The following is a 71,410-nucleotide window of genomic DNA, read 5'->3' as shown; positions in this document are numbered from 1 at the left end:
TTTGCCACCACCACAGCCCAGTCCTAATGACTGAGTGTCACTGGGTGGCCCCTGGTCTTTGCATGGAGACACACAACCCCCGTGCCGCATCTCATGGGCCTTGCTTGGCTGGATCACCTGCAGCATGCAGCATCCTGGTGAATGTGCCAGTGCAATTTCTAGTGTAACTTCTTATGCGTTATGCTCTCTTTCCCCTGTCTCGTATTTTCCACAAAATGAAACCATGATTCCTCCTGAGACCATAGGGTATTTAAGGGTATTTAAGACCATCTCTCTCTCTCTGCCACCAGACATGTCCCCTTAGGGGAATCCCCCCTTTTCCTTGCCTTCCCCATGCTGCTGCCTGCCTTCTGGTTCTCACCATTCAGAGCAAAACCCTTCTAACGACGAGCCCCCGGGAACTCACCCAGACCACTGACTCGCCAGCCCACCTCTGGAGTTACACCTGCTGGGCTGAGCCAATTTAATGATCTAAACATAGAATCGTAGAACGGTTTGGGCTGGAAGGGACCTTAAAGATCGTCGAGTTCCAAACCCCCTGCCCTGGGCAGGGACACCTCCCACCAGCCCAGGTTGCTCCAAGCCCCGGCCAACCTGGCCTTGAACCCCTCCAGGGATGGGGCAGCCACAGCTTCTCTGGGCACCCTGGGCCAGGGGCTCACCGCCCTCACAGCCAAGAATTTCTTCCTAATATCCAATCTAAATCTCCCCTCTTTCAGTTTGAAGCTGTTCCCCCTAGTCCTGTGGCTCCCCTCCCTGATCCAGAGTCCATCCCCACCCATCCTGTAGGCCCCCTTTAGGGACTGGAAGGGGCTGGAAGGTCTCCCCAGAGCCTTCTCTTCTCCAGGCTGAACCCCCCCAGCTCTCTCAGCCTGTCCTCACAGCAGAGGGGCTCCAGCCCTCTGAGCATCACAACATCACAAGCAGCAAAATGATTTGCAGCATCCCAGAGCAGCATCGCTTGCGACACGCTGCTCTGCCTGTAGATGTTGCTGTGGGCTGCAGCTTGCTCCAGCCCAGGGCCGGTTCCTGGTTTATAAGGTGTACAAAGCTGGAGCTTGAACGCTGTGGAAAACAAACGGTCTGTGTCTTTACAGAGGATGCAGTTGTTTTAAATCATTGCTTGCATTTTAGGGGTCTCTCTGATTTTAAGCAGCAAAGCAGACATCCCTCTAACATTTCTGGAAAGTCTTAGGAGCATCTACAGTTATTGGTTGTAATGGGAAGCTGTTTTTTACAATTTTGCTCACCTTCATCTGAGGGTCTCTGTGTAGGATCCTAAATACCCTCCATGGAAAAAAATGAATGTATATCCAGACGGACTTAGACCTGTTGGAGTGCGGCCAGAGGAGGCCACAAAGATGCTGTGAAGGCTGGAGCCCCTCTGCTGTGAGGACAGGCTGAGAGAGTTGGGGGGGTTCAGCCTGGAGAAGAGAAGGCTCTGGGGAGACCTTAGAGCCCCTTCCAGTCCCTGAAGGGGCTCCAGGAAAGCTGGGGAGGGGCTGTTTGCAAGGGCATGGAGCGACAGGACGAGGGGCAATGGTTTAAACTCGAGCAGGGCAGGGTTAGATCAGCCATGAGGAAGAAGTTCTTTCCACTGAGGCTGGTGAGACACTGGCCCACGTTGCCCAGAGAGGGGGTGGAGGCCCCATCCCTGGAGACATTCAAGGCCAGGCTGGATGAGGCTCTGAGCAACCTGATCTAGTTGAAGATGTCCCTGCTGGCTGCAGGGGGTTGGACTAGATGGCCTTTAGAGGTCCCTTCCAACCCAACGCAGTCTGTGATTCTGTGATATCAGCCTCGGTGTCAGGGCACTGCTTGGGTTTTATAAAGATTTTGAGCTCTTCTCAGTGCAAAAAAACACAGCATGATGAACACCTTACCCAGACGGGAAGCTTGACGGACACTTTTGACTAGCTGGGGAGGAGAAGGAGTCATTTATCCACGGTCAGATAAGGAACATTTCCCCAGAAGCACGTGGGGACTGAATTCAGACACAAGTCCTTCTGAAGTGACAAACCCAAACCCTGCATCTTCTCAGACCATTGCACTGTGCCGTGGCCGCAGGCCCGAGAGGACTTTGGCTCTTCAAAGACATCATCCAGATGCAGCTGGAACCAAAATCCCCCACTTTGGGTGCTGTACACACTGGACAAGAGATGCTTTCTTTCAAGCCAAATGGCTGGATGATCTTTGCATTCATTACCTCGGAGGGATGGTTCATTTAGGACTTTTTTCCATGTGATGGAAAGACAAGACCTGTCCCATATCTGTCATACAGCTTCACATTTTCCTCCCATGCTTAATGAAGAGGCATTATGAAAGCACACGCTTGGGGAAGGAGACGGGTGCCCGCCAGTACTCTTCCTCCTGAAGATTTTGCTTCAGTCGTGAAAAAACATCCCAGAGACAGTTTGTTCTCCTGATCAGAATCCAGGTGCCATATTTACATTTTGTCTGAAATTAATTCAGTCAAATCTTTCAAATGCAAATAGCTGGGAAAGAAATAGCCCTGGATTATTGGGGAAAGCACATATATATTTTTTTCCCTTAATGAAATAGTGCAGGTAATTGCATGTGTTAGAGAGCAGCTGTTTGCAAACAATCAAAAGCATTACATTCGTAGGTTTGTGAGAGGTAGAAATGTTCTTTCTTCTCATCTTTAATAAATATTGAAAACTGACATTGACCAAAGCTACTCATTCTGCTATTAAAAGCAGGTGCTTACTCTCGTTTCTATTTATCCTGGTTAGCTTCTCAGAAGAAGATATGCTTAAATTAATCAAGTATCAGCAGTGTGTTTGCAAAACATGCCAGAAATAGGGCGGAATCTGCTTGTTAGTGCTTTATGCTGAGCCCCGCCACAGCGTCATCAGCTGTGTGCACTTGGCTCTTTCCACTAAAGCGCACCTGGGACACTTGGAGGCACAACGAAGCGCGTGCTTTCTTTCCACTTGGATGCGGTGTTTTGTAATATTCAGGTATACGTTCAGCAGCAGCTCGGGGGGGCTTTGGAAAGGAAATCATCGGCCCTTTTCCCCTTTTGTGGAAACTGAGGCACAGGGAAGGGAAACACCCTGCTCCCAGCCATCAGGCGAGGCAGCCTCACCGCTGGTGGCTCTCCTGCCCCCTGCCTCCTGCTGCCTCTTTAAAGAAGGATCTTTGGGGTTTTTTTTACCTTCGTTCACCTAAAACATCTAGAAGCACAGCGAGTTGTTTCTGTCTGGATGTGCTTGGCTAAGCAGATGCCTTTTAACCCCACGCACCTGTGATCTTTGGCAGCCAAACAAGTCCCACGTTCCTCAGTGTAACCGGATCATTAGTGGGAACAGGTGCCTTGTACCTGGCTGCTTTGGGGACATTTCAGGGCACATAAAGTTCCTTGTACTTGGGAATACCTGGCTCACTTGGCAGAGAAACAAACATGTCCTACCTTGCAGTGACAGGGAAATGTGGCAGAAAATAGTGTTCTGCTGACTGGAGATGGTATCAGAGGAAAAAGTGGTAAAAATATGGTGGCTTTGGCTCCTGGATTTCCTTAGGCATTCACAGGGCTGCCAAGCAGGATTCAACAGTCTTGGCGTGGTGGCACCGGCGCTTCGCTTTGGTCAACCTGGGTGGAGAGGGGCTCTCTGGAGGTGTGCTCCTGCCTGCCCATGCCTCTGGTTGCCCAGCAGCTGTACGGAGCTGGAGAACCTCATGCTTCTGTGGGTGCCCATGATGGGCATCTGCTCGAAGCGCAGCTGATCACCTCACACACGTGAGTGTCCTCCTCATGGAAATCCAGGTGCCTGGTGGAGGAGGGGTGTCCCTGGGCTACGTCCTGGAGGAGTCAGGATGTGATGGGAGAAGTGACAAAGCCATGCGGGCAGTGTTGTCTCACCATGTGTGGTCCAAAAAAGCCACTAAAAGGGTCAAAGATGATGAGCAGCTTTTGCTTTGACTCACCTCAGCCATGCAGACCGACACACCATCGATGTGAAAATGCCGATGTGTTTAGGTGGAGAAATGTGTGTGAGGGCTCTGCTTGTCCCTGGCTGTGGCATTTGAACGTCAGGGCATAGGTACCCCGGGAAGGTCCAGGGTTTTACTTATCCAAGTTTGCAAATGCTAGTCCAAATGTTTTCATGGCAAAACCAGAGTCTTGGGATCCCCAGAGCAGGGCTGTCCAAATTGCAGCTCAGAAAATTTAAAACAAGAGCGTGTTCTGTTTGTTAAAATTTAAAACATTTCCATTTTCTCACCCAGCCTCAACTCACCTAAAGTTCTGTTTCGGTCTGACACAACTTTCTGTTTCTTTGCTTTTCCTTTTGAACAAAATGTTTTGCCATCTTTGGTGTCTAAGAATTTGAAAAGGAAAATCCATTTATTCCACTTTGGAGAGAGCAGGAAAAGATGTTTCATCACATCTGAGTTCTTCTCCCATTTATTTTTCCAAACTGATCTATTTGATGAATACAGCTCAAACTTGCAAATATTTTCCATCAGCTACTGGTCACTTTTATCGTCAAACAAATACGTCGTGTGAGCTAATTTGCCAAGTCTGTTTGAGAACCCTGACTTGCCTGTTGCTTCTGCCCTGCCAGTTAACAGCAGCCATGTGAATGTGCCCTGACTTCCCATGAAAAGGTAATAGGTTTTTAATATCACCACAACTTAAGGTGAAACCAATGCATTTAATTTTTCTTGGAACAGGGTTAGAAAGGAAAAGGAAAATATGAATCCCGCCAGGGACTTCGAGATTTCACTCTGTGCCAGCAAGGACCTGAATTCCTCAGAGGGTCACTCACCAGGCAACCCTCATCGTTAATACCCAGTGGCGAATGGGAAGTCTCAGGAGTGTAGGATTATTCTTATAAATTAAGTCGCCGCGGAAGAGGTTGGCAAACCCAGAGCACTGGCTCACTCAGTCTTGCAGGTTCACCGAGGTGCTGGGGGAGTGAGGGAGTGGGGCTGGCCAAACAGATGAACCTTTAAAGAAGTCACTAAAAGAAAAAGGAAAAAAAAAAAAGAAAAAAAAGAAAAAAACAGAACCCACGCCCCCCAAAAAACCCCAAACCCAAATGAATTTAGTTGGTAGGCAAGAAATAAACATTTTGGTGTGGCCAGAGGCTCAGTGATGTCCCTATCAGATGGGAAATATGTGATGGGGACGCAGTCTTCCTTCTTATTTAAATTAGTAGCAATTTCATGCTTGGTTTTATCTTCAGATGATAAACGTGATCCTGCTTGCATTCCTCTAAGTAAAAGTTCGCCCCCCTTTCTCACCCAGGAAATCCTCATGATGTCAGTGATTTTCTCTGGATTAGCAGAGAGAAGAAATTGTCCCAAAGCCATTTCCCGCATTTTGGAAGGTGGTGGGAGACACACTATAAATACCAGCCTGATATAAAACAATGGATTGTGGATAACTTCTAAGATGATAAGAAATGCCTTACAGGGCGGTCTCTGATGGTGGTGGCAGGACATCCCATCCAGGGAGAGCAGGAGAACCTGGGTCCTCTCAGAGGACCCTTCCCTTGTACCCTCCCTTCATATCCGCACCTTCATTCATGGAAGGTGTCCTTCGTATCTGACAACTCCGCTCAGATATCTCAGCTATGCCCGGTACTTAGTGCCTCTCCTGAGATAATTCTGCTGAGCACTCACAGACATTGCTGGGGTTGTGGATGCTGGGGCCGGTTCAGTAGCCCTCACGGTGTCTACTGCCATTAGAGATAGCTTAGGGCCATCCTGCCTCTACGACACATAAGTGCTGTGTCACATTTGCCATCGCCGTGCAGGTATCTGAGCCTCTGAAATGTCCCAGGACACCCCTGGTTAAGCAGAGGTGTCGATCTTCAATGGGAATTCAGACACCGACCTGTGGACACATACATTTATGATCCTTTGGAGACAAATTCTACCCGCTCAAAGGCATGCAAAAGGATGCTGTGAGATCCAGGATTTGGGTATGTCACAGTGTTTTCCTGGCACCCAACCAGGCTAATCCCAAGACTGGATGCCACCCTCGGTACTCTCAGCCTGCCTGCGCCATGTGGTCTGCCACTGACTTCCATGACCAATGTCAGAGATCTCCAGTAACTGGACCTGGGCTTTAGATCTTTCTCTTTTCCTTCATCACCTCTCTTATTTATGCTTACAGCCCACGCACACAGAAAGAAGACATTCAGCTCAGCCGTGGGGCTGGATGACAGGCTGTTGCAGTTCAGGTTGCTAAGACACTACCTCAGAAAACATGCAGGAAGAAACCAGAGTGCGATCTGTTGATCTGTCTCTACCAGGACCCTTTCCATAGATAGATGAACAGGAAACCATATGGTCACAAGACAGTTGCGTGCTTTCTGCAAGCATGGGGCAACTTTCTCTACTGAACACCGCCTTGCTTTGCAACTCCTTCAAAATACTTTGTGCCCCAGGAGCAGTTCTTACTCCTCCACTTCAAGGATGCAGGTTGCCAAACACTTCAGCTGCTCGCAGGGTGAGCTGAGGTGAAGAATGCTTGATACGACCTGGCCCTGGCGGGAGTGATCTGACCGACCCAAAGAAATATAACTCAATCCAGCGGTGGGACGAAAAAAGGGCTGGGAGAGGAGCCAGGAGCTTTGCAACAGGCTCACCATACAGGCTTCACTGAACACGGGTTTTCTTCTTGTGCTGTTGTGTATAACGCCTGCCCTTGGAACCCGAAAACCAGAATGTTTAATAATATTATTTTTTTGGCTGCAAGGAGGACAAGCAGTGCCGTTTCTTTTCCAGGTCTTTTTGCTGGACTTAGATACATGCCGAAAAGCCGAGAAGTAGCTGGTAACATTCACAGGCTGTGTTCTCCTTTGTGGTCTCCAAGTCTGAAATCAGCGCGTCAACTAAGGGCTTATAGTGATGTTAATGGAACCAGTAGTTTTTAGTGAGTTAGGCCAAAATCTTGTGTTTTGCATGTCCAGGATGTGATATCTGCCTTAGAGCAAGCATCAAACTTTCAGACAGGTTAAATAAGGTGAGATGAGTCCTATAACTAATATTTCTTAATGGGATCCTTTGGGATCAAGATATGAGTCTTTATGATCTCATTGTGACTGTTGCTCCCTTTCCAGTACCATTTCAGTATCTTTGACTTCTGCCAACATTTTGTGCGTATGAAAATCTTTTCATTATGGGATCATTTTACAGATATTAAGAGTGTGTGGCCTCACACCATGTCTCAACCTTTGCATCAGATATACTTCACTGACTTCAAAGCAAAATCAGGCACCCTGCTAATTTCATAATGACTCTGAGATAGCTGAATGCTGTAGGGCCCTTTCTGCTGTCAGGGCTAATTAGGAAGGGATTGCACTACGTCACGTCTGAAACTGCAGTGAAAAGCCTGAGGTTTCCAAACCTGAGCTGTGTTGCAATATTCAGTGTAATCATCTAAAATTAACCACTGCTGAGACTGTTGCATAGACATAGGAGGCATCTTGAAACCTAAAAAGGCTAAAATCCAGGAATGTCAAGTAAATGTGATATGGTGCTGATGTAAGTTGGGTTCTTTAAAAAAAAAAAAAAAAAGAAAAAAAAGAAAAAACCCCACGCTACTTTGCTTGACGTGTTCAAAATGGACCTTCAGCAGCCTTCCCACATTTGGGTGTGGATATGACCTTCAAAGGTCTAGTTAAAGATGATCTAGTTACAGATGTCCCTGCTGACTGCAGGGGGCTTGGACTAGGTGGCCTTTAGAGGTCCCTTCCAACCCAACACAGTCTGTGATTCTGTGATTCTATGATTCAAAGCTTGCTCTCCCACCAGAGTAGCTGTCTGCACCCTTCAACGTGGAGGAAATTTCTGTCTAGACCTGAACTTCACCTCTTCGCCCTGGTAGTCAGCTGTACATAAGGTGCCTGTTTTTTTCCAGCATCCAGTTCGAAACTGCATGGTGTGAGGAGCAGGGCTGGAGCTGAAGCAAATCAAAACAGGTACCAAAATATTCATTTAAGCTCATGGGAAAAGGAACCATCAAGTTACTTATGCTCTTGATTATTACTGCTTCTGAGGACAGAGCTAAAACACAGCAGTGTTTAAAATATCTTGCCTGCTCTATGTCGTGTTCCTTCTTTCCAGTCAAGTGCATTAAAGGGAAGTGTGGCAAAAAAAAAAGCCTCCATCTGAGAATAGTTTAAGGGAAGGGCTTCACCTGTGCATTGAAATTCTCTCTTCGATGATAATCAAGACAAATTTCATGTAGGTTGAAGGCCTTGTGCACAGTCACAAGTTCAACACAGGAATTTCAAACCCCTTCTTGGGTCCAGTCTTTGCACTACAGGAGGTCATCCTTACAGCTACATTAAGTTTCCGAGGACATTTTAACTGGGGAAGGACTTCATCTGGCCAAGAAATGGGCATCTCCGTGGCGCTTAGTAGCTCCACATGAGAAAGAGTGAAGTGTACGACCTCCCTATACCTTAGGATATATTGTCATGCAGTTAAGTTATTGCTCATTATGTCATGCTGGTTACCTGCAGGGTTCTTCCACAGTGCTTCTGCCCACCACTGTCTGACCCTTTTAGTAGCCATCCAGTGGATGTGGAGGGGAAAAACAGAGAATCAGCTGTAGGACAGCAGGTACTGGCTTCTTAGCCCTGGAAGCCCAGCAGGTCTTGTGTGGCAGTCCTTTTTCTGCTAAAGAAAACGCTGAAAAACCTCTCAATTGGCCCCAGATATGAGACTTTATGTTGTTTGGTTCAGCAAGCCACTGTTTCGGTAGCATGACCTTTGCTGTAGGAAAGCCGCGTGGGAGGTGTTATGCCATGGTCTGCTGGGTGTGAAAGGATCCATCCTCACACGCACGTCTGTGGGTGAGAGCGCACAGTGCCACTGTGTTTGGGCTGACACGCAGCTCTGTGCTCGTGGGCCCATACGGAGTTTGTCTCCTTTGCTGCAGCCACACGTCAGTCCACCAGACTGTGAGAACAAGTGTGTCTGTCCAGCCGTGTCTCTGAGAGGGGCCAAAACTAGCTTCCTAGCACAGCGCACGAGAACAGAACGTGGCGTTTTCCAGTTCCAGCCATTTTCAGCTAAGGCACTTTGTTCACCTCCTGTAGTTTTTTATGCGTTTAATAACCCTCTGTTGATTTATCTTCTCTGAACTTGCCCGTCCTTCCCCTACAAACTCATGGCGTCTCATGGCAGGAGTTTCACAGCCTAACTCTGGGTAAGGATGTTCATCTCTGTGAAGAAACGTCTCCTTTGCTTTGCTTTGACTCTGCCTTCTGCTATGCCTTGATTTGATGACCTCTGGCTCTCATTTTGGATGAGGCACTGAATGATCAATTCTTGTACACCTTCTCCGTGCATCTTAGAAATCCTTCCTGAGCAGCACGACAGTTGTGGCTGAGCTACCCGTGATGTTGTTGGCCAACAACGTGACCATGCCTCTCCCTGGGCAATGCTAGACAATTCTAAGAGAGTTTAGGAATCACCTAAACTCAGAGAGAATCAGGGTTCTCAGACACTATATAAAGCAGGCAGTTGTGGACAGACTAGCAAGAATGTGTTCCTCTCGCACGCAGGCAGGTGTGAGAAGGTGTTAATTCTTTCTGTAAACACGTTTATTATGATAACAAGATGTCCAAAAGCCCCTTCCCAGCATACACAGTGACTGATACAAATTCCCCTTTGTGTGACTGCGGGTTGGTTTTCAAAAACATCTTCCTCATGCACGTAAGGCGACCATATCCCCAGGAGATGTGTGTTCTTGGACCAGTGTTTGCGTTTCTAGGACGTTTTTCTATTCCCACAAATCCCTCAGGGAGCACAGATGTGATCCGTTGGGATCCGCACAGCCTAGAGTGTTAGAGGCACCAGTCCTGTGAAGAAAAAAACAAACGGCCCCTCTCTGAGGTTTCATTCATCCTGCTCCAAACGCCTGTGAATGTGCAAGCAGATTTGAGGGAAGGGCTGTTGTTTTCCTTTGAGCGCGCCCAGAGAGGCTGTTGATAAACATTGGCAGCTACTCCCCAGGTCTGAGCCAGCAAACAGTCTGTACCTATGGTCATGATGCACCAAACCTCTGGGATTTGAAGGTAAAGGCTTACCGGAAAACACAGCACCATTTCTCCGGTGCTTGGAAAGGCAGAGTGACGTCCAAACTGTGCTCCCTCTGATGAAAAAGGGCAGGAATCACAGGTCAATGCAACACTTAAATGCCTGGGAGATTTGGGGGTTCAGTTTCTTGTTTCTTTGGGTTTGCATCACATAATGAATGTATTTTAATGCAGTGAGTAGACAGGTACATGATATGCTTAATGACCTCGTAGGAGTACGGAGTTGCTTAACCCTGGAAGACTACATGTATGGTCACACAAAATCTACGGAGACGCTGGAGCAGTTTAAGATGCTCCTACCCTGATAGGTGTTGGTGACACCTGCTCTCCTGGAGGTCACCATTTCCACCGATGAACTGGTAGAAGTGGCTGTGTCATTGCTCCTCAACCATTTTGATGCAAAGTCATCTCTGCTGGCTTTTGAAGAAGCTTTAAGTCATGCGGGCAGACTTTGCCTTGAGGCAGTTAATGAGCCTCCACAAGAGCCTTCCAGTGACGGGTTTGATTCAATGGGTTTGATTTCATTTTAATCTCAAAAGCCTCCAGTGCCCAGGACAGCACAGTGTGGGATCAGGCACATGGAGCCTCTTTCACCGGGGCTGGTCAAATCATCTCAATGTCAGTGAGAAAAGGGCCCTATAAGACAAGGGGAAGCATGTCCCAGAGCAAAGGGGTAGAAACCTTCTCCCCTGGTTTGGATATCCTGGGTAGAAAATTATTTTCCCTAATGTTAGATTTTTTACTTTGGACTTCTAATCTCAGGGAGACATTTGTTGTCAGTGGAGATGCTTCTGGAGGCAGATACATCTCAATATTTATTCAAATCTACCCAACCTATATTCAGGACACCTAATTTGAGTTACTTTTAGTGCATAACCCAGAAAGTCCCTGAAGAATGAATGATTGTGGGAACTTTGTCTCACACTGTTCTCATCGATGACATTTTCTTGATTGTAGGTGATGTGCAACTGCCGTTCCCCCCATAGATTTGATTTTATGCAGAATCTTCCTCCGTAAAGAAAGGAATCTAGACATAAGACTTAGTGTCACTTCATATCTATTGTATGTTAAAATACAGATATTTCTAAGCCATAAGGTTAATTATTACATTGATCTAGGTGTTGCTTTTAGGACAACTATCTCATAATCCTGAGAATAATTCATATAATTTTGGTTGCAATCTTTGATTTCTTATTTTGTCATACTGAATGGCCAGACACTTTAAAAGCAAGAGAAAAATGCAATTACTAGTGCTCCATAATAAAATCTCTAAATTCAGTGTAAAGCAGGAGGACAACATTTATTTGCTCACTGGTGTATATATAGCCTGGAAGAAACATTCTAAACCTAGAAACCTAGATTCTAAAACTAACAAAAATAATGATTCTAAACCTAAAAACGTACTCAGAAAAATATTAGAGAAAAAAAACCCAACCTTATTACTGGGGCAAAAGACTTTATTAGCAATATCCAGGATATGTAAAATAATTGAGAGCCATGTTTTACCTTACAGGGACATGACATAGCAAAGGGAGGAAGAAGTCTCTCAGGTGTTTCTGGTTGCAAAGCAGGTTAAACAGCACTTGGAAAACTGTCTGTCACTTCTTGTGTCTTCCACAGAGAACACAGCTATGTAGTTTTGCCAGGTCAAATCCGTAATCCAGCAAACATTTCTCTCTGCAACTCGTGTAGCGGAGCTCGGACTGTGCCACGGACCTTCTCTCTCACACAGGTATTGAATGATCTTCAGAACTGTGACGCCCACGGACCTAGCAGACCAAGCTTTGTGTGTTGCTAGAAGCGTTTGAGTTCAAGCCTTTAGTCTCTTTGGAGATTCACTGAAATGCACGAACATGCCTCCGTTTCTTTGAACTGGCACTAAATAAATAAATAATTACAATGCTGGCAGCAAGGCACAGCCTGCAGGGAAATAAAAATGGGCAACGGCACTTCTGAAGAGTCACAGTGGTGGAAAACAGATTCAAGTCCCTTTAGCTTTACAGGAGCTAATCCATGCTAATTTATTTCAAGGAAGCTTAAACTATTGAGCTAACGTCTCACTGATAAACACGTTTACTGACTAAGGTGTTTGGTGAAGTGCCCTGGTGCGGCTCTTGCTGTGCTGTGCCTGCAGTACCCGTGGGAAGCGGTCGGTTCAGCCTGGCAGAGAGCTGTATTTGCCAGCCTTTAGGTTGAAACCAGATGCTGAGTTATTTCACGGAGGGGTATTTGGGGTGACGTAGGAGCATGCTCCTAAGTGCACCCTCAGCGAGTTTGCCAACACCACCAAGCTGTGTGGTGAGGTTGACACGGCTGAGGGATGGGATGTCATCCAGAGGGACCTGGACAAGCTCAAGAATTGGGCCCGTGTGAACTTCATGAGGTTCAACAAGGCCAAGTGCAAGGTCCTGCACCTGGGTCAGGACAACCCCTGGTATCAATACAGGCTGGGGGGATCAAGGGATTGAGAGCAGCCCCGCGAAGGACTTGGGGGTACTGGTGGATGAGAAGCTGGATGTAAACTGGCAATGTGTGCTCACAGTCCAGAAAGTCAGACGAATCCTGGGCTGCATCAAAAGCAGCATGGACAGTAGGTCAAGGGAGGGGATTCTGCCCCTCTGCTCCGCTCTGGGGAGACCCCCCCGCAGTGCTGCCTCCAGCTCTGGGGCCACCAACAGCAGAAGGACACGGAGCTGTTGGAGCGGGTCCAGAGGAGGCCCCGGAGCTGCTGGGAGGGCTGGAGCCCCTCTGCTGTGAGGACAGGCTGAGAGAGCTGGGGGGGTTCAGCCTGGAGAAGAGAAGGCTCCGGGGGGACCTTATAGTGGCCTTTCAGTACTTAAGGGGGGCTTATAAGAAAGATGGGAACAAACATTTTAGCAGAGCCTGTTGCAATAGGACAAGGGCTAATGGCTTCAAACTAGAAGAGGGTAGATATAGACTAGATCTAAGGAAGAAATGTTTTACAGTGAGGGTGGTGAAAGACTGGAACACGTTGTTCATAGGGGTGGTAGATGCCCCATCCCTGGAAGCATTCAAAGTCAGGTTGGTCAGGGCTATGAGCAGCCTGGTCTAGCTGATGTCCCTGCTCATTGCAGGGGGGTTGGATTAGATGATCTTCAAAGGTCACTTCCAACCCAAACTATTCTATGAATCTATGCTGACTACAAGGAGCCATGTGTTTACAGGTGGTGTGTGTGCCATCCATTGCATGTGCCCAGGGAGACACATCAGGAGCCCACCTTAAGGACCCTAAGCTTTGAGATGGCACAGATAGAGACCTAAGAACTCTTCCTGTCCTGTTCCTGTTCAGATGACAGGCAGCTCTAGTCCATGCTTGATCTCCCTTCTGAAAGTGGGGAATAAGAGCATTCAACGTGGGGAGTGGTGGGCTGAAGACCAGACTGGAACACCGGACCTGGACTTCCCACTCAGGCCACACACCAGCTTGGAGCCAGTAAAGATGGTAAGATTGCTTTATCTGCATCATTATAGTCTCCACTCCAGTAATAGGATGTCATTCCGTCTGGCACCAAAATCAATCAGTCTGGCACGCTTAATCAAAAAGCTGATATGTTAAAGCTATATCTAATTTACAGCTTGACCACATCTTTCATTTGAGGATGATGCCTGAGTCCTTGCCTAATACTTAAATCTTTTTCTCTAACAACTGTGTACATTTTTGACTCTGTCTCTGCTTGTTTACCTTACTATCTAGTATGTCTATATATTATGCTTTCCTATCTTTAATGCTCAGGAGAGAAAAGAATAAAAGAAGATAATTCAAAGTGGACAGATTTTTTTCATGCTATTTCCATCCCTATTATACAATAAGACTATATCTTGTGAGAGAACACAATTCACAGATTGTTTTTTTAATCATAGCGGTTTTGAAAACAAAATTATGAGGTGTTACAAGCCAATTCTAGTTTATTCCAAAGGACCAAACAAACCCTTTCTGAAGTAGAGAGAGATCCCTTTGTGGCCATAGTTCTGTGTGGGCTCATGAAAAGCATAGAAGAAACACTGACTCAAAATACATCTAGAATACAACATATTTAAAACATACCTGAGTCCCCTGTGCATGAATTACTGAATTCAGAAAATCTCTGCTTTGCATCATAGGAGATGGAAGAGCATGTAATAATAACAGAGCGTTGCTTGCCAGAAAGCAAAGGTTCTTTACAGGAACCTCCTGTAAGGACTGGTGTAAATTTGGCTGCTAAGGTCAGCAGGGTAGCTCCAGCACAAATAAAATCTGAATATTGCTGCGTCGGCCTAACTTTTTGTTTGCGCAGAGTCCTGTTTTGATCAGTGGTGTGGAGGTCAGGGGAATGAACCATGATATATGCCAAAGCCTGTGAGGTCTGAAGTAAGAAGCAAGGCAAAAACAAACACTTGAGTCAGTTCGGGACAATCTGCCTCATTTCTGGTAGGGTTTAGCCCGCAAACACACTGCTGGAAAATTGTTGTTCTGTTGGCGATATATCTATGCACACAGAGTTAACTCTCATGTTTTCGTATCTTCGCTGCATTCTGGGAATGCAACATGATGAATTTTCAGCTAGAGAGGCAGAAGTAATAGCAGCTGTGAGAATTCATGGAAAGGCCAAGAGTCGATTTCAAAACCTCATTACTTCAACTCCTGTCAGTCGTTCAGGAGAGTCTGCAGCCAGGGTTCTCACCTCACCTACTCGCAAAACATAATTTAAGCATGAAAATTAGATGGTTTTGGTGAAATGTCTAAGTGTGTCTGTACTGTAAATTAAGTGCTTTGCTGCTCTCTCCCTGGTGCATTTATCATAAGTTTTTCCCAGCATGGGAGTGTTGCATGCCCATGGGACAGCAAGTCACATCAGCATGGTGGGGGGACAGAAGGAGACCCCCAGCAATGGAGAGGTTTCCTGGGCAGGTTGCTCCGAATGTGACCACAGCTTCTCTCCCACCCTGGGACCTCACATGTCAAACGCAGCTGGTTGGTAACCCAAAAGATTGTGCCTGGGATGTCTGGATATGGAACTGGAGCTGCGTTTGGAAATAGGCCATGGAAAGAGGGGACAAAAAGTTTCCTTTGCTGGAGCACTCCTGTTTTGGGAGCCCGGACCTGAATTGCTGTAACTCAGTTTCAGATGAAGCAAACAAGGAGGAGATAAGCTTAGCAGCCCTCCAAAAGACAGTATCTAAATTTAAGATTCCTGCAAATGGAAGGAGGCAGCAGCCTGGAAATGGACGAGGAAGGAGCCCTTGGGAGCAATGTCTCTAGATCTTTGATCTCTGCGTTAGTAAATGAGAAATGATTTTAGCTAGCATCAGAGAGAGCAACAAAGGAGAAAGGCTGGCCATAGTTGCTGACAGCAGTACCAAAGGTGCTGGGGAGAGGAGTGGAGATGACACAGACGCTGGGATCCTTGATCAGTAGCCACAGACAGATGACAGGGAAAACTGAAGACCTTACCAAAACTGCCTCCTCCATAACATCTTTGCTTCTGTCCACAGGTGGAACAACACTGCAAACATACACCTACCTTTTCTGTATTATTTCCAAGACTGAGAACCTGCGGAAGCCCAGGCAATGCCACCTAGACTGGGGCTAGACTGTTTTATAAGTAGCTTCAAGAAGTATTACAAACCCATGAAGAAGATGAATCCAGATACGGGGTGCCTAAATGTTCCCTTCAGGTTCCCAGCTGCCTCCAAATCATCGTCGTACCTGGCAACTCCTCTTCATCAGTCCCGTTTCTCATGCCTAGCTCCAGTAACGTGGTGACCTTGGAAGTTTGCTTTCACTGCATTGCGCTCCTAAAATTTCATTAAACTATCTCCATGTCTTCCTCTGCCAAAATTGCTTCAGCTGGCTTGCTATACATGATCTCCCATTTGTGAATCCAGGCCTGTTCTCTTTAATTAAATCAAAACTTACCTTTTTTTTTGCCCCTCAGCTGTCCCTCATCCTTGTTCCCTAGAATCTTCCCCTTTGGCAATGTCAGTCTTTACAGGCCTGTAGTTTTGCTCTGCTGTTCCCTACAGCATTTTCCTTTGGCAGGTGTTGCGTACACATCACTTCTGTCCACTGTTAATTTTCCATTTTCCAAGGAAACATCTGATGCACCATCTTTCTAGTTCTAGCAGCTCCCTTAACTCCTTTGACACTACGCTTGGAGTTTGGAGATTTGACCATCTGGTCTTTTTTAATCCTAAATTCTGAACAGTCACCTCCCTTGACCAGCTATTTGGCAAGATCTCTTTCACAGATTTCTGCCTTTAGAAAATGATCAGTTTTCCTTTTTCAGGTCCCTTCTTTTCTGTTCATGGGAAATTTATGTCACTTCAGACCTGCAATACCATGGTGTGGGAGGTTTGACAACATATAGCACCGTGGATCAGGCATAGGCCAAATTTCTCTTGACCCGTTAGACCCAACCGGTCCTGAGCTAAGTTGTCCCTAAGCATAAAATGATCATAAGTATATTCATGGACTTGAAAAAATCTTTAATGTTTCCACTGACCTTGATATCATCCTAATATAAGGTTTAGATGGAATACAATGATTATCACATGAAAAGGGGAAAATTGCTAGAGACATGGATAGAAGGTGCCCCCCCTCCTTCGTACCCAGAGTTATTAGTGGGAGAGGGTGAAAAACACTCTTTTTTTTTTTTTATCTAGAGGTTAGATGTCTAAGTCTGTCTATAATCAATAGTTAGACATCTATGCCACTACCGCCTGTTTCCTCGTAGCCTGAAACTGGCACTTAGGACATGTTGGATGAACTGGTCCCTAAAGGTTCCTGCTTATTTCTGTTTCCAGAAGGAGCCTTTAGCGATGAGCTTAGGTTTAAAGGACGAAAGGCTGGGTGTCCAGTGTTTTGCAAGATGACTCTCAGCCCACAACTCCTCCCTCTGACACTGCAGATCAGAAGTAACTCGGGTTCCCTGAGTTTACATGGGTGTAAGAGGAATGTGAGATCCCATCAGAGATCTCTCAAGAAGAAAGATGTCAGTGGCTTGTGAGTGAACTTTCAGTTTCTTCTTATTTTTCACACGACCTTGTTTAGGACATCCCACCAAATTTTGCTGTGGGCATGGATTTCAAACAGGTCTGGAAAGCAAACCAAACTTAAGCCAAGACCATAATTTCTTGTCAAAGCCCACCTCCCTCATATTCCAAATGCGGCACCATGCTAAGCAAAGGGCTCATGAGGCTCAGAGACATTTCTAAGTGTTCTAATCTCAGCTTTTGCTTTGTAGAGAAACTATTAATTTCTCCAGAAAAGCTTCCATGAATTTGCATGTGAGCAATTTCTTGGCACCTCTGAGGCAATCTCTTCGTCATGCACTGTCTCTACTCTCTACATTCACTTGCTTTTAATATATTCATTCCATTCTGGGCCCTTTCTAACAATAGCATCTCACAAAATATTTGGTATCCTGTCTCCAGAGAGTTAATCTCTCCATCTTCTTATTCTTTCATAGCATTACTTATTCTTCTATTTCCCAGCCTTCTCAAGAGTACTATCATTGACTGTGCCACATTTTGTCCAACATTCTCATATCTTCCAGAAAGAAATGAAAATTCTCAGGTCCAGCCTGGTTAGCGTTACACATCTAAACATGTCTCGTGTGCACGTTGTAACGGGTTTGTTCTTGACTCTCAGAATACATTTAACCTTGTACAGTTTGAAAGCTTTGCAGAACATCTCTTTGATGAAGTAAAGCAGCAGAACACAACTTAACCAAAGTTACAAAAGTAAACAATCTGCCTTTATAGTTTTGGGGTTTGTTTTTCTTCTATGAAACACTTACCAGAGTCATCAGAGGTGGCTTTCTCAGAAGAGAGAGCTGGGCGGTATTAAGCATCTGTTTTTTGTCCTCATCTCAACTGGTTGAGCTTCTGAACCCATAAATATGTAAATGAATGCCAAGCGTGTATCATACAGCTCAGATCTGGCTAGCTCTATGCTAGCTCAAACATTATTTGTTGGGTTTGATGCATTTCTACTCTCTACCCTCCACCCTCCTCAACCACAGAAAAACATTGCTAAATAAATATTGACACATTCAGGTAGATGTTTAGGGAATATAGACCTGGGACACATCATGAGGGAGATGTTTTCTGACTCTGAAACCTTATTCTTACCAGGCCAAAACTTTGGTGACCTTGAGGTACAGATCTGAATCCTACTCCTTCAACGCAGCTGCTGACAAAGGAGCTTTGAAGGCACAGCTCAGGCACAGAAAGCCTTCACATGCAGCTGATGGCCATGCTGGCATTATCAGAGCATCCACCTGTTTCATATTTTAATGGTCTCTACTTCATTTAATAATCTGTACTCCAGAAGGCATGTACCATTAAAAAGCATTTCTCTGGAGAAAAGTCTTGTTTCCAAGCACTATGTTCTGCGGTTTGTGACTTGGTATTCAAAGAGAGGACATTTTGCTAGGTGTTTTGCAGATGTAGCATGAGAGAGAGCTCTAATCTCCAGGCATGTCTGGTTCAGAGGTAGGGAATGATTAGCAGTCACTGAAGGACACGGGGAGCGAATCCATCCTCTCAGTGCTGAGACACAGACAGACAGTCCTCGAAACTCGACTCATCTCTTCCTAAATCAGACATTGTCATGGGTAGGATTTCCAGGAGGTATCTGTTCCTCTCCATTGATGATGAAGAGAGACAACAGAGATCAGCTCAGACTTTTATATTTAACTCACAGCCATCTCAAGATCCAACTCCAGATTAAGACACCTAAATATAGGTGTCTGCACATAACCTAGGAATCTAAGGTCTTTTTATAGATGGTGAAGATCCAAGACTTCATTCAGCAGCTGACAAATAGCTATTTACTACAAATTCAGATGCCTTAGATCATCCAAGGCATCTACATGGGACTGACAGATATGATTCAGTTCCTATGGGAGACACCATCTTTCTGGAGAAGCAGTTGGAAAACAAATGTGGTTTCCTCAGGAAGGACATGGAGGCTATACCTGAGCAACTCCATCAACCCCAGCAGAGATACAGCCCTTGGAGCCTGGGGGACCAAATGTGGGTGGTTTAATTCATGAGTCCGAATGTGTTCATGGCTGTTTCCAAGGATCTCAAGTTGGCACTGTTACCATTGGGACCACTGGTGCCATCAAGGGATGTGCCTATGCTGCTTCTGGAGGGTGGGTTTCCACATGGCCAGCTGGCCTTCACGTCGCTGGGGTGTCCTTTCTCACAAGCTCCGGATCCTGTGCTGAAGCGTGCCTGGCACAGCTGTGTGTCCGGGGCAGTGCCGCAGAGGGATCCGTGGCCAGCAATGTGAGACGCATGGGTACGACACAGAGAAGACGGAGCACATACTCTGCTTCCAACTGCTTTCAGTGTGGAATAGCGTGGGCTGCCAGAAATGCACTCACTTCAGCTACCTGAAAATCAAGATCTTGCACTTTCAGCTCTTTGGGATCCATTTCACAGCTTACACGGCCGTTTAGCCTTGTTTTCCTTCTGGCAATGGGCAGGTTTGGGAGCGTGGGATTTGTAGGTGAGGATATTTTTGAATGCAACCCACAAAGCCTTTGTTCAAGAGCAGGTTTTTTGCACTCTCTACTCAGCCACTGCGGCAATAAGCACAGCACAAAGGCCTGGACACAGGCAGCGTTATGGAGTTGCTATTTACGGAGCAGATGCAGTTTGGGTTTCCGAGCAAACGAAAGCCTTTTTGTGCCCGGCACTGCCCCCGTTGATGGTAGAGAGTCCCTAATCCAGAGAGTGATAGCTTCCTTGGGTATTTTTAATACTGGTTCATTTAAACAAACACATCTCCACATGGAGGGATGTGAAGGTTTAAGTGATTAGAATCTACTGAATAGTCATGAAAGCTATATCCAGACACAGCAGCTCCTCAGAGTGCAAATTGCATGAATATATATGAAGCGACTTATTTAAAAACAGTAGCCTTTAATGCTGCTTTCAGCTTCCTTCAGTTCATTTCACGCAGAAACAGAAGTGGAGTTTTAAGGTGAAAATCTATTCTCTCTTATGCTGCCGTAAATCAAGATAGTTAATTCAAAAAAAAAAGTCAAAGTCTGACCCCCGGGTTGTGACTTACCTGGATTCTGCTGCAAAGTGTAAAAGGAAGCGTGAGAATAAGAGAGTTTCTTTTGTGAGAAAAAAAAAAAAGAGTCAGGACCCTAGAATTTAAGAACCAGATTGTAAAAACTGCTCAACGCTCACAGTTCACAATGAAAACAGTGCGCTCCGTTTCTAAGGGGAGTTGGGCAACATCTTTTAAGGAAAAGCTGTTTGTGTCCCTTAAAAAATACTGTACCAATTTCCAAGCAAAAGGAAAACATAAAATAGCAGGAAACTGATGTAAAACCTTTTGTTTCACGATGAATAGCATGCTTCATTCTGATAAAACCTGAGTGAGATGAGTCATTTTTGATGTGTTCATAACCTGTAATGAGTGGTTTTTTTAAATCTCTTGTCTTCTGACTTGAGGGAAAAATGATGTCTTCAGTTGTTTCATAAATGAGAGCTCTAGATCCATGGTTCTTTGGGAATTAGTTTACTTACTGGCTCTGATGGTGCAAGTGATGATTTCTTGCAGAGGAGCCCCATTTTGTTGCAGTCTCTGGGTGGAAGCGGCACCAAAGCCGCATTTTCCTGCAAGGGGGTGATTCACAGGCAGGGACAGGGTGGACCCAGGTGGCAAATCTCCTTCCTGACCTGCCGTCACCCTGTGCATAGACGACTCTGTGTGTGACGGCTTTGTGGGATGCGCAAACATCTGCCTGGGATCCTGCCGAAACCACCAAACACATTTTCTAGCGGGAGCTTCAGCAGGGTATGAAATCTGGTCCCTGCGGAGCGAAATGAGACCACGGACCAATCCTCCTTGCCACAGTTATTCGGAAAATGTTTAAAGGGTATTAATTTTTCCAGTAGGGAAATTGCCGTGGTTGCTGTGGGCTGTGGTGGGAATATATATACATATACACACACACAAACACACATATATATATTTATATATCTATAGGTATTTATTTAACATCTTTAAAGAACACCTTGAATAGGAGTATAATAGGGGCTTGAGAAAAAGCAAAGGGAAGAAACACACATAAATTCTCTAGCCTATGGACATATATCCAACGATATGTGGGGGCCTGGTGCAAATGTGTAGAAATTACCTGTAGAGATGGGAAAACGAGGGTGGGAGGAAAGCAGAGCTGGGATTTCCCGGGGAAGGATTCCTTGGGAAAATGCCTGCTAGGTGCGATTCAAGGTTTTTGGCAGATTAGGTCTGGTTTAGTCAGTGTTTTCACCTTTATTTCAGGTATAAAAGTAAAAAAAATCCTCCTGAACCGGCTAGCTCGGACATTTTAAAATAATAAAGGCGTCCAGCTTCACTTTGTGTTTGGAAGATGTTTCTGAAAATGAAAATTAGTTAAATGGAGTATTCTGAATCACAGGTTTGTTTGTGTATATGTTTATACATAAAACTTTGCCTGACTTCTTCCACATATTTCTTAAAAGTCTGGTTTAGACAAGTTGTTTTTCTTAATTTCTCGCCTGGTTCAGGATTAGAAGTATTCCAATGCCTTGATATTTTTCCAACACAAACTAAAAAAGAAAAAAAAATACTTCTTGCCTAATTCTAGTGATGGACTTCCCCTCTCTTTTAGTAGAAATGGAGCAGGACTAATGTATGAGTGTTCTGGGATCCCCTTGACCCAGGCAGCATCCCTTTGCATCCTGACCAGGGACAGCGAGGGCTGCTGGGGAACGGGCACCTCCCAGGAAAAAGAGGTCACAGGGACGGATTTACTGGGATGTTCCCTTTGGCTGTTCTTTCTGGCCTTGATGTGGTGTGGAAGGCAGATCACTTTTTCCACAGTTTGACCTCTCAAGTCCCATCCATTCCCCCTCGTAGTATTCACTGCCCACATCAAGTGGGGCACGGCTGGGGTTGTCTTCTCAGACAGACACCCACGGAAAAGGGCTGTCTCCCTGAGCATTGGGATTAGCAGTAGTAGTGTCCAGGATGCTCTTGCACAAAAATTTGGATTGTAATTAAGAAAAGAAGAAGAAAAAGAAGAAGAAGAAGAAGAAAAAGAAGAAGAAGAAAAAGAAGAAGAAAAAGAGAAAAAGAAAAAGAAAAAGAAAAAGAAAAAGAAAAAGAAAAAGAAAAAGAAAAAGAAAAAGAAAAAGAAAAAGAAAAAGAAAAAGAAAAAGAAAAAAAAAGGAAACCAAAAAGTCTCTTCAGCACCTGTTGCCAGACCCTTTCATCACCTCATGGAAGTTCCATGCCTGGCAAAGACCTCCTGCAAAAAGGCCTGAAATTGGGAAACAGAGGTGTAGAGGGAGCTAGACCCTCCTCACCCATTCAGATACCTGAGGAATCGATCAGGTTTTGAGGAAGATGATCACAGCTCGGCCCAGGCAAAAGTCCCCATTGTGCTTCCCGATAAGGGTGATCTCTGCTACAGGGGGAGAATCAGAGTAAATCATAATCAGGAATATTTTCTGAATTGCTCCCATCCTCAAAATATTTTCCTCCCCTTACACTGCTAGAGAAGAAACATCCAGTCATTGCTCCAGCAGGGAAGAAGAAAAAAAAAAAGAAAGAAAAAAATGAATGAAAAGCCTTGAAAGCCAGCACACAAACGTGCCTTATAAGGGTGTCTTTATTTAAGCAGATGGGGTACGGGAGTTGGAATCACTTTTTGAGGATGAAGAATTCACCGGAGAGGCTGCTGCCATGAAGTCTCATGACGGTCCCCAGCACAACGCCGGGGTCTATGTTACCCAACCCGCCGGAGCGCCTCAGAAAAAAAATAGCCTTTTTTAAAAAGGTGTGCGGTGGGATTTATGGCATTCCAGCATTTAGTCTGGTATGAAACAGATCTCGTTTTTTTACAGTCCAAGAGGAGGGCTGTAGGCTGAGAATGACAGATGCACTGTGGTCATGAAGATTGTTGCAAAAGACTTTAATTTCTAGAAAAAAAAAAAAAAAAACAACAAAAAACCACAAACCAAGTGCTGAACTTAACAATTTAGTACCCAAAGCTGGTTTGTCGTCACAAGGATGCACAAGTGCAGGCAGCGTTCCCAAGGACTCCGCTGTGCATTCAGGTGCTGCCATACCATCTAACGCTCAGCCGGTTGTGCCACAGTAAATGTCCACATTGAATCGGATTAAAAGCAACAGTTGGAATTATTCTATTGAAGAGTAGGAAGAGGAGAAGGAGGAGTATTCTGGGAGAAAAAGGATGTAAAAAGCCCCCCAAAAAATGACCCTTTGCATTACCCTGGATCTTGGCTACAGCTTGTTGCAAACGCTCCATCAAAACTGTTTTTGAAAGGAAAGTAGGTTTTCAATTAAATACACACATTTTTTCCTAGAGACGCTCTGCTTTCCTGGGAGAGGCATGATTTTTTTTTTCATCCAAAGAAAAAGTACTTGAATTCTGCAACTGAATTTATATGTTCCTTGAATCACCTACCTGCAAATCCCAAGATGTATGGCCTCCTGTCTTTTAGGAAAATAATTGTGAGGCACTGCAGGAATTCTAGTCCAAGAAGATGCCCAGTAAAGAGAATGAAAGTATGTGGTATGCAACAGAGTTGTGCTGGCATTTTCAAAACCCAGTATTTAGATCTTTAGATGACCCCCCTCGCAAAAAAAATAATTAGGGCATATTATATATGTTCGTGGATTTTCCCCTATTTTCTTCTAAGTATTCCATTAGGGATAAATAAATAAATAAGTTGTGATCTGTTGCCTAGGGACATCCAGGCCAAGCTTCCAACAGATTTGTACTACAGCTGATAAAGTTCTTGCTCACATATTTTTAATTTTGGCTTAGACAGAAATGCGCACACCCCTTCAATGCCCCTCTTCATTTACGTACACACCCCCACTATTTTGGTATACCTGAGACACTTAGATGAATTCCTTTGACTTTCATCTTGTTTTTTAATTCTCAGTGGCACCCTGTGTTGGGAACAGACCGACTCTGAGCCGTTCTCTGCTTTCCTCCACCATGACTTCTGGACATCTTGTCCATCCTTTCCCAAACACACGTGGGGTGGAGGGAGGCTCTGCAGCCCTGCGTGGAGGGTTGCCACAACAAACCCTGGGAGGACAGCTGAAAGCCTCACTGGACTAAACTGATTTTTGAGCATGGTTAGAGACAAAAGTAGAGCAAATAAGAAAGCAAGGCCATGAGCTGATTTTTTTCAGTTAATTCTTTGATTTCCTCGATCTCAGAAGAAGAGCATCTCTTCTCACTCACACATGGCAGCTTGCTCACCCACACAATGTCTGGTCTCCGGGGTCTTGACTGAGGCAGGTATAACGCGGACTGCATCTTGGCAGCGCCTCTGGGCAGAAGGTGAGGTACAAGAGGTAACGGGCACAAACTTGACCATGGGAAGTTCCACCTAAATATGAGGAGGAACTTCTTTGCTGTGAGGGTGGCAGAGCCCTGTCACAGGCTGCCCAGAGAGGTGGTGGAGTCTCCGTCTCTGGAGACATTCCAAAGCCGCCTGGAGGCGTTCCTGTGCCACCTGCTGTGGGTGACCCTGCTCTGGCAGGGGGTTGGACGGGATGATCTCCAGAGGGCCCTTCCCACCCCTGCCAGTCTGGGATGCTGTGATTCTGTGTGTTTAGAGTTAATGGAAATCAGCACCCCAAACACTCTGATTTTCATTTACACAGCAAAGCTTGTTCACATCACCTTACAAACCCCCAGAGACCCTCCACGGGAATAAATATGCAAAGTTAGAAACAACACCTACTGCTCAGTGCCTCTCCTTCACCAGTTGATGGATGTTTTGGATATTCACCAAAAGGGTTGTCAAGTATTGGAACAGGCCGCCCAGGGAAGTGGTGGAGTCACCATCCTTGGAGGTATTCAGAAGACGTGTAGATCACAGAATCACAGAAACTTCAGAGCTGGAAGGGACCTCTAGAGATCATCTAGTCCAACTCCCCTGCTAGAGCAGGATTGCCCAGAGCACATCATTCAGGGCTGCATCCAGGCGAGTCTTGAAAATCTCCAGAGAAGGGGACTCCACACCCTCCCTGGGCAGCCTGTTCCACTGCTCTGTCACCCTCACTGTAAAGAAATTTTTCCGTGTATTTGAATGGAACTTCCTATGTTCTAACTTGTGCCTGTTGCCCCTTGTCCTGTCACTGGGAACCAATGAAAAGAGTCTGGCACTATCCTCCTTCAACCCACCCTTTAGATACTTATATGCCATAATAAGGTCTCCCCTCGGCCTTCTCTTCTCCAGGCTAAAGAGTCCCAGCTCTCTCAGCCTTTCTTCATAAGGGAGATGCTCCAGTCCCTTAATCATCTTAGTTGCCCTACGCTGGACCCACTCCAGCAGTTCCCTGTCCCTCTTGAATTGGGGAGCCCAAAACTGTATGCAGTATTCCAGTTGTGGCCTCACCAGTGCAGAGTAGAGGGGGAGAATGACCTCCTTGGACCTACTGGCCACACTCTTCCCTATGCAGCCCAGGATTCCATTGGCCTTTTTGGCAACAAGGGCACATTGTTGGCTCATGGATAATTTACTGTCTACCAGGACCCCCAGATCCAGCAGATGTGGTGCTAAGGGTCATAGTTTGATGGTGACTTGGCAGTACTGGGTTAACAGTTGGACTCAATGATCTGGAGGGTCTCTTTCAACCATAGCGATTCTATGATTCTACAGTAAGTAGTTTGGTGCAGGGAGTTTCTTTGCAGCACGTACCACTGCACGTTGCTGGCCCACGACTGGGTGCACCATTCCTGCTGCTGCAGCTCCTAATTCCTAAATCCCCCTGTGGTTTCAGGCAAGTGCAATTAGCTTGGAAATATTTCCTAAATGAGACAATGCACAGATCAGAGGAGGGTTTGTTTTAGCTCATGCTCCCAGGTTCACAGTGTCCAGCGCATTTATCATGAGCAGCACCAAGGCCTCTTGTGCTGCAGACCCAAGTTCTGAGCTGAAAATTGGCACTGGTACACAGGAACGACAGCGATTCTTACTGGTTGTTCCTGGAGATCCAAAATGAGTAAAAGAGCAGGACAGATGAAGACAGATTGAGAGATGATGGGGAACAGAAGGTGAGGAAGGAGCCGCCGTGCCGCTGGCTGGCTCGTTACCTTCGCAGCTAAAGAAACTTTTGAGTTGAAGCTCTGCGCCTCTCCTCCCTGGCCTGGATTTTGGGAGGCAGACTCTGCAGCAGTGCAAATGGGATGTAACTCCATCAAAAACAGCAGGATGGCCTCCTAAGTGCAGCGGCGTAAGGCTGGGCTGGATCTATATCATTATAATGTAAACACAACCGCAGTTTGGCCCCAGACGCTTTCTACCAGAGACATACCAGCTCTGTATTCAGCCTTTCTAAACTTCCTGGTGCCCTGATGTAACTGGTTATGAAAATGAAGTGTGCCTGGCACAGCTGGAGTTGGAGAGCTCAATTATCATCTGGCGCCTCGCAGCAAAAATCCGGTGCCTTGAAAGCAGCCAGGCTTCTGCTCCGCTGTAAAACACAGAAAAGAGCTTGTGCCTCGCCTGCCTTCGGCTGCCTCCCCCGTCTCCCACCGCTCGCCCTCGCTATAAAGAAACTCCCTAAATCCCAGTGTAGATCGCGCAATCACAGCATTGTCTGTAGAAAGGTGTTTGTTCAGATGAAATCTTTTAAAAATAATGGTGACAAAGGCATACGCATTGAACAAGGAAAATCTTAATTGACCCAACCAAACCATTTGCCAAATTCCTTAGCGCTGTAGCTCTGTATGCATAATAGAAATAAGTATATAATGTTTGCTACAACGTAAAAAAATGAATATAAGGGAGTAATGAAAGCAATTAATCTGGTATTATACTAACTAGTAAATTTAGAGCGTGTGGAGAGGAGATAATATGCTATTTTAACATCATGTGTCCTTATGACATATTAGTGAAGTGAAGCTGCGATGAACGCAGCATTTTTTTTACATATTTGTGAATTCTGAAAGTGATGCATTAGGTGGTCTTAATGTTGCTGTCAAGGTCGAGGCGATATGAATGTAATCTCAACCGGTAGAATGAGGTCTCGCTAAGTGTATCATATGGGATGCAAGACTGCATAGGTAATAAATTAGTATGTAAATCAGGGTAGTTTTAGGAGATAAAAGGGCATATGCAAGGGGTGTACTTCAGGAGCTGTTCTCCCAAGATAAGGTCACCGAGAACCGCCATGGTCCTCTTCCTGTCAAATCAGCGTGTAACAGAAGTTACCAAAGATTTTGCTCTGTTGGAATACTTATGTGCTCCAGAGTACAGCAGGTACTGAGCTTATGTCCTGCCTGCCCTTCCTTTATTGCTTTTTTTCCAACAGATCAAATAATTTTCATGTGACTGTTGAGAAAAAGTGGCATTAAACCAGCCTGTATTTAACCAGACCGCAGTGGAATCGGTTATACTCCAGAACTGGACCATGCATTCATATTTAGGGATTTTCACCAAGTCCCATTTCTTCAGTCAAAAAAAAATTGGTATAAGAATAAAAATAAAACCCCCCACCCCTCTTCCTAAACAAAGGACCTGGCTCATTGCATTGCCTTTGTCCGGCTCTCCTGCACAACGCGTTGTCTGCAAGTGGAAGTCCAAACGAGCCACAGTGATGAGATTTCCAGCTTTATGCAATCAAAAGGCCCGAATCCCATTTGCAGGCTGTCAGTTACAAAGCCCAAATCTTTTCAAGGCGACACAACAGTGCTAACAAGTGGAGGTGGGGAAACTAGAAAAGGCAGTTTTTTTCTTGTGAAAAAAGAATCCCAAATACCTGCCTATATAGAGCAATTTAAGCCAATGCTCCCAGGGTAGGGAACCTATTTAGGATCACTCCCTAAAGCTTTTAGCATTGCCTTTGATCATTTCTGTGTCTAGCTAGTTAGAACATAATTTAAAAAAAAAAAAAAAAAAACAATCAAAAAACCAAGATGAAGTTGAAAACAAATGACCAAAGAAATTAATGAAAGTTGAGGGGTTTTAGTAAGAATTGGACCTTTTTCATCTGATGTGAGGTCTAACCTATGGCACTTGCCCCATCACTGTTAAAACATGAGCTCTGTACTGCTCGGACACATTGCCTCCTGGAAACATTTCCATCACTTCTGCATCTTTCCCCAGAGCTTAGGTGACTGCCAGGACTATCTGCATGATCTTTTTAAGAGCTAGTTAGGACAGGTGAATCCCATTCTCTGCAGGTATAATTACTTCCACCTCTAATGAAGCTGTCTCTGATCTTCTAGAAAACCAGAACTTCTCTTTTACACTTTAAATTTTGTTTTCCCCAGGACATCTACCAAGTGAAGAAAGGGAACAACAGCAATTCTGTAAAATCTCAAGGATTTGGTACGGTAAAATTGATCTTTCCTGCTTTATTGGGGGATTTCCTTTTTTGAATTCTACCTGTAACCAGGAAGCCTGACTGGAAACAAATCCTGTTTCTTTTTTCTTTGTATGGGAAAACGAGCTGTATTTATCCCCCAACTTTTTAACAGGCTAATTTAGTTTTGGAGAAAGTTCAGGTTTTGTCTTTCTAGCATTCTAAAAAAGAGTGCCAGTCTTTAATTTTTTTCATTTTAAAATCTAACACTGTGTAGCCAATATCATTGTTTCCTTGGAGTAGGTTTCTCTGTTATTCCCCACAGCTGCAAAAGAACATTACAGATATGAAATTGTTCTGGGTAGGAGCTGGGAAAGAAAAGCTGGCCAGGAATATAAATTACTTTTCCTTTCATTCATGTTGAGTTTGCAGTTATTCTGGCATAAAACTAGAGTAAAACCACTCTTAGTAGAGGATTTACACCATTGACTTAAGTGAGATCGCTTCGTGTTCACAATCCTGGATCCAATGGAGATAGAGTAACACCAATAAAAGCACCAAAAGGACACCAATATAATGCAAGCAGAAGCTGGCCCCTCAGAAGCACCTCTTAGACAAGTTGGAGCCCAAGTCATGGCGAAGTGCCGTGAGCGAGGTAAACCTGAGGCCAGCAAGGAGAGCAAAAGCAGTAGTGTCTTCCTTGTTAGGAGCTGGTGCTCATGAGCCTGTGATGGTGGGAAACCACTGCCTTGGGTGAGGCCAAGGCTCCTCTCTGAATACATGTAATGTGGTTTTCTAATCCTTGCTCTGAGGTGTCAGTGGGACTCTCCAGGAGTGTCCTCTTTTTGGGTTTCGGAGAGCAGCTTCTAGATGGGTGGCCCTTGAGTGCGAAGAGGTCAAGGATTCCACGCGCTCACACACCGACTCTTTCACTTGGCAGACATGGAGCTCACAGAGCAGATGCTCCTCTGACTCATACAGGTGTAAATAAGGATTTCCTCCGATGAAAGCTGGACGTTACACCTAACCGCTTCGCCGGAGCTGGTAGAGTCGCTGCTGATTCACACTGGGAAAACTTGGCTCCATGACCCCAACCACTGGACCACACAGTCCATTCCCTTCCCCTCTCCATAATTCATACACAGTAACGCACTTGTAAGCATGATATATGCTTTCAGCAGACGTTCCCCATGCTGGTATGATGACTACGTATCCAGGGTATTGCACTACGTCGCCAGTGCCAGCAGAGAAATGGTCTGGTGGGCTCAGATCTTAAAGGGTTGATCCATGCAGACAAGAAAAGCCCTTGCCCGGGATCCTGAGGCGCTATCCCAAAATAGAGGCAGTCAGACGCATTGATGGCAGCAGGAGTTTCAGGGAGTTTTCTCTGATCTGAAGTCTGATAGTCCAAACCATTAAAAAAAAAATAAAAAAAAATAATCCCATTTAGACATGACACAGCTACTTTACAGGAAAAAAGCTTTTTCCTCAAAATAATTTTTATCCAAAATTTAAAGAGAAGTTTGCCAAACTTTTCTTTTTCACATCACTCAGTGTATCCAGCAGGGAAGGGAACAGACATAAAGGCTGGATTGTGATGCCAAGTGTTGGTTAAATCCAGACCCCTCCTCAGGTCCAAAGGGGACGTATTGCCAGAGCGCAGTTCTTCTGAGACTCCTGGGCTGAATTTCAAAGACATAAAATAGAACTTGGAAATAAATGTAGCATTTTGGATAGCTACCAGGATCAAAAGAAACTCCCAGCTGATAGGGTTCCTCTACAGCTACTATCAAACACACATAGCTGCTACCCACACGGTACTTTTAAAATCTGTGGGAACAGCAAATGAATATGTAAAAAAACCATATCTTTTTGTATGCCGTAGAAATTTCCCATTGAGACCTATCACTAGGCCATCCAAACTGTATCCATATAAAATAGACGAAGTTGTCAGTGAATTTAATGGAATCTCAGCTCTTTTCTCCTACTGGGCTATATAAAACTCTGCTTAGATCATTTTTCTTGGGAGTGTGGAAAGGAGAGGAAGTGGTTGCTTTGTATTTTGTTCTGTTCTTAGTCTGTGTTGCTTGAGAAGAATGGCTCAGTAATTGCCAAATGTTTTCAGCTATTTTTCTCCTCTTCCTTCGCTGAGATCATAAAAAATATCCAATCAACCCTATAGTTCAACAACTACATTGAGAAGCTACCGCAGAAATTTCTTTCGTACGTTTTAAAGAACTTTTGAACGAAAATTTGAAATTATTATATGTTCCACTTAACGGTGATGCAACTCCCTGTGATAATTATGGGTGGAGTTTTTAACCCAAGGTTTATTTCAATGAAGTATTGCTTATATTTCTGCTTCTGCATCTTTTGTCTAGCTGAGATGTGAATCTAAGCTGACATGCCCACTTCGCCTGGCTCCAGCTGGAGTTTATCTGAACAGGATCAGTCCCAAAATTCACCACCAAATTATTTTTTCTTCCATATACACGTTTGTACTTTAGGTGAACACACTAAAACATCATGGATAAAGCGGCAATGTGGTGACCGATGCTCAAGTCCCACAGAATTATTGACTCTGCTGAAAAACTTCCTATTGGAGTAAAATTGCTCAACTGCTGAGTCAGATAATTTCACCCAAATTAATAGTTCTGCGTGTAGCAAAGCATCTTGCCTCTTGAAATGAGTTCCAGGATGGCCTTTATCTTTCTAACTGATGCGGAACCCAATCAGCAGAGTCGGCGGTCTCCAGTCCAGGGAGAGTGGCACTTTCAGCCATTTCACTAAAATTGCGGTTCCATGTAGGATTTTGCAGTGGGAGGTTGGTGTCAGAGCTACAGGATGACAGATGGGTGCAATGCAAGGTGAGGGTCTTCTGCAAGGAGAACAAAGAAGGGCTCTTTGTGCAAACCACAGAGCTCCAACCATTCTATTCAAAAGCAATTCAAAATCCCATTCAAAGACCTCATTAACTCAGTGGGAGCCTGGTCTGGCCAAGAATTTTAAGCTTAGACCCTTAATAAGAACAGTCACAAGGGGACAGAGACAGCAGGATATATTCCATTTTTTTCTAACCAGGATGAAATTAATCTCTATGCAGAAAATCAGCTTAAGGACTCTACCCTACTTTAATTCCTGCAAGGCCTCTGTAGTTCACTTGAGTAATCATTGATTGGATTCTTAAGAGATACAGAGAAGCTCTAGCTAATTACAGTACATCTGTGAATAACTGCATTTTTGGTCCTTAGGCAGTTCTGAAATTTAGAAGAAAAAAAAAAAGAAAAAAACAACCTGAAAGTATTCAAAAATGTGGTGTCTTGAAAAATAAGACTGTCAAAATCTGGTCAAGCGAAACATTTTGATTTGATTGCTACGCTTTTTTTTTTTTCTTTTTACCATATATAACACTGAAACATATTTTGAGGTCAAATGTTTTTCAACCTAAGAATGTGAAACATTTCATTTTGAAAACGGCGAAACAAAATGTTCCCACTTTTATGTTATAATTTGTGGGTGGAGGATTTTTAAAAAAAAAAAAAAACTCTGCAAAGTTTTAATACATTTATGTAGGTTTCCAGCTGATCCTCAGATGAGTTTTGGGGCTCAAAAGTTTGGCTCAGATTTCGACTTTCTGCTCCTGTGACACGGAGTCCTTTTCCTGGGCTAAAGCTACGGATGAAGCACCTGCACAAGAGGGTCTGTCTCTATAGACGGTTACAGTGGACACATATGGGGAAAATGGATTGTTCTCATTTTGGCAGAAAAGATGAATGTTTGTGTGATCTATGCACACAAACTGCAGCAATGTTTTAAGATCAATGGTACTGGGGACGGGCACAAGAAAAGACCATGTGCAACCCTGTAAGATTGATGCTCCCTTTCAGGAATGGGTGAAAAACACTGGAAAGATTTCTCTCTACCGTCTTAAAAATGCTCCCGGCCTGATCCAAAGCCATCTGAGCCAACAAACTGATCAGTTGTATTACGGTGACATCAAGAGGCCACTGCTGTGCTGGAGACACAGCTGCTCTCCAAAGCTTGTTTTCTCCCGGCAGTGAGCAGGAGATTGAGAAGAGCAGTAACTTGCTCAAGGACATCTCTGTGGTCAGGGCACAGCTGAGATACGACCAAGACGTGCCAGGTCACAACCCTGAACTTCCCAGCACATGCTGCTTTGCCTGCGTCTGAGGCAGATTTTTGAGGCTGTAGAACAAGCTGCAGAGCTGAGATGGGTTTTTGCTGAAAAAATCACCCAGAAGCTGCAGTTTCCTGGGTACCCCAGAGGGTGGTTCCTGACCTGCTGTGGGAGATCCATCTGAGAGCAGCCTGCAAGGCTGGGATTAGCAGGACGGATCTGGAGTCAGGCATGCCCACACCAGTCGAGGCAGAGCAGGGGTCTTGCAACCTCAGAAAAATGCCTTCACACACGGGGCTTTCAGAGAAAAACAGGAGGGTGTTGCTTCTGCGAACTGCACAACAGCCACCAAATTGTGGCAGTGATAGTGCAAGGACCAGTTGGCAAAGTCCGTTCCTTCTCTACCCATTCCCTGCGTAACAAAATCCCCCCACCCCGCTGTACCTCTCTGCCATCTCTCCATCTCCAGAAGCTCCTTGCACAGGGTCACTAGCTGCATCATGCAAACATGCCCTTTAGTTGTGCTATTGCTAAACCTCTCATGTGGCTTCTGCCCCGCTGCGTGCCCTGGGATGCAGGAGAGGATCTGGCTGTCGGTCCTGCTGATCCCAGCCTGGCACCAGCCAAGATCCTCCTCTGCCATGGGACATCTGAGCATTTTGGCAGGACAAGTTCCTCCTGCTCAGAGGAACGTGCTCCAGGAGGTCCGGCTTGGGTTGAATGCTCAGAATGTAGGGCTGAGAGAGAGCCTGGTGCCTCTCACCTCCATGTGTGCTTGTGGGGAAGGAATGTCACAGAATCACAGGATGACGGGGGTTGGAAGGGACCTCTGGAGGTCATCTAGTCCAACCCCCCTGCCAGAGTAGGTTCATCTAGAGCAGGTTGCACAGGAACACACTCTAGGTGAACCTGCTCAGGCAGGGGAAGGTCTTGTATCACTTTCTTGCCAAGCAAGGGTTTTATCTTATGGCTAAATAGTAGAAGCAATACCAAAGGCCAAAAATGCCACTGTTATTTACTGTGAGGTTGCTCACTTGAGAGGTAATTTAATTTGAATCCTAGTGTTTATCCAAGAAAATTGTCTGAGGAGTCAAAATTGAGAAATCCCTTGAAGTGGTGGCATTCCCAAACAGAGCTGGGGTTTGCAGTGCACCAGCAATGGCTGTGTGCTCCTCCTCCCCACCCTGCTTTCTGCAAAGCAGTTTTGGGAACAGGCCGCCTGTCCCGAGGACAGCACTAGTACAGCATCCGAGTCCCGGCAACACACTGCTCCTGAGGTTCATCCCTTCTCTCATGCTGTCTCAAGAGTTTCCCTTGATAGCCTTTCTGTTGACTTTCAAAGGTGCGTATTCTGCTGTAGGCAACAGTCCCTCAGACTGGAATTATTTTACTACAGTGCTCGTCTTTAACACAGCAAATGCGTCTTTCAAACCAAACCAACAGGAGCCCTATGGTCCAAATTTGCCCTTCGTCGCTACAACTCCTTTATCACCACGGCTGACTCCTCCGAGAAGCTCTCTGCTTTCCTGGGCTCAGTTTAGATTTCAATGGACTTTCACGGCGCCAAAGAGGCTTCACTCTGCTGTGCAAATCGCCCATGTTTTCCTACACTTCTTGGCTATTGTTGTTGGCCATGACTGGTTTTGTTAAAAAAAACCCCAACATATTCAGCATTTCTCTACCAGCTGCAAGTGAATTTGGGTGGAAAGCTTGAGAGTGGGTGAAGGAGCAGAAGGAGCCTCCACACCGGCTCCTACGTGCATGTAAATATTTGAAAGGTCATTCAGTTATTCATACAGTATGTTCTGCCAAGCTTTGTGCAGAAAACACTCACCTTTTTTTGGTGTCTCCTCATAAATCTTTTGGGATTTGCAAATGTAGCAGCAGGCAATCTTGTTCCCTTTTGCAGCTAAATAATCCATTGTTTGCTTGTTTGTTTGTTTGTCTCCTGAGCAAATCGGGCCTAGGAACAAAAATATCATTAATGGGAGGTAATTGCAGATGCCTATAGTAAGCAACAAGGGCAGGTTATGAACAAACCTGGGGATGGGAAATGCAAAAGGGATAAGATTTTTACATGGTGACGAAGTTCCAGAAATATGTTGTTTTCCTGTTGTGGCAAGCAGCAACCCGCTAATCGGGCAAATCTCCCACGGTTTGCAATGGGCAGGGTCCCGGTCTGAACTGTGGAACAGGACTCTCCTTTGCCCTCAAATAAGGTGAATTTGGCTCTGGATGTGAACTGCTCTTGTGAAGTGTGCCTCTCTCTCCTGGCCTGACCTGATCCCAGGTTGGCCTCTGTGCTGGAAGAGGACCAGCGCTTACCAGCACCCTCAGTCCTTTGGAGTCCAATGGATGTTCACAAACACATGTGCCTGTGCTGCAGGAGACGCGCTGTTCCAGCAGCACGTTGCTGGCGCGTGTGCCCGCACGTAGGTGGATCCCCCATGTCTCAGACACCTCTCAAGCAGCGCCTCCCAAAGCCACAGGAGCTCTGAGGCAGAGGCCTTGTAGGACACACCTCAAAGTCCATGCGTACCCCAATTGTCCTTTCCATTTTGGTGGTGATCTGGGTCATGCTTTCCTCAATGATGTGGAGGCAGCTCTAGCTGCCATTGCAAAAGGGATTTCTCTCCGCTGTTATGCTATTTATGAGCAAAGTACCCAGTCCAAGTTGCTCATCCAGGCTCCTACGTTCACGAGAGGGAATCATCCCACGTATCTCAGACTGGACACCCAGGGTGGGATTTAGCTCCAGGTTAAGGAGCAGCACTTTAGTGTTAGATGGGGATATTTCTGTGTGCTGACGGTGGAAGCTGTTAGGAGAGCCAACGGAGATATGGCCCTCGGAGCCAAGAGGGGGATGGAGCTGGTCCCTTATGAATGTCTGCTTTTAGGTGACCTAAACAGCTTCGAGCTTCCACCGTTGGGCCAGATCTTCATGAAATATGTTGGTAATTTAGACACCTGGCACAAAGCAGACACCTGAATTTAAGTGTCCTGATAGGGAGCTGAATCCCATGTTTAATTTTATAAGGCTAGGTCAAGGTGGGAGGGATCTCTCCATTAATCCTTCGTATGAAAAACAATTAAACAGAAGTGGTTTATTCATTTATCATTGTTGGATTACAGTTTAGATAAAAATGCTGCCTTATTTAAAACCAAAGGATGATCTTGTTCTTGCCTAGTTTTGTGAGTAAAAGCTAACACAGCAGGTTCCTCTATCCAGCTGAATGAAAACAATAGCCTTTTACCTCTGTGAGCACTTAAATATACTCAGGATTATTATTTTTTATGTCTGAGTAAAGCAGAAGGCATGTAAAGTAATGTATAAAATATAGGAAGGTATATCTAGAAGGAGGCTGTATGGACGTCAAGCATAGCAAACCTGATATAAAATATAATGAAAGAATAAAACAGGTAACAGGGCAGATATAAATCCTGGTGCAATGAATAAAGCGTGTCACATAATGGCGATAAAAAAAGTAGAAAATGGCAAAACACACATCAGCATAGACATAAAGCATAATGAACTGATGGATGAAAGTCACATTAATGAAGAGATTGCGCTTGTCACTTAGAATAAGCAAAATGATCATTTTGTCTTCTGAACCCCTAGAGAACTTTTGGCTACACAGAACTATGGGAAGGGTTTTCTGGTTTTCTTACTCAGAAACTAATAATATCTGGCACTTGCAAATACCTTTCGCTGAATATTATCATCGGGTCTAAAACCCTGTCAGGTTGAAAACCTTCACTGCTGGGCTTAGTGAGGGTTTGCACGAGGCAGGCATGGGCTGGAGACCCAGAAGAAGGATGGCTCGCAGACCTCAGGGGAGGGAGGCTGGGAGGATTACGGAACCCAGCCATGCTGCTACTGCAATAACCCCATCCACGGCCACGTCTCTGTGGCACCCGCTTGCACAAATACTTGTTCCCCAAATATCCCTGGTGAAAGGCGGTCTGCTCACTAAGATGTAGGTAGAATGACATGGATGGGCTAACTTTCTCTGGGGTATTCTTTTCCATCTTTGTTAAAAACAAAGTCTATTTGAAAACATATTTTTAAATCATGGTGATGTAATTCACGCGTTACACAGTGGCTGTCACCAAATGCAAGGTTTCGCGTTCCCAACACTGTTTGGAGACAAGAGGCTTTACGGAGGGAAGAGAGCAACCCAAGTAATTATAGAATCATAGAATTGTCTGGTTTGGAAGGGACCTTTCAGATCATCAAGTCCAACCATCAACCCAACACTGACAAAGCCACCACTGACCCATGTCCCTCAGCACCACGTCTGCCCGGCTTTTAAATCCCTCCAGGGATGACGACTCCACCACTGCCCTGGGCAGCCTGTTCCAATGCCTGACAACCCTTTTGGTGAAGAAAGTTTTCATAATATCCAATCTAAACTTCCCCTGATGCAACTTGCCCCTAGAGAGCAGGAAACACCCTCCTGCAAGACCATAGCTGCTGTGGGGTTCAGCTGAACGGACCAGGGCAGAGATGTTAATAAAGCACTGGCTTTATGGAACTCACTGATTGCAGAGTCCTTCTGCCTATGAGCACCCTTCATCTCAACCCAAGGCGGGAGCCCAGGACACAGAGCTCTGGTCCCAGCTCACAAGCAGGTGTAAGTCTTCATGGTCCTCTGACTTCTGGAGAAAGCCCCTAGGTGCTCCCCTGGCCCCCCAGTGCTTTCATCTGTGGTCTGGCAAGAGACAGCGACGACTCAGTGACCGCACATGTCGCTGCTCCTGTTGCATCCTTTGCTAGCTGCATTTTTACAAACCTCCTTTTGTAAATAGATTTGAAAGGAAAGTGCGTTTAGTTTAATTAGGAGACTCTACCAGCAGAAGCCGTTTGTCAGCCACTTAACCAAACTCTCCCTTTTCCCTGGCAGCAGCAGGTGCCCAAGTCCGACTGGTTTGCAGCAGGAATTTGCGGTAGCAGACCCAATGCCAGCCTCTGCCGGAGATTTATTGCTCTGCTGGCATGCAGCACTTCTCTCATTAAGGCTCTCACATTGTTGTTTGGCTTCTTCTAAAGTGCAAATACATGAAGCAAGGCTTCGGAGGAAGCCAATTAGGAAGGACAGAAGAAACACTTCCCACCGGCTGGGGCCAGGCCCGGGACTAAGCAGGATCAGGGCTGCGTGGAAATTGGGAGCCTGTTACAAGGAGGGTGTTAGAGGTTTGTGTGCAGGAAGCTTAAGGACAAGTCAGCTCTGTTGTAGGCTGGTTGTTTCTCTGGGAGAAGCTTCTTAATTTCTTTGTACTTTGTTTCCTCGTCTGTGAAGTCAGCACAGGCTTTTTAGACTAAAAGCTTTGTCTTTCTAACCCGACCTCTTGCTTTCGGGATTCTCACTTCTTCCATAATTGTCCTTACAGAGAACAATGCATGCCTGAAACAATGTCTGAATTAGGCATAAAGATTTAGACAGGGAACGTACGGCTGTGTTAATAACCTTCTGAGCAATGCAGGCGATTTGGCAGCTCTGATTTATTCACAGTGGCTGTCCTACACCCCACTTCGGCTCCAGCAGCAGCACACCCAAGCCTGGGAAGCTCTGCGCTGCCGCGGGTGCAAAGGAGAGCGGCACGTGGCTCGTCTGAGCCTCTCCTCACGCTCTCTCTGAAGGAGGCACCTCGATGGGAGATGCTTTCTGACAGCAGCAGGTTGTGAATCCAGCCCGAGGACGGAGACCCCTCGAACGAGAGGTCCCACCTGGGATTGCTTCCAGGAAGGAGTCAGGGGCAAGGCTCTGCAAAGCATATAAAATATGTGTCCATAACTCCGTGAAAAAAAAAAAAAAAAACAAAAAAAAAAACAAGGCTGTGTTCCTTAGAGCAGACTGGCTTCCTACAACGCCGAGCTTTCAGCAACGGTCTGGGTGTCTGAAGAGGCTGGTATGCAGCCCACTGAAAGGGGCCACTCAGGATGATGCTGTATGCCAAATATGCAGTGGCATTCAGGACTATTTGAAGCCAATAGCCCCAGCCTGGGCCACACTTTCTATTTGTTTTTACGCGCAGTGAGCTAAGTTTGGGTATGGTGTGCTCAAACACACAAGCAAGCCTCTGTCTGCCTCTAAAAGGACAGGGGGGGATTGCAAAGGGAAAGTACACTTTTCAAGCAAAGTCAGGTTCAAATTATGAACCAGCTTTTCATATTAGCAGGAAATACTTGATCCTCCTGCACCTTCATTCGGCTGGGCCCACAACATGGCTTTGAGGGGAGGCAACCCACAAAGAAAATACATTTCATGTGGAGAAGGTAAAGCAAAGCCCATATTTGTAACTGATTTGTAAATGAAAGATGCTTAAACAGATCAATTTTTAAAACCAAATATTATTTTTAACCCTATTTCCCCAAAGATGCTGCCGACATTATTGTGGTTTGCTGCCCCAGGGGCGCTGATAGCTGCAAGGCTTGATGCTTGTGCTGCCTTCAGTCCTTGTCTATGGCTTTGTGCTTTCCCTGCGTGTGAAGAGATTTCAATTTCATCTTGTACTGTGGATCCACCAGCGAACCTTTGCAGATGGATTATGTTTTTTGATAGGAGTTAGAATCATAGAATGGTTTGGATTGGAAGGGACCTTAAAGATCGTCTTGTTCCAACTCACAGTCAGGGTCACTATGGGAGGCTATGCTGAAAAAATGTACTAAAACAACCTCATTTTTAGTCTGAAAAGCATATGCCGTAACGGTGACAGCCAACAGTGATGTCAGAATTTTACCCGTTACTAGTCAGAAGTGATTTCGTTCAAAAGCGAGCTGATTTGATTCAGAAGTGCCCCCAAAGTGATAGGATTTAGTCTAAACCCAGTCTGAGGTCCATTAAAACTAGCAACTGTTCATCGTTTATCTCCCATTCCTTCCTCTCTCCGCCTGGTGGTTTCATGGAGAATAGGAAGCAGGAGTTCTGAAGCACTGGAGTGAAGTCTAGATTCATAATATTGCTTGGAAGAAAAAAAGAAGAAAAGAAAAGAAAAGAAAAGAAAAGAAAAGAAAAGAAAAGAAAAGAAAAGAAAAGAAAAGAAAAGAAAAGAAAAGAAAAGAAAAGAAAAGAAAAGAAAAGAAAAGAAAAGAAAAGAAAAGAAAAGAAAAGAAAAGAAAAGAAAGAAAAGAAATAGAGTAAAAACCCTGCCTGTAAGTGTGTATGCATAACATTGCTGCACTGCGTCTGGAGGGGGAAAAAAATCAGCACTCCTGTCAGAGACAATATTCAAGCAAACCTGCCTCTCCCCATCACCCGAGCTGCAGTTTCTGACCTGCAAGAGTTGCTTTGCTCTTCCAGGTGATGTTGGGTGGGAAACCAGAAATTTTGTTGTCTAAAAATCTCATTTTCCCTGTATAAACTGCATTTCTAGTAGGGGAGATTTCTTGCTGTATCCTCATGGACCAAACTTAAATTAATGGTACTGTAGGTGTCTGCTGCCTCAGCGTTGAACATCTCTGGAGCCCCGGAGGGACGGTGGCCATCTGGTGCTGTGCTCAGTGCAGGCTGTCACTGTGCAGCCACACGTGGGACAGAGCTGTCTCTCTTGGGGGAAGATAATTTTTAGGCTCAGGGACTAATATTAGGCATTTGCACTCATTTACCTGGAGTCGTGACCGCAGGAAGGCAAAGTTTTCACAGAGCTATGAATATCGCCGAGGCTGTGGTCAGGGCGAGGGCTCCGAGGCAGAAGCAGATGGCAGGGCACAATCCTGCTCTGCTCTGCTCACAACCCCCGACAGGTCAGGGGGAAAGTGGCAGAAATGTCTCCCGTCCTACATAATGGGGGGGTCAGTGCACAGCTTAGACTAGACAAGCGAGGTCTTGACCCCTGGACAAGCCCTAATCTCACCTAAAATTGGAGAAATAGAAGAGACCTTATATAAGAGACCTTATAGCCCCTTCCAGTCCCTAAAGGGGGCCTACAGGAAAGCTGGGGAGGGACTCTATCAGGGAGTGTAATGATAGGACGAGGGGTAACTGTTTCAAACTAGAAGAGGGGAGATTTAGATGAGATCTGAGGCAGAAATTCTTGGCTGTGAGGGCGGTGAGCCCCTGGCCCAGGTTGCCCAGAGAAGCTGTGGCTGCCCCATCCCTGGAGGGGTTCAAGGCCAGGTTGGACGGGGCTTGGAGCAACCTGGTCTGGTGGGAGGTGTCCCTGCCCAGGGCAGGGGGTGCCACTGGGTGGGCTTTAAGGTCCCTTCCAACCCAAACCATTCTGTGATTCTATGAAATTAAAACGATAGGCAAGACCGATGGAGCACTGAGTTTCTTAAATTTAATACAGACCCATTCACAGTGCTGAGATCACAAAGCATTTCCAGGAGATGTAGCTATTCTTCAGTTTTGTTTAAAAAAAACCAAACACACAAAAACCCAAACCCAAAAACACAACCCGAGAGCAATGACACCTGAAGCAAAGGAAGATGAACCCCCTCAGTGGTTAAAGAGCTTTGAAAATATTTCCTGTCATACTTAAAGAAAGATTGACAGAACTAAAAGGTTTTCAAACAAACAGGAGATCACACTTTGCGGGCTTCAGCCCAAACCCCTCAGCACCGTGATAATGCATAACAAAATCTTTACCTCTGTAAATAAACAAACACTATTTGGAAGGAGCGTTTCCCAGCTGCTGCCATGGATTTGCTTTTGCGTGTGAAGGCAGGAAACTGCAGGAGGTCTCTTGTAACAGGAGACCCATAACTATACTCTGCAGAAGGTACTTTATTTCCTATCCTAAAAAGAGGCGGAATCTGTAAAAACTCATACCAGGGAGGAGTGAGACCAAACATACTTCAAATTTACTCTGCATAAAAAATGTATCTCTGAAATCTGGAGCTGTTCAGAAGCCAGGCGGATTTTGAGTGGATTGCAGAAATATAACTTAGAGCGATGCCATCTTTTGCCAAAGCTATAATTTCAGCGTCTATAAATTTCATGTTTTCCTTGCAATGAAGTCTCTCCTCGTAAACGGAGCAGCCTGTGAATCCACAGGCACCGGTTGCCATCCCGGCTCTCTTCTGGCCAGCGGTATGGCTGAGAACTGGGGCACTTTGGCACACATTTCTCAGTTTCCCACCTGTAGGAAAAGGATGATGGTGCCCCCCCACCTCCGCGGAGCCCGCTAAGGCCCCTGGATGGAAAACCGTGTAGAAGGAAACCAAATCTCTCTGGTCTTGGTGAGCGTGTATTACTACGGGCTCGGCAGTGTGGGCTCAGCTGGGTTCGCAAGGAAATTTTCAGCTGGAGTTGAAGCCATGGGCTTGGACTGAAATAAAACTCAGCAAACTGACCATGGGCTGAATCACCAAGAGCTGTCTTAAAACCGACTCAAATTCCACTCCCTCCCAGGATGCTCAGTCTTTTTTTTTTTTTTTTTTTTGCATTTGAGCATTTCTCTCAAAGCGGTGGGTGGCAGAGAGCACGACATATCCATGGCGGTGTTAGCTCTGCCCCAGAGCGGGTCCCCGGGGGTACCCCAAAGCCACTTTCAGCCTCCTGCCAACCACAGGGCAAGTGTTGTACTGCTGGCATCAGGTTTTTGAAGAATAAATATGAGTCCATCTTCTTCCCTGGCTTGTTATGAGATGGGCTGAAATGCAGTGTAATCACCAAATGGTGCAAAAAAAAAAAAAAGAAAAAAAAAAGAGAATCCTTTCCCTTGTCGTCTTCTGTTCACCTGCATTTAGCTCTTATTTGCAAACAGTTTCCCACAATGCAAGACTGAAAAACACAGAGGCATCCTTAGCGGGGCCGGTTGGGGGTGTGGGAGGGCGTACTTCAAAACCTGGGATTTAAATAATAAACTGTCAGATTTGGTAAGGTTCCAAAGAAAACCATGGGAATATGCAATGGGACCCAACCGCACTGACCCTGCCCTGCCCTGAAATGTCTTTATCCCTGTCTCTGGAGGGGGACCCTGCACATAAAGGCATGGCCAATCTCTTATGGACCATCTGATTTAAGTTATAAGTTGACCCCGTCTCAGATGCAGTGTCTCCAGGGGCATTCAGCTACTTGTATTTCATACCACCGCTACCCAAAACGCCTGACTTGTTCCAAAAACACATCACTGTGGAACTTCAATGGCATTTGGGACCATCCACTCAGCCAGGCCGAAGCTTTCCAGCACACATCCCGTAGCATTGCTGGACATGTACTACTCAGTACAGATTTGGAGGGTTACAGAAGGGCTGTTTCCTGGCATCGAGGTGAAATTTGTGCATTTAGTTTCATAAGAACAATCAAGAAAACCCTCTGCCTAAGCACTGTAGGGCCCTGATGCCATGCTGGCTAGGAATGCTCCTGGAAGCTTGAAATGATAAACTCAGTGAGTACATTTGGGATGCTGAAACCAGGCACGCTGGCACACCAGTCCCCTGAGAGCTCGTTTGAGTGTGCCCGACTCTCTCGTTACATTTACCTGCGTGTACCTGCTGTGGCAGACCAGACTTTTCCCAGGAAGGCAGAAACTCAGGTCAATCTGCTCCACAGAAGGTCTAAAGGATGACTTTTCTGTCCCACAGAGTGGGGAAAAGAGAAGAAAAAAAAAAAACCAGTTTTGATGAGAACGGTAATAAATATATAGCAAAATGCACATTTTCGTAAGTTCAAGCAGGGGTAGTAGACAATCTGACGTCCTGCACAGTGGCGAAGTCGCCAGGCTCAGATCTCTCTATTGCTTTTCTTTTCCAGGAGCTGACTGACATAAATCACACCAGCTTTCCATGGAACCGGGAGCAAATCTGCCGATCTCAGCCAACAGCCCTGACCCTTGGAGTCCCACCGCCCTCCTGGTCCCAGAGGCCAGGGCTGCTCAAGCGTCGGCTCCCAGGAGCGCTTCCAAGGAATGGTGACTTTGCTGGCAAGGAACGAGCCGCTTCAAACGGAGGAATTTGGATGCCTCACTGCAAAAACAGTGGGTCAAGTTTAAGGTGAAATTCTTGGCCCCCTGCTTTTGTTTCTGATGATTTTTGTAGGACAAAGCTGCATCCTGCTTGGGAGCCCTCTTCTCCCCGTACACCTCACCCACTGGACACCACCTGCCCGAAGCAGCATTTGTGCTTACATTCGCCATCTGGGATGTGCAAGCAGTTAAAGATCTGTTAGAAAAGCAACACGATTTTGCTTTCTTTATTATTGAGAAATCAAAGACCTCATGTGACTTTGTAGATGACCTAACACATTTATAGACCAGGAAGGAAGTTGAGCTGCGCCGCTCGCTTCGCTTTCCAGTGGGGCGGTTGCTGCAAGTTCAACCTCCTTAACTCAAAGCCGTGCAGAGGGGTTGCAAAATGACTGCCCAAAGCACCACCGAGCCCCCCAGATGTTGCTTCTTCAACATCAAGACAGCAACAGTCGCTCTAGGGATCTTCCACATGGTAAGTTACAGGACTGAAAGGGGGGGACAGGGAGAGGGAAGCAAGAAAAGAGAGGCGGAGGTGTAATCTTTGCAGAAGGTGTAACCGTTGCAGATCACAAGGTTTCCTGACTGTTGACTTCTCTGTGTTCCCAAAAGGAAAAAAACCCAATGATTTAAGAGGCATGGACAAAAGGGGAGAAGGTGGTGGGGCAAGGGGGAGGGGGGGCAGGAAGAGATTTATTGCACTGGGAGGTCATTTTAACTGTTTTTTTCCCGGCTTTACCAATTGGAGCTCATGGAAACTCTCTCTGCTTCCTGTTTTTCCCTTGCAGCTTGATGCGGGAGCTCTTACCCGTGCAGGGGTGTGTAGTTGGGCCAGGGCTGGACCCATCGGTTAGAAACTGGGCAGCAGAGTGGAAATGCCAACGGTGGGAGTGATGGAATGATGGGTCACTGGAGGGAGGAGGGATTTGGGTCCCAGGCAAGCAAAGGGCGGGCGGGCAAAGCTGCCTCATTTCTCTCTCTACGGCCAGTTGGACACTCTACGGTGTCTGCTTGGATGCGTGGCGGTGCTCAGCTGCTGGCGTAACTGCTCGGGGGTGGTTGCGGATGGCAGCGAGCAGAGGCAGCAGAGCCTGGAGGGTCGTCGCTTCCCCGCCACCTGGTTGCACAGAGGTGCTTTCAGGTGGCTCTAAGTCATGCTGAGGATGTGGTTTCTCGCACGGCAGAGGCACTTAAAATAATCCCATCTGTGGCAGTCGGTGCACACGGAAACGGGTTGGGAGGCAGCAGGGTGATAACGGTTAGCGGGGGCTCCTAACCCCCTCCTTGCACCGGAGAAGTGGAGGGAGGGGAGCTGTAGCCTGCAAATATGTGCTGGGGGTGGCAGCTGTGGCAGCCGTGCCACGCACGGGAAGGACACGCCGTGGTCCCCCTGCAGCACCAGTCTGCATGCCTGGGGCAGGAGGAGCAACCCAAGCTGGCCGAGCAAATCCTTCCTGCACCACAGCCCCCTCCTCACCCACACAAAGCCCAGGCAGCGGGCCGACACACTGGTTTAACGGGCTTGACTTCCACGATGCCATTCCTGCCGTACTCCTCTGTGGAGCATTCACGCTGTCGTATGCAGAGACACTAAATGGCAAATAGTCTTTCAGATAAGCTTCATTTTTGAAATGGTTGGGGAAAAAAACCCACTTATTTCTCTTAGGAATACTTAATTTCTTAGGTTTAGTCTTTATTGGTGGTTCAGTTTGGTCAAACGAACTGAAACACATTTACTTAAAATCTGCCAGCGGGGTAAATAAGGAAGGAGGTTCCTTCTTTAGTCTTTTTCCTCTTCCTTAAAAACTAACAAGCCAAAATTTAGTACCTGTGAAAAAGGGGATGATATATTATAAGTAGCACGTACTGTCTGATACTGCATAGCAGCCCGCATCATTTTATAAGGTGATCCGACTAAAACTATAACAGTGAAAGGGAACTTTTCTGGTCTTAACTGTTGTGTAAAACCCTCTGAAGAATTTCAGCAGAGAGATATCGGACTTAAGAGTGTTTAAATACGACCTTCTTGGCCTATTTTAGCACCTCATCCCTTCCGAAGGCATTCTTCAGGATTCAGCTCATGAAGTGAAAGGCAAAAAAAATCCGGAGACCGGTTTAGTTGCTTTTTTGGATCGTAAGATAACTGGAAAGCATTCAGTGAATGGTAGGATCGTATAAACCCGGCAGGAGCAGAGCACTGGGGGCTGCTGGAGGCAGTGATGCCCGGGGTGGGGGAGTGGTCCTTGGCTGTAAACCTCCCTGGTTTGGGGCAGGAGGTGGCCCCAGCCCAGGGGAGGAGAGCGGAGAAATTTGTGTCTACACCACATCTTCATGGTAACTGCCAACACCTTTCCCCTGGCATTTCTCAAAAGCCAGGTGCTGTAGTGGCATTTCCATGCCATGTTTTAATCTTTTGGGGACATCAAAAACATTACGAGATGGGTTAAAAGAATCATGCCATTTTATATTCTCTTTTGCCATCTGCTTTTTGAGCATCTAGATTACACCCTGGGCAGGCTGCTTTGTCTTTTAGCCACAAGCTCAAAGCTTATAACCTCACTGCTTTAAAAAGAAAGAAATTGCTGCATTTCTTGTGCATTCTCATGACCCCAAGACATAAAAATTGAAACATATGAAAGCTGAGAGTCTGCGGCAGAGAACAAGCCATTTCTGACAACCAATTAAACATACAGCCATCACAGAGGGATGGTCATGAACTGTTTAGAAATGGGACCCTCATAGGAAGTATGGCCAAGATCTGATGAGGACTTGGCAAAATTAAAGGTCTGTGCAAAGGTGGGAAACACAAGACAGGCAACTACAACACATTTTCTCCAGAGGGCTACAAGCAGGCTGCGCGACATGAGCTATCTGTTATCAGTGGTGAAACAGAGGTACAGAAAATGAATTCTTTTTTCCTAGCTGGGAGGGTGAATCGTAAAAGAACCTCCTTTGTCCTTCTCCGAAGTCAGCAAATGCTTTGAACTGAGGCACATTTTTCTCGTAAGTGTTTCACTATGATGCCACTAACAACAACAGAGATTCCTGATTTGCACCAGAGCGTGATGGAAGATAATGAAACACCACTCTCAGTGCTGGTGGCTAACAGGCAAAATTTAACTACCAGTGACATAGAATCACAGAATGGTTTGGGTTGGAAGGGACCTTAAAGCCCACCCAGTGCCACCCCCTGCCCTGGCAGGGACACCTCCCACCAGACCAGGTTGCTCCAGGCCCCGTCCAACCTGGCCTTGAACCCCTCCAGGGATGGGGCAGCCACAGCTTCTCTGGGCAACCTGGGCCAGGGGCTCACCGCCCTCACAGCAAAGAATTTTTTCCTGACATCCAATCTAAATCTCCCCTCTTTTAGTTTGAAACCGTTACCGCTCATCCTATCGCTCCGCTCCCTCATAAAGGGTCCCTTCTCATCTCTCCTATAGGGCCCCTTTAAGTACTGGAAGGTCACTATAAGGTCTCCCCGGAGCCTTCTCTTCTCCAGGCTGAACCCCCCCAGCTCTCTCAGCCTGTCCCCACAGCAGAGGGGCTCCAGCCCTCCCAGCATCTCCGGGGCCTCCTCTGGCCCCGCTCCAACAGCTCCGTGTCCTTCTTGTCCTGAAGACTTCAGAGCTGGACACAGTACTCCAGGTGGGGTCTCCTGAGAGCAGACACCATATGAAAGATGTGTTCTTTCGAAAAAGTTTTGTGGGTCTGTTAAAGACACCAGGTAAGAACCGGGAAAGGCAGAGAGCCTTGGAGTGAGCCTTCACAGTGCTCATGGGAAAGAGTTTGCAGAAGAGGTGCAAAAATTTACTCAGGGCAGGGAAGAAAAGCTGCTTTTCTTTGCAAAATGGCAAAGGCAGAAGTCACAAGGCACGTGTCCTGAGTCAGCCCCACAGTCCAGCAGCCTCCCAGCCTGTCTCCAACAGCAGCCAGCAGCAGCTGCCTGGATAAGAAGGTATTGGAAGCAGGACAGGTACCAAGTGACCCTCTGCAGTTAGTACGTCAGAGCTTCTTGACTTTTGAGGTTACACGAAAACTATCACGTTTACTGTTGTGTTCAATAGTCTCCAGCTCTGTTCTGTTCGTATTTCCTTTTCAACCATTTTTTTTCCCAAGTTTGACAAATCCTAGTGTCACAGGACTCTATGAGCAGAGGCTGCTTCATGCCAGGTCTTTTTTATTGCTGTGAATGTTATCCCTCTCCTGACTGTTAGCAATGGTGACATGCCTCGAGACAGAAATTACGGTATAGTTGTGGTGTTGCAGTTTATACCTTATCCTGTATAAATAAAAGGATAGGTAATGGCTTCAAACTGGAAGAGGGTAGGTCTAGTTTAGATATCAGGAAGAAATTTTTCACTATGAGGGTGGTGAGACACCGGAACAGGTTGCCCAGGGAGGTTGTGAATGAGCCATCCCTGGAGGTGTTCAAGGACAGGTTGGACATGGCTTGGAGCAACCTGGACTGGTGGGAGGTGTCCGTGTCCATGGCAGGGGGTTGGAACTAGGTGATCTTTAAAGTCCCTTCCAACCCGAACTATTCTGTGATTCTATAAGCATGATGTACAAAGTCAGTGCAGGGCACGAGGTGCCAGGGAGCATTAGCACCTTACATGCAACTGGGGTTGTGACTAAGGAGCCAGAGATGCTCTTGAAGACTGGGGCTGAACCAGTAAAGGATATGGGGAACGGGCAAGGGCGGCCTGAGCCCTCAGCTCTTCAACCCTGCTGCTGCTGGCTCCTGACAGAGTGACCGCCATTGCAATACCCTGTAACTCCCCAGGTCCCTGCGGGTCCTAGTGCGTCTGTACCTACGGTATCAGCTCAGTGGGTTTCTTCTACACAGAACCCCTTGGGAAACAGTTTGATTTTTGGAGAAGGTTGTCTTATCTCACAGCTTTAAGAGATAACACAGAACAGCAAATATTTTTTCCCTACCTCTTCACCTTTTTGATAGTGTAGCTGCAGCTGGGCAGAGGGAGGGAAAAAGAAAAAGGGATTTATAACTCAGCAGTGACTCGGATGATTTGCTACATCGATACTGTTGGTTTGTAGCCGTATAAATTATTGCTGTGGGTCCTAGTGATGAATCATAGTGATGCTGGGTGATAGTAATGCCATCAAACACAAGCTCTCAGGCTTTGTGGCAATGTCTTGTCCTCCTATAAATCAGATTTGTCTCACTGCTGATCTCTCCATAGGCAGTTGAAATAAATCGTGGGCATTCTCAAACAAACAGGGAAGGAGAAGGAGGGGAACGAGGAGGGGACAGAGTTGTGTGATTAGCAAAGCTTCTCTGGGTGCTGTGAGGTGACTTGCAGGTGACTTTCAAGGAACGCATGGAGGAATTTGTCCTTCTGCTCATCGACTCCTCCCAGGCATGAAGAGACCTCAAGTTATTTGACATTAGCTTCAAGAACAAGGCTGGGAAGTTGCTTCTGTGCACACAGCACAGGCAGAAAACCTGCAATTCATTTGCTACTAGTCCTTGATTAGAGCCAAAGGAGGCCTTAGAAAGCAGCGTGTCTGCAGCTTGGTCTGGCCCCCGTTGCAGCCGAGCTCTTCTCTTTGGCAGCTCTTTAGCTCAGGGAGCAGAGTCTCATCTCTGGGACCTTCCCCAGCTCCTGGTCCTCACCTGTGGACGTGACTCGTGTTGGCACAGAGCTGTGATTCACTGCGCCTTCGCAGGCTGTGGCTGACCCGAGACGTTCGGCAGACCCTGTGCTGCTCCCTCGTCCCTGCACAAACAAGAGGGGGCGAAGGAGGCAGCAGGAAGGAAAAAGATGAAATGTTCTGAACAGAAACCAACTGGGAGCTAAAAAGACACTCCTCACTTCATCCTACCTTGCCACAACAACTACTTTTAAATTAAAGTAAAAACAAGGCAAAGCACTGAAAGTACAGCATTTATACGTGGTACTATTCGCCTTCAAAGCGCTGGGTGTCACCTGCTTGTGTGCACCGCTGGCAGAAACCCTCGCAGCACTGGCGGAGCAGATGTCACTGTCCCCATTGACCCCTGTTCATTACGGCTTCGGGCTCTTCTTGTGTGAATAAAAAAGGAGCAGCCGTCACACCAAGGCCATGTGCATAAAGATAAATTATTTAGAGATTAGTGAAGCTGCACATATTTCAGAAAAAAAAAAAAAGGCCTACGACACAACCTCTAAGAGCAGTTTAACCCTACTGCAGCTGCAGTAAAATTATTCACTAGGGAATGGGGGCTGCCTGCGTCATGCTGTTAAGAATCTGCCTTGCAAGACACCCCCCGTTTCGCTGCCTTGGTTTAACGACTGGCTCTACCACAGTCTTGCACTACGCGGCTCAGTCACTTCATTTCCCGGTGTTAGAAATCTTTTACCGAGAAACTTGAAGCACTCCTTTTAAACGGAGGCAGCAATAAGATGAGAGGTGTCCTCCAAAAGCTGCAGCCATAGGAGATAAAATAAGAAGGGCTGGCTGGCAGCGGGACTGGGAGACGGCAGCACACCACGCGAGCTGCGAGTTGAGTGCCGGGAGGTGAAACTTCCTATTTTAAGCCTGCCTCTCTCCTCGCCTCTCATGACACAGCAATAAGAAAGGGAACTGGGTGCTTGTCTGAGCAGCCTCGTCTGAAATGGGAACCTTTCGGTTTCTTCTGGAGCTGAAAGGTGACTCTCGAGTGAGAATATGTACAGCCTTGGAGAGCAAGGAGTGCTGGGCAGACTCTACATCAATCTCTCTCCACCTTCTCAGCTCGATGCCGGCAGCCCACTGTGGGGGTTTCATCACCTTGGATGTATATTCTCTACAGGAATAAATGAGATTGTCACATGCCAGGCAGCAGTGTGCCAAACCCAAAGTCAGGCGATGGAGAGGTGTCCTGGTCCTCACACAGTACTTGTGAAGGAGAGATGAGGGAAAGGCTCAGGGATTGTAATGATAGAGCACAGGGTAATGGCTTCAAACAGAAAGAGGGGAGATTGAGATGAGATCTGAGGCAGAAATTCTTGGCTGTGAGGGCGGTGAGCCCCTGGCCCAGGTTGCCCAGAGAAGCTATGGCTGCCCCATCCCTGGAGGGGTTCAAGGCCAGGTTGGACGGGGCTTGGAGCAACCTGGTCTGGTGGGAGGTGTCCCTGCCCAGGGCAGGGGGTGGCACTGGGTGGGCTTTAAGGTCCCTTCCAACTCTAACCATTCTATGGCAAGGCCAGACACCCCACCACATCCCTCCTGGGGACAATACACCTTGCCAGTATGTACAGACAGCACGTGTCAAGGGGACCAAACTTGTTGCAGATCCGAGAACAAGAAGTCCACGGCCACAATGGAGCATCAGTCACTGCCCACAGTGTTGTCAGAGCAGATAACACCTCTTGGGGTAAAGGATTACCCTGATGCCATTTATTGCTCCTTCATCACTTTACCGACAGTTTCAGCACTGTATATTGAGACGGCACATTTCTGACTCCATCATGCAGCCCATCTTGTTGGATATTTTCTTCCTCCTTCTCCAATCTCTGCTGTCCTCTCTCATGCTTGGTACGTCTTTCATTTCTTCTGCATTTTTAGGCTGTAGGAAGCTGGAGCACAGCATGGTCTGCCAGTCCTACACCTACAGCTGCACTTCCCAAAAGCAACATAGTGTGTGCTGGGTTATTTTAAAATTGCCTTAACAGTGTGGGTGGCTGGGGAGGAAGCCTGCTGCTACGTTTCCCCGAGGACGTAGGAAACGTGCTTGTCACCCCACAGCTGCGTCTCGCTGGCTGGACAAGCTCTCTGACCTCTCTGCTGCTGTGCATAAGAGCTGCCACATCTTCTCCGCCTGAGTCCCCTGTCCAGGAGGACCTCTTGCCACAACACCAGGGCACAGCCTGAGAGCAGCAAGCAGCAGTCAGACCAGGAGAAGTGCGGGGACAATCATGCCCTGTGCATTTTTTCCTCATAGACATGGGAACTGAATCTGCAGGAGGGGAAATCCCCAGGCGTGCAAAAAATGGAGAAACCCATGCCAGCATGACCCTCCATCCTCACCCCACCAACACCGGGTCCGGCATTGGCAGCACCCGTTCTGCAGACTATTCTCCAGGGACACAACCATCAACAAAAGTACCATGGACAAAAAAAGAGGTTGTTGTGAAGAGGTGAATGAGAGAAGGCATTTCATCTGGACTCCACAACCTCTGCCTGTGCGTCATCTCATACAGGAAGCAAGTTTGTATCTGCCACCAAGATCAACTCAAACTCGGGTACCGTAGAGCTGAAATAACTTCTCCAGAATAGCTACAGCAGCTTCTTGTTTCAGCAACCAGTTAAAGAAATGATGCAGGCAAGGAGGAACCGGAACTGCTGTGGTCTGCGCTGGTGTTTGCAAACTTTGTGTGTGGGAAGGAGCACAAAACCAGCAACTGCAGGGAGACGAGGCAAACCTAACTGTTGAGTGAGCAGAAGGACTAATGTGTTTTTGTCTTTTGCAGAGCGGTGGCTGGAGGTGCCGTACAAGATCCAGACAGAGTTCAGGCTGGAGTAATGTGTAGTCAGATGGGCTAGGGCTGACACTGCAGGCAAACAAAACCGAGAGGCATGGAAAGAAAGGCTTATCATTGCCCCAGAAACGGGGAAGCGAGGCGGGGAGGGGTGGCCTGCAGCAGAGACAGGAACTGAATGCAGACCCTCCCACTGTCTCTGCGTTAGCTGGAGGAAACCTAGAAACTATCTTCAAAACCAAATTCATCAACTTTCTGCACCACAAACGGCAAGTGCAGTTTCCAGAGAGCTGTAGCACATGCCCCAGCGCCCTTTGCTTCTAGAGTGAGTGTCCTCCAAGCCACACTCTCTGCAGTGGGGACTGGGACCCTGTGTCCCACCACGGGCCTTCCCTTTTTGTTTAAAATCTGCCTAGAGTCTGAGTTGGGAGAAAGAACGTGTCATCTCCTGGCCTGTCTTATATCAGGTTGTTCAGGAGCCACATGAGACACGCTGTTTTTATTTATTATATTTTTTCCATGCAGTAAATGAACTTTGCAATTTGAGGCTGATAGGAAAAGAAGAAATAGCTAGATCTCATTACATGGGGACACAAGAAAGTTAACACGAATTCATATCAATGTAACAGTGTTTGAAGTCCCATGGAAGCGCTGAACCTCATCAAGGATGAAATTGCATCGATCTGAAGTTTCTTTACACTTGATGGTCTCCCCTGGGATGTAAAGGATTTCTTAACTAACTACGCATGGAGATCACATGCTGACTTCAAGTGCCCTAACTTGTCCGAGAGTTTTCATGTACACGCTCCCGAAGAGATTTCACTTCCCTTATTGCTACTTCTGGTCAAACCCCTCAAATGTCAACATGGGAAATATGGGAAGAAATTGCTTTTTCAGGTTTCTGTTAAATGGAGGCCTGAACAAAATGGATGACCTGAGCCTTAAACGTGTTTCATTTCTGAAAGCCAAGTGAATGAAAGGAGGACATCAGATCCCAAATGCTCCCATCCCAGATGGATTTAAAGACATAGAAAAGCCAGAGCCTGAAGTTCTATATGAAGAACCATCTCTAGTGTCTATCAAAGAGGGGAACAGCAGAGCAAAAGAGTTCCTGGTTACCTTGCAAGTGTTGAAATGAGCCGCGCAACCGGACCAACAGCAGCCCCATAAAATAAAAACACGTCAGAGAGAAAAACCCAAGGCCAAGCTGAAAGATTAAGAAGACTTTTAAAATGAAAGCTGGTTTAAACTTCCCATTTAAAAGGGCTTTTGCATAGAAATAATGAACCACTGAACTGCAATGAGATAAAACAGACAAGGATCTGTGTGCCTTTCACAGAATCACAAAATCACAGAATCATAACTCCTCTCCTGGTTTTACTTGCACAGAAATGCCCTGGACCTGCTGTCTGAGGTGCTCCATGGTGAGGTCTCCAGCCTTACGGAGGTCTTCTGCAGCCCACGACTGCCCAGTGCCCCCCATGCAACAGAAGCTCTCCCTAACCTGGGGGTTAGAAATTGGTTTTTCTGCTGCAGATCATCACTGTTTGAATATAGAAGCACAGTGCTAGGACTGAGACCGCAGCTCTAGGCCTCACTCCATCTCACTGCTTCCTAAACTCAGAATGGGATCAACCATGGAGTCTAGGGTTTGATAGTCCGACTTGGAAAGTTGGTGGGGAAGGGAGAGAAAATTGTTTTAGTTCAATGTGAAAAAAGCACATTTGGAAATTTTTCTCAAATCGGTAAAAGAAGGAAAACTATACTTTTGTCAATGAAGTAGTATAGGTAGACTTACAGATAGCTGTTTATTCTTTTAGTATTTCTTTTTACACTTTATACTGTTGTTACCTGTAGCTCAACTCTGAAGCCAAATGGTATTTCAAAATGTAAAGCCAGAGCTTTCTGGATAAAAGATGTTGAAACAAAGCTCATTAACTTTGTAATTCCTCCCTCCTCCTTCAGAAGCTGCCAGAAGAAAAGAGAGTTAAACCCAAACCATTAATAAACTGATAAGTTTTGTCTCAATGTTTCCTTGTTAAGGATTTGAAACCTTTCATGACTGTCTCGCTTGGAGAACCATCCTGCATTTAGGACTGCGGCCATTGCATGCTCCCTGGAAACAAATTTGTTTATAGCAAGTTGGCCCAAGGCCCACTGAATTGTGTCTTTTGCTTTTGTTCTCCTAGGTCATGAGCGTTTTGCTGCTGATTGAGTACTCCCTGGAGGTGGCGAGTGGGAAAGGCTTTTGCAAAGACCTGGACAAGGATTACTACAAAATTGGTATGCCAAATTCAGGATGCTGGAAAGCAGCAAGGGTCTGTGGGGTTGAGAGGGAGCCCAAGGTCCTGCATTGGTCCCTCTTTCTTTTTCTTCAAAGAAAATTGGAAACTGGCATTCAGAGCAGATGGGCCAAAAGCTCAGACCCAGAAACTAGGTTTAGGCTCTAAAGATGTGGATTTTGGTTTAGGCCATGGCTTTGTCGGCTTTTGGGAGACCAGTGAGGAGCCCAGACAATTTGTCTTTATTTCAGTGGACCAGGCCCTCAGCCCAAACTCTTCAGTACCCTCATACTCCTCCAACCTTTCCACTGAAATACACTTGGCATTAATCTGACAATCCTTTTTTCCCCTTCTTTTTCTTTTCCACCAACTGTGGATCATTTAAGCCTTACACACACCATTGACTCCCTTCATATGTTGGACATTTTTCAGGAAAACACTGAAGTATCTGACCAGCTGCTCAATGGACCTAGACTGGCCAGTGACCTTGGGGTCCCGGAGTGGGGAGAAATCACAGTCCCCACACAACATCCCATGGATGGGTGGGCTACCCGATGTTGCCACTAATACCCCGCCCTTTGTGCCATGGATCCATCCTCTTCTCATCATCCGTCTTGCCACGCAGGAGTCTCCTACTTGACAGCTGAAGGCACTTCAAAGTGCCACACCAGCCCACATCCTTTCCCCCCTGTCCCTTTGGCCCCCACCCCTAGATTTTCCCAAACTCTGGTGGTTTTTGCAGAACATTGGCTGTCTGGAAGAAGCAGCCAGGCTGTTTCATATCCCACAAATCGTCACAAGCATCACATTCATCACAGTTGATTGAATTCTTATGGCTTGAGCTTGGAAGGATCTAGCTTGGCTTTCAGAAACCTGGTAGATATCTCATGTCGAGTGCCATTTAAAAGAAAACAACTCCCCAGACCTCAAATATTACTTGACCAGGCTAATTCCGCATAAAGCTGTTTGGAAGCAACATACACAGGGTGCTTTTTGCTTTTCTTAGTCACTTTTCAGTGTAAAACCACAAGTTGAGATAACCCTTGTCTGCTGCGTGCAGAAAGGCGGAAAGCAGGCTCCCACACCCGATATTGTCTCTCCCTATGGAGAAGGCTCATAGTCAGAGAAAAACACAACCCACAGCAGCAAGGACTTGCCTGTTCCCTGGTTTTCCAGTATGTCCTTCCCCAGGCTGCAAGCACGCACAGACAGGCCCCCTGTAAGTGGAGGAAAGAGAAACCAAGTACAGCAGATTCCTGCACATCCCAAAGTCACTTGTCCCCGGGGTAGGAGTCGGACAGAGTGGAAAGCACCAAAACAGGCACAGTCACTGTGTGGGTGAAGCTATTGCTAACAGATGGGTTCACATTTTTCAAAAGAGTCCAGCTGGGTTTTGGGAGGCACCACTGTAATCCCCCGAGGCTGTTTTGAAAGGCATCGACTGCCAGCAGAAAATGGAAATTTGGGTGAGTCCTGCTAAGAGGACCCCGAGCAAGGGTCTGCTGTCAAGGTTCACAGCTTTCGCACGGGGCATTATGTCCAAAGTACTCCAGTCCGGGGGGGTTGGAGGCTACTTTGCTTAGCTGTGGTCCACAGAGGTCCCTCTGCAGCTGTGGCTCAACTCAACACCCCGAGTAGACTTGCATGACGACTGCGTTGGAAAATACTTTCTGCAGAGCTTTCCCATTAGGGCGACATGCAATACACTGAGCAGGGGTGGGTTTTTTTGTTTTGTTTTGGTCTTTTTTATGTACCTGGCTTGGACATGGCCACCGTTGGAAACATTTGCTTCTCGTGGTGGAGTATGCATATGCATTCTGACTAACACAGTGAGCTGAACTGCTGAAAACTGAACATGATATTTGCAGATCATAATACTTTCCCACAGACACAGTTAAGTAAAAATGGCAATTGTTTTTCATTATTTTTTTGCAGAAAGATCATCCAAGGCCAACAATTTTTAGTTTTCTTCAAGTATCTAAGTAAAATATTCTTTAAAGAAAAAGAAACAAACCATCGAGACAGATTTTTTCAGATGATTTCCATACGTAACCATTATATGCTTTCTAAGCAAGACATGCATTTCTGCAAATATCGAGGTTTTTCTTTAAGAATAGAACTGCTCTGAGTAAAATTGGCCCTGTTTTTAACAACCCAACCTCTTCCCACACAATCAAAATGACAGGTCTTCCCCCTCCCCCCTCTTCCACTGCCTCCTACACAAAACGGAACATTTCATAATGAAATCCCCAGCACTTCCACTTGGCTTCTCTTCCCAAGCATTTCAAAGGGCTCTGCTTGGGAGACTGTGAGTGTTTTCAGATTGCAATTGGAATAAACACAGTGCAGCCCTTCTATTTCCAGAAACAAGCGGGGAAGCAACACAGCAAAGCAGTACAAAAAGTTCAATTTGACTTCAAAACCCAGATGGAAAGAGTTGGAGAACAATTTGGGGAGAGGTTCTGTTGATGCCCTCAGCATCTGCTGCTCTATTTGTAGATACTGCCAGATTAAAGCACTTCGCAGAATATATAATGCTAAGGCCGTAGCCGTGGCCCAAGAATACAAACAAGGCAAGGCTTATGGGAAAACGCTTTTCACAAGATAAAGTAGGAAAAAATACATATAGGAGTTCTTTATAAGGAATCAGAGCTCCCGTGAGATTTCTCAGCGGTGCATTTTGCTGCCTCAAAAAGAGGGTATGGGGTGGGCCTTGACTTCCACAGGTATGAAAGGCCAGGTGGGAGGAAAACTGGGATTGCTGCAGGTTTTTGAGATTCCCAGGGTAATGGGAAGGGTGACTGGGTCAGCTGCCCTCAGAAGAGGGGTGCCCTTGCTGCCTTGGCTTACAAGACACCGCAGGCAGCACAGGACTGAGAGCGCTCCTCTGAAATTTCCCTTTCAATGGAAGTTGCCCAAGAAATTAATATAAGACCTGGTGAAAACAACGGATTAAAGGGGGAAGATGACACAGGTTCTTCTTTGCCTTTGGGAGCCTTGAAAATGATTTTCCCACCCCTAGTGGGGTCAATGCCAGGTCAATGCTAATCTACAGTGGATCTAGATTTACTACCTAACTAATATTTAAGAAATAACACAAGATTAATTTGGCCGGGAAGAAGAGAAAAACTTTGCGGTGTGGTGATTTGGGGCACTCAGTTGCAGTTTGGAAGAATTAGGTTCACATCTCTCTGCTCTATCTCGTATACGGCAGAAATTTGGATGTGCATTTCCCATGCAGCCTCCCCCGTTTCCAGTCTATTAGAAATCTCATCCTGGAGCTGAGAAGCCTTCCTAGCAAAAGCCTTCTTGGCAGCGCTTCGTTCCTGAAAGCATATGAGCTTTGGCAGACTAGCTTTTCCTGCTGGAAAAAATAAAACCAAAACGCAACCCCCCCAAAAAAACCAACAAAACCCAAACATTTCAATTAAAAACTCCTTACCAGTTTTAAGCTGCTAAAATGAATGGGGTTTTGCCTTGAAAACGTTACACCCCACTGCTTGCCATAGGTCAGATCTTTAGGATGTCTTCAATTCATGCCTGTGTACAGTCTGAGCGTTAATCACTTTTATTTTTCATTAATGACTGTAAAAATTGCCACTGTGGACAAAGTACAACTGGAAAAGTTGTTTCAGTTTCTGTCCAGCCAGCCAAGAAAAACACCTCAGCTATGCCTGAAGGCCTGTGTGCACGGCCTGTGCCATATGCTATGCATACCATACGCTACGAAGAAAATAATCCCTCCTTCTCTAACGAAAAGCGAGTCAGGCTAAACGGACTGGGCGGCTTCTTTCCCTGATGGACCTGCCCATCCTTTGAACGTGGCTGTCCAGAAACAACTCCCCGCAGCTTATCAGCAACACCCAAGCAGACACTGCCGTCCTTGACAATCTGTGAACGCAACTGTTAAACCACGGCTTTATGAGCCCTGTTTGTATTTCCCATGCCAGTTTATTGGGCCATAAAACAGAAAGGGGTTTCTCTGCATTCATGGGAAATATTAGGAGTCATTCAATGTCCCTCCTGACTACATCCAGGGCACAAACCCTGATGTGAAGTTAATAAAAAATAGATATTTGGCAAATTAATGCTCTCTTTTCCTGTTGGATGGGTGGATTTTTTTGGTACCACTTGCTAGCATTGCAAATGTCTAGTGCAGCTCTGCGGAGGCTCTGTCGTATGCCCCCGTTCTCGTTACACCCCCAGGAAAAATGGCAGTTATTTCACAGCACATATATATTCCTGCCCATTAAATTCCCTAGGATCTCTGGGAGACTCAGGTAATCTCAGAGAATCTGAGTAAGAAAAAGCACGAGAAAGAGCATGTTTATCTCTTTGTTACTGCTGTCTATTCCTGTGTCCTTTTGTAAAAAGGTCCTCCTCAAAGGGGGCAAGGTCTCGCCATGCTCTCTGCCAGCAATAAAGTACCCCCGCCAGCACGGAGGTGGCTGTGGAACTGAAATACTCCTGTAGGTATGGTATTCTAAGGCTACAGGAGTGAAGCAGGCTTTGAGAGGAGTGACATTTCTTCCCTGTCTGGTTTTGTAACCACAGAATCAGAGCAAAAGTAAAAGGTGGCTCCCCGGAGGCCTCTAGTCCAACCTCCTGCTTGAAACAGGGCTGACTCCAGAGCTGGGGCAGCTTGCCCAGGGCTTTGTCCACGTGAGGTTCGCAGATTCCCCCAGATGAGAATTCCATAACCTCTCTGCATCCCTGTTCAAGACTGCATCACTTATTGTGGGATTTTTTTTTTTCTCCTTTTATCTGGAATGTCCTTTATTTTAAAAGTTGCCCCTCATCTTTCAATAAGAGCCAGTGCACCTTCCGCAGGGACAAACCCTGTTATTCTCGGAATACTCTGGTACTTTTTAAAGTGCTATAGAGGAAAACAGGTTATTCCGAGATAGGAACCCAGGTGAACATGCAGGAGGAAGACAAGGGAAAACCATGGAACGATGTCCCTGTGTTTGAGATAATACACATGCTCAAGCTTGGTTCAAGACTCCTAATTTTTCCCCTTTTCTGAGGGTTTGTAAGTGCAAAAGAGACAACCATTCATCCTACAATGGCAAAGTAAGCACAAAGGGAAATACTGAAGAGACTTAAAATTTACTATCTTATATTTTTAAGCATGGAAAGGGCCTTTTAGTCACAGTAATCTGGTCTCTAGGGTCTGCAGTGGCTGCAAGTACCTCCAACCCCAGGGATCCACTGCTGGTCCTGGAAGGTAACGTATTGCTCTGCCAGCCCTTGCAAAGTATTCAGGTGGCATTTGGCCTCTCTGGAACATGTACTGCATCCCCATCTCATGGAGGGTTTGCAGAGACAGGGCTAAGAGCCAACAGCTACCACTACCTAAGGGGGGGGTCACTCCTTTAGCCCATCTGCTAAATGTGGTCCCATGAAGAAAGAAGTCATTTTGTTTAAGTAAAAATCTTTGATTACTGAGATCAAATCCATTGGTACTAAAACATCCCTGGAATGGAGAGATCTGCTGCCAGCGGAAAGGATGACTGCGAACAAACAGGAGGCAGACAGCGCGTGGAAAGCTCTTTTCTCTTGGTTTTCCTTTTCTTTCCATCCCTTTGTGTCCGTAGGGTTGCGGGCTTTTTGTTTCTGTGTTATTTTTGTTTAGGGGTTTTTTGATCGAGGTTCTGCTTGGGAAATTCAGCCGGGTTCCGCTGGCAATTAGCCTGCAGAAGCAGCGGCCAGTTGCCCAATTAATTAGCAAGCCTGCCGAGAGAGCTGGAGCATGAGAACATGTAGAAAGAGGCAGAAAAACACAACTGTCTTGAATCCAAGGAAACACCGTCCTAAAGAGAGAAATCCTCTCTGGGGTAAACTTCTGATGGTTGGTTTTGGGAGGAAAACCAGTGAAAATGGCTTCAGGCAGACCAGGACTGTCTCCTTTTACGGCTGTTCCTACAAAGGCTGAGCCCGTCATCTTTGCTAAGCTCTTTTTATTTTTTAAGTTTATGCTGTCCTCGTGTTAATCTTCGGTTCTTTGCGCACCACATCACAGCCTTGTCTCTGCTCTCCTGCTTCTGAGAGGAGTGTTTGGTTCCTGCTCGGAGCTCGGGCTCTTCCCGTGCTCAGAGGTGTGAGCAGCATCTTCTGCAGCAAAGCCCTTTCTCTGTTGCACTCTCAGTTCTCATTTGGGATTTGCTGGACTGGGGTTTTCTTTCTTTTCCCTTTCCTAAGACTTCTTCCTCTCCTGTGTTTCAATTCTCATTGCTTTGTGGCAAACAGATCCTGCGTTTGGTTTTTTTTATTGGGTTATAAGTAATAGATATTTTCTTGTTTTGTGCAATCAAAACTCCTTGTTTCCTGATGAGGTTATAGTGGTTGTTGGATACTTTTGATCATTCCCGTAAGTCTTGCATTTCTGACTCCTACACGTGCAGCAGCTCACGTAGTGCTGCTCCCTCTCTTGAGATAAGCTATTTTTGCTTCTTTGAGGGATGCAGCCTCCTCAAAGGGTTTTTTCCTTTGAGCCCCATAAAGGAAGAGGCTTCTCATGCTCAGGGAAGGCAGTGCTGCTCAGGGCTTCTTTTCAGACTAAAGGTTGCTCACTGCAGATCTCATTTTTAGAGGAGGCTTGAGTGTGTTGCTAATTCTTGAGCAGATCGTAAGGGAAGTTAAAATATCTTTTGTATAAATGCATTTAAATGGAATAAAGTGCACTCCCTCCTAGCAGAGGACGGGAGGAGTGCTGCTGGTGGTGCCACCTGCCCTCCCCTGCTGCCCTCGCTGCCAGATGTGGCTCAGCCCAGCTGTCAGGCAGGTCCTCTACAACCCTGGAAAGGCTCCAGAGCTCCTCAGTATCGTCTTTGGTCCTTCCTTCAACTGGCACTCGTCCATGCCCGCATTGCTTCTCCGAGCCTGGACGCAGTCCTTGACAGTTTGCGTATGTCGCAGCGGCTGCGTATAACGGGCGCCCACCCCCTGCCAGATGCCATGGGCGGTGCTGGGTGGTAGGTCTGCCCTGCTCCAGCACGGCTCTCCCTCTGACTTGGGATGACTGTTGGCATTTGCTCCTTCAAACAGCCTCACTGGCCAAATTACGGTAGAGCTGTGACTGCTCTGATGCAAGTGTTTTGCTGCCGTAAACAGCAGCGTTGGTGTTATCTGCCTGGAAGGGGGATGGGTTTCTCTGCCTCAATATCTCAGTAAATTATTTTATTCTCTTGTCAGTAAAGCTAGGAAGTGAGTTCAGGACACTTTAGTGCATGCCCAAACACTGAAATCCTCCCCACACACTAAAAACGTAATCTGGTACCAAAGCTATAGGTAAAGACTCAAAGCTGGGGGAGATGGAGAGGCATTTTAATGGGGGCGGGGGGGAAAAATGGGGTAATATGGAGAGTGAAGGATTTCAGGGCAGATGGACTATATCAGAGATCCAACAGGCTAAAGGGCAATTTCTAGATTTCTTTAGGAAAGCAAGTGAAATGGATGATGGAAAAAATAGAGTTACGCACTATATTTAATAGCCATGGAATAAACTGGGCTGTTGGCAGCGGGGAAGCGAACCAGTAATCTGAGCTTCCTGGTGCTTGAGAAGCGTACCTATGGAAAGGATTGTTTGCTTTTTAAAAAAAAAAGTCAGAAAAGTTAAGAATTTGGGTCTTTTCTAATATAATCAAACGTTTTATTCGAGCACTTGGGAGCTGGAGATCCAAACAGACTGCTGCTATTTTAAACTCAGGTAGAGCAATAAGAAAGAAACTGGAGAGTGAGTTGGAGGCGGCACCGTGAAAGGCTGTATGGTATGCAGAGGTGGATAAAGAAAGTAGCCCTGTTTCGCCTTTGGAGTGAGCTGCCTTTTTTTTTTTTTTTTTTTAAACAAGCAAATCAACTTTACAAAAACCCTCACGCTGTCTACATCGCTAGAAAAGACGAAATGCGTATAGTGTACAATGCAAGCACGGCTTTGGTAGTCATCATCAGGGCAGGCTGCAATACCAAGAGGGGAAATTGCTTCCTGGGAACCATTCAGTAGGAAGCTTTGTGTAGGTACAAGATCATCTCCCTACACCCAAAGCATCTGATGAAGATTATTTTCAGCCCTGTAGGTAGAACTGCCTCACATTGTTCTCCTCACACGTTTATTTTTAACGTGTATGTTGCATCCTGCAGCTACAGAGAGCGGAGGTGAGATATTTCACCCTGAGAGTCTGTGGTCCATGCTACCAGTGGGTGGTTAAAACTTCTGCTTCTCATCTGCTTGAGAATCTTGCAGATCTTTCACCAAATTTTGCTGTTAGTTACTTAATCTGCCTTTGAGTCTCGAAATAATTTCCAAATCAGACTTACTAATCATTAGCTAAAAGCACTGTCCCTTTTTTTTCTACTTCATTTTACATTATATCATAGCCTAGGATATTTAAAATTTCAGTCCAGGCAATAAAGGCTTTTGGCTCCCATGCGCCTGAGCCGACGGCCTGCTCAGCCCAGTGGCTAAAGAAACAGAAGCTTCAAAGACAGATGAAAAAGTGGGGGTAGAAAAGGGGGAAAAAGGAAAAAAAAAAAAAAAAAAAAAAAAAAAAAAAGGTTACCTTCCAGCTGCATGGCATTCATTCCCCCACATACACAAACCGGTCTGACTATAACTCTTCCCTAGAGGTCTGATTGAATTGGGACATTGTGCTCTGGCTTTTAGTAATGTGGTAATTACTTTTATTGCTTTTAGCTGATGTCATCACCAGTTTCCTGTTGATCATCATGCTGTTTGTCATCAGCTTCAACCTCCTCCTGGGTGTGGTGAAGGTATGTTCTCCACAAATGACATTTATCTGCTGGCTGAAGCCTCTCTGGCTTAAAGGCGGGGACTAGAGAATGCTCGCTGAAAATGCTGAAGTACAACCAAAAAAGCAGATAAATATCTCTGCTTTCTTACAGAGGGGGATGTTGTCTGGTTTGCAGTCTCAGCCTCACCTGCAAGGCTGCTAACTGCCAGATGTACCCAATCTGGGTGACATTTCTATCAAGACTATTTTTGGTGTCAAGGAATGGAAATGTTCTGATTTGGAAATTCTGGTGTTTTGCATCTTCTCCTTGCTCTTTTCCAAGTCAGATCCTGGAGGGGAGCTGTAACTCCCTTATTACACTGGTGATTCCTTTCCCATTTCAGGAGAAGAAATGACCATGCATTGCTGTGGGAAAGTAGTGGTTTGCCACTACTTTCTCTGTAGTGGCAAAATTTGGAGACAGCTAAGTGACAGCTCTGATGGGATCAAGAGCCAATGTCACATAGCGACAATTCACAGAAACTTTACAAGGGGGTGAAAAAAATCAGTATCGCTGCCCTTCAATTTTCCTGAATCAATTATCACCACAGTATGTGGAATTAGATGCAGAAATTCCAGGAAAGTATTTGTTCTTGGAGTACCTAAATATATATCCTCACGTCCTTGGGGTACACAAATATATGTCTTTATGTCCTTGGGGTATACAAGTATATGTCCAATAGGTATTGATAGGTGGTTTCCTTCTATTCAGAATAGAAATAACTGGCATTGCTTTACTTTCTCAGAAGCGGGAACGTCTCCTGATCCCATTCCTTGCTCTTCAAGTCATGGACTTTCTCCTCAGCCTCCTAACAATGTTCAGTTCCTACATACAAGTTCCAGGGATCGTTTCTGTGTCCTCCCTTAGCCACACGGTAGGTAACAGCTCACAGATCTTCTCTGTTCTCTGTGTGATGGAGACATATACATAATGTACTGGATGGATGGATACATAATGTAATGGAGACATAATGTACTACGGATTACATATCCACGTAAAGGATCGTGATCTTGGGCCAAGGTTCTTCATGGCAAGACAGTTCCTACACTGACTGGAGACATGATGCAATCCTTGGGAACTGGAGGGTGTGCAAGGAAAGCCTAGTGACAGGTGGGATGTAGTTTGATCTCCCATGTCTGGGAATCCTCCTGTTGATTTTATTTTCTGTCTCAGGGCTTTGGGGAGGTGGTTCTGGGTGTGCCCGTGCTAGGAAGGGTTTGCTGGAGGAATATCACTGCTCCAGCTAGAGGCTTCTTCCGAGGAGCTTGTATGAATTAGTCCAACAAGATGGTTTAGTCATCGTTTTGGCCAGTATAAATGAATTAAATAGCTTAGGATATCGTAAATAATAGTAAATAAGAAGAGACCACAGGCCCTGTGTAAAATGGGGAATATCTACATAAGTGACACCATCTTGTAATCGTAACAAATTCCCATTCCCTGCCCTTCTTGCAGCAGGGACACTCGAAGATCCCTTTCCTGGCTCTGCAGCTGCTGGACTTCTGCCTGAGTATTCTCACCCTCTGCAGCTCCTACATGGAGGTCCCCACCTATCTCAGCCTCAAGTCTTCAGACAATGGGGTAGGTTATGGGCAAGCTCAGCTGATTTTTCATGCTGTGAACCCCTATGAAGTTTCTTTCAGTGGCTGTGAAGACAGAGTAAACTTTCTCTGATCTCTACAGTATGACCAGAACTGCTCTGTTTGATGACAAAAGAGGATTTTCCATATGTTCCCACCAACACGATGTTCTTGACTGACAGCTTGCTTAGGCATGTGCTTCTTGAAAGTACACCTTGTTTTTCTTGTAAGGATCTTATGGATGCAAATTGCAGAGCAAAATGATTTGGATAGAGCCTGCCTGCATGCATTGAAAATGCATCGACTTTTCATCTTTATTAAACAGTCATACTTTTAGTTCTCATTTAAATAGTCTTCTGAAAATCTTTGCCAAAGGAGTGTAAACAGCAGGAACCGAAAATATCCCTGTACTCTTTCCAATGAGGCAAGGAAGGTGGCCTGTCCCACCTTTCTGAAAGGCGGGCTGAGAAACTTGCTGAGATCTCCACCGCTTTGTCTGACCCCCGGTGGAGGAACCCAGCGTGTATGATTGAGACCTTCTCCCTCTTTTCACAGGGCTTTCTGCCAACCCTGGAGAAGTTACCAACGGAGGAGTATGCCAAAGTGATGGTCACCTTCACCATTGCGTTCATTGCTGTCCTCTTCCTGAAGGTAAATGGCTGCAGGGTCTGGCGAGGCTGAAATGGAACTCTGTCACCTGGGGGATAGGAGGAATTTGGTTCACTTCTCTCTCAAATCTGCCAGGGCTTTGGAAAGCCTTGTTGTCTCTCCTTGGGCATAATAGGAGCTATGCCCCAGTGTAGAGTCCGAGGCGGGTCTAATACTCAAATCACTGGTTTTATGCTTCTGCAGATGTGAGCTATAAAGCAAAATCTCTCCAGAAACTATTACTGCCCATTCATCTCCAGATGTTTGAAAACAAATATAGGAAACTCTTCTGCTATTGTGTGCCAAAATAAATTCGATCATTAAGCAGCAGGTTAGATTTTCCTCTTGAGTGAGTCGCTGTATCCACACCAAAGTAAGTGGAGTTATGCACACTGATACCCTGAAATTTAATTAAAACCTGTGATCTGCTAAATCCTGCTTACAGCTCAGAAAACTCCACTGTGAGATGGTTTCTATTCTTCTTGCTTCAATGGATCAGAGAACAGGTTTTTCACTGGGGGGTTTCAGACCAGATAAGAAAACCAGATATTTCCAGGTGCTTGAGCAGATTATGTCACAGTGAAAAATGCTGCTTGTTAGTTGGAAAACATTTTTTATTCAGACTCTTCCCACGTGGCCAGAGAAGCCACTGTGGAGTGGAGTGTCTTGTATGATTGCACTGCAGACATGACTTTAGCATATCTTTTAATATTTGCATAAACTGTGCAATAGGAGTGGAGATAACCCTGAAACCCAGCTGGCAGTGCAGGTCTTCAGCAGAAATCTCACTGACCTGGCAAATCGGTTGATTTGAATTTTCCACAGCGTTAGCTACAAGACTGCTTAACTTGCAATGACTTCTTGCGCTGGGGTTTGTAGGAGGAGGGATGGGGGAATATAATTTAAAAAAATGGACAGGCACAAGCACTCCTTGGTCTCCTAAACTCCCCAAAACAAGTCATTAGGAACCCCATCCTTTAAACTTAGTGACAATCCCTCCTCTCTTCCCTGTGTAGCAAAAACATATTCATGACAGAGTTCCTTCTAAGTCATAAAGATCTGATGAGGAACGTGGCAACAAGACGGAACATTTTAGACCCAAAGAGGCCATTTGGCCAATTTAGGGTCCACCAGTTTCAATTCACTGAATGCCCACACCAAGGTAGTGTGTAAATATGTTGGACTAGCCCAGGATCTTTTTGCATAAATTGATTTGCTTAATGACCCATCACAAGCATTTATTGCTCTTATGCTAAAATGTTCTTTCCGTGTTATCCGGTGTTGTTTGCCTGCCAGCTTGCAATTACTGTCCCCAAATAATTATCTGCATCCCACACCATCGCATAACTCAGCTAAAAGACGGTCTGTCAGATGAAGAAGAGATGGGGCACCTGCCCCATCACGTGCCTCTGCCAGTGACCTCATCTGAGACCTGCAAGACTTTGCTCACCCTTTTAGCATGAAAGATTTCTCTGGCAATGCTAGGGGGATGGTAACACTCCTCTCCCTCCTCTCTCTAACACCACGCTTTGCAGGGCCCATGTCCTTTTGCAACGTGGAAGTCTCTCCATGCAGCTTCACAGCTTCTTACTGGTGTGGTGGCTGGTTTTATGCTTACTGGTAGAGCCCCAGCGGTGATATCATCAGTTGTTCAAGTCTAAGTTCCTTGGAGATGCAAAGCATTCAAAGGGCAGAGAGAGCGAAGGGGTGATTCTTACGTAGCACCATTAGGTCTGTCTCCCTTGCTGACCTGTGTCTCCACAAGTAATCTTTATCTCACCTCAGTATCATAAAATCATCCCCCTCCACCACCACAGTGATAAGAATGCATAAACCAGGGGGAATAAAACATTTCTGATGGGAAATGAAAGCAAGGGTCTAACATAATTACTTCTGAAGTAGCTCACTTCCTGACCTCTAGGACAAGCTTCCCATCCACTTACAATGTCAACAGCTGCCAGAGGAGTTTTCCCTCTTCAATTCAGTGTGGAGAAGGGTATCCTACAGTGACTCTTGAGTGTTTGGAGTTAGCCAGTAATGGGATGATCCCAAGGTCACTGGCTGCCTTTACATAAGCTGTGTGTACTAATGTATTCTGCTCAAAGCTGCTATTGCTTGCAGCAGTCTTAACTGAAGTCAACTTCGTTGAATATGGTGCAGATACTGGTTGGCACTGCAGCAAACACGTCCAGAATCAAAATCAAAGAAACGAGTTTTTTGTTGTATGATATTCTTCAAAAAAAAAAAAAAATTGGGTTTTCTTTCGTGGATGAGTGGGGGTTTTGTACCATTTATACGATGGCTTCAGTGTCTTGCATGTTTGCTCTCTGTATGAAGAGGCTTTTGGAAGGGGGAAGGATTTTGCGATATTCCCTAAAGGTGGTCAAAGTTTGGATTTACCTCCTCATCTCTGGAAGTCTGTTTGAGAGATGCATTCCTTCAAGTCAGATACTTCATTTTTTGTTCTCGTGCTTTGTCTTGGCTTTGTGTCAAGAAAAACACACCTCATTGTTCTAGGAAACCCTAAGCTACACAGCTTGTTCACGAGGCATATAACTCCCTATGTTCCTTTGAAAATGCCAACTGTTTTTAAAGTAGAGTCTTACGCCAATAAAAATAAGAGGCACACGACTTTGCCTCACTGCACAGAGTAGGGAAAATATTTATTTAATATGGTATGTTTCACAGACCTTGCTTATTTTCTTGTGCCACAATCCATCAATCGATCCATTTTTCTCAGAAAAGCTCTCTATTTATTGCATCTTGTAACTCTATGAGGTGCAAGGCGGTCTTGTCAGAAAAGTGTAACTATTGGAAGTATAGGATTTTGTTGAATGAGCTGACCTTTCAGGTCAGTCCTAGTGGACCAGGGAGCCTTGGATCTCTGGGAGGTGGATGTTATGCCCAGGGTGCTTTCCTGAGACATGCAAACTTTGTAGCTTGCTCAGAAAAATAACACGAAGGACATGCTTTCCTTTCCTACCCGATGACATTGCACTCTCAGAGGTCTTAAGCATGTGCTTTATATTTAATGGTGCTACTAGTCCTATCGACTTCCCACATTAGTGTACTGTTCCGAATAGATGGAGTTGTCGCCTTTCCAGTGAAGGATCAAGAGAGACCGATTTAAGGCCCTGGGACACGCGGTCCCAGGCTTCCACCTCCAGAGAAGACAGGAGGGCAATGGCAGGCTCACGGCAAAAGTGGAAACGCTCTCGTTGACTTGCAATGCAATGGCAGACTTCCCTTTCCCTTTCTTTTTCAGGCCTATATGTTCAAATGTGTCCTGAGCTGCTTTAAGTATATTAAAGCCTGCAAGAGAAAGGAGGTGAAAGTCGACCCACAAGCAGTTGAAAAGGTGAGTAAAGACTGCTTCGGATTTACGCCATGAAAAGGCATGGTTTAGACTGATGAGGTGCATGATGATCCTTCCTTTTGCTTCTTTGGTGGCCTGAGAGATAGTTCAACCCTTCAAATCTGCATTCACAGATAGTAATAATCAGTTTCCAACTATATCATATTTCTTTAACTTTACTTTTGTATAAAACCTTTCAAAGTCAATGGTATCTGTAAGGAACCCGAAACTCAGGCTTCAGGCAAAGCAGATAAATGGGAATATAACTTTTATTCTCTGATCCAGATATGTGTTTTTAATTTCAGTTGAACTTTGGTTTCTGTGCCTAATAGTGCTACCCATGTTTAAAATTAAGTTTGTCTTCACCTCTTGCTGGATCACCATCTGAGAGATTTGGTGCGTTGCCCTTCATCTTAAGAGTCTGCTAAATAATGAATATCGATGTCCTTAGATTACTGATGACCTCTTTAATAGTAGCATCCAGCTGCTCTGACACAATGGAAAGATATTGAAGAGCTTCCAAAAATAATAGATGTCTTAAAGATGGATGAGAAGTAAAGAGGAAGAATATGGAAAGCTAAGTGCAGGCGTTTGTCTTGTTGAAACTTGGCAGATATGATAAGCCTTGTCTTGCCAGCAGTGTGTGCCCCTGCTGTGCATGCATCATGGCCCTCTGCAATGATCCGAGCTTAGCTTTTTTCTTAGGCAACGAGGCTCACATTCTGGACATTAAAGAGCCTTGGTCCGTTTATTGCAGCCGTGCTTTGGGAGAAGGAGGTAGGACCGGCATCAAAGTGGTGATAAATTGCTGCTGACCTCCGACCCTTCTGGATTTCTGCCCGTTATCTCTTACAGCCCGCGTGGTTCTTTCAGCCTGTTTTGAACTAGGCAGAGAAACACATCTAAGGTCAAATCCACTTTAAACCCTTCATGTGATCCCCAGAGCATAACTAATGGTCTTCTCTTTCAGGCTGTGCTGCCGTCGTATGAGGAAGCCTTAGAGTTGCCTTCCAAGGAATCCCCACCGCCCTACGTAACAATCTAAGCTCCACTCATGGAGAGGAGACATCTGTATTGCTGTTGGTGACTCTTGCCTCTTCTGTCAGATAGTCAGCTTCATTGAGAAGGTCCTTATTTTATAGCAGTATCGTGCTTATTACAATCCACCTCACTTTAGGAGCCTACGAAGAGTGACAGTGAACCACTGGAGTTGGTGCCTTGCTCTACTCCGGCAGTTTTTGAGCTGGTACTACCAAGCGGCAATGCAAATTTTAATAAAGTTGGCACCAGGTGCCACTGAGGTTCCCGTCACTGGCCTCTGACATCTGGCTAATGTGAATTGTAGGCACTGGTCTGAATCTCTTGTCAGGCTTGCTTTATGCCAGCAAGATGCTGTTTCTCGTCTGTCTCACATCTAACCCAGCAGCTGAGATATTTAGGAAGTGGAACAGGGGGAAAACAGGCAACAACCTTTTCGCTGAGATAGTCCAACCCTGAAGCTATGCTAACCAGCATCTTTTAATGAGGACCTTATGGGAAAGGGATCAGAAAAAGAATAAAGATCTCAAATGAACTGTGATGTAGCTCTCATCCTGTCTGCTTGTGACGATGACTAATAGCGTTTACTCCAGAGTATACAACATGCTGGAATTGTCACAGCATTGCTCTGCCATTTCATACCTGAGTGTTTGCATTTTTTTGCTTTTAGTGTGACTTGAAAGATGAGTTTCAATAAAAAAAAAAAAGTTAACGGCTTCAATGCTTTGCTGTCTGATTTCTGAACGGTGCTGTCTTTGCTGCCTGAAGTATGTCATAAAGAAGTAATAGTTTCCTTTCTAAAAAAAAAATTAGTTAGCAAAAATGGTGCTTTGGGCTTAGGCCAACGTTATCTCCGTGTGTGCTGTCTGCAAAGGAAAAGATGGTATTTCTAACAGCCAACTTGACAATTTCACCTAAAAATCGAGCTTGTTCGTTCCTCTTGTGCATTGTCACCAGTGATAAAGATCCTGCCCCAAGCATGCTTCGTGTGGCACGTTCACGACTGACTCTCATTGCACAGGTCACTCTCTGTAGATGTTGGTGAACAGCGCTGGTGATGACAGGTGAGAGGTAGCTGGAATTTAGCATCTGCTCACCCTTTTGGATCGTTGCCTGCTTTTTAAAACAACTCAGTATGAAAGTGTAATTTGCTCAGTAACAACTATTCCAGCATAGTCCATGATGTGGAGCACAGCCTCGGGTCTTTGTTCTGCTCTGGAACAACAACCAAAAAAAAACACCCAAGAAGCTTCGATGAAAGATTTGCCAAAGTATAAATAAGAAATGTCAGCGCTGCCCCATGCACTTCTCACTAGATGTGTATTTATGTATATGGTGATGAAGATAATGATGTTGGTCGTATATTGTTGAGCTGGTTTTTCATCGCTGAAGAGGGGTGATATCCCCTTTCTCTGTGCTGTCCCTTGTTCTGGGGCCCGGGATACTCAACAGCAGACATGAAGTCTGGAAGGCTGTACCAGAATGAAATCTTAATGTCCCCAGTGCTTTTAAACATGCTTAAAATCACTCACAGAAATATAAACCCCTCAAAATATTCAAGCAGAAAATAACTCATTTCTGATCCTAAATCTGTCAACTGTTTAACTGTGACCAGAGAGCAAAAGAACAACCCGAAATTCAACCAGAAAACCTTGCAGGAGCATGTGAGAGCCCAGCTTCTTGCATCAAGGTCCAGTCCAGTCTCTTGCTTAATTAGGTGGAGAGGTAAAACATGATCTCTGAAAATATGAATAACCAATAGGCTGCAGTACCTCCCA

At 45.8% G+C, this 71,410-nt stretch overlaps 1 protein-coding gene across 1 annotated transcript; it reads left to right on the top strand.

The window, feature by feature from the left end:
• The first annotated feature begins 43,775 nt into the window (after positions 1-43,775).
• LAPTM5 (lysosomal protein transmembrane 5) lies at positions 43,776-70,353 on the top strand. The gene is made up of 8 exons (XM_054223857.1): positions 43,776-43,952; positions 54,129-54,222; positions 62,914-62,990; positions 63,757-63,885; positions 64,467-64,592; positions 65,147-65,242; positions 68,505-68,597; positions 69,565-70,353. Exons 1-8 carry the CDS (start codon positions 43,866-43,868, stop codon positions 69,637-69,639), a joined length of 777 nt encoding a protein of 258 aa, XP_054079832.1. The 5' UTR covers positions 43,776-43,865; the 3' UTR covers positions 69,640-70,353.
• The last annotated feature ends 1,057 nt before the right edge of the window (positions 70,354-71,410 follow it).

This window comes from Rissa tridactyla, chromosome 18 (assembly GCF_028500815.1).
Source record: "Rissa tridactyla isolate bRisTri1 chromosome 18, bRisTri1.patW.cur.20221130, whole genome shotgun sequence".
In the NCBI taxonomy this organism is placed as follows: domain Eukaryota; kingdom Metazoa; phylum Chordata; class Aves; order Charadriiformes; family Laridae; genus Rissa; species Rissa tridactyla.
This window is presented reverse-complemented; position numbering and strand designations above follow the sequence as displayed.

What these genes read in the sequence shown, in the direction of transcription:
- LAPTM5 (XM_054223857.1), top strand. Translation starts at nt 43,866, where the DNA reads ATGACTGCCCAAAGCACCACCGAGCCCCCCAGATGTTGCTTCTTCAAC. An exon ending in CTCTAGGGATCTTCCACATG is followed by an intron (nt 43,953 to 54,128) that starts GTAAGTTACAGG and finishes TTGTTCTCCTAG; the next exon opens with GTCATGAGCGTTTTGCTGCT. An exon ending in CAAGGATTACTACAAAATTG is followed by an intron (nt 54,223 to 62,913) that starts GTATGCCAAATT and finishes TATTGCTTTTAG; the next exon opens with CTGATGTCATCACCAGTTTC.